We start from the raw sequence: 69,266 nt of genomic DNA, 5'->3' as shown, positions 1-69,266 counted from the left end.
AACCGTATAAAACAATCTGCTGGGAAACCTATTTCCAAATCCCAACGGAGGACGGAAAGATTGAAAGAGAAAGAGAAAGCACTGCTGGAGGCTTTTTGGTCTCTGCCCTCTGCGCACTGGCCTGACTGGGGCCAAGTTACGCCTCAGTGCCCCTGCAAGCCTCAGCTTTACACAGGCAGACAAATACACACACACTCACAGCTGGGGTTACCAGTTATTAGACAGCAAGAGGAAGGAGTCAAGTACACACTATCACAAAATCATGCATTCATAAATAGATTTACACACCCTAAACTCTCCCCTCTACAGCATGTAACTGAGTGACATGGAGGCGAGCAGCTTGACAGCTCGAGAAGCTGCATAAAAAGACAGAGTTTCAAATTCAGAAGCTCTATAATGAACTGCAGGGGCTTTCTGTGTTAGAAAATTATCAAATACAGTCATTTTCTTAGGATCGATCTCCTACCGCTGCATCTGATGACGATCCTGAACGTGCAATTTGAACATCATGGCTGTTCGACCTGCCTCATGCAAACTATCATCGCTGCAGGGCAGCCTGAAGGCCCGCCAAATGCATTATATCCATAACTAAAGGTGCATCATGAATCTTTGGATGTCAGACTAGAATAACATTTGTGCATCCCACCATAGCCCCACCACCATCCACACCTTATTAACATAGAAGGAAACAGCAGCAGCAACAATGTTTTGCCAACAGTTCATGCAGTATCACTCCGGGGATGGTTAACACCATGCATCCCTGCATCTCAAACATGCACACACACATGCACACATGTTCCCCCGTGTGATTTGGCGGGGGGGGGGGGGGGGGGGATAACACAATGCTGCTGATCAGAGTAGCTCTGTCTGCTTGCTCTGGGGCTCCTGACAGAAGCAGTGATGTTTGAGATGCAAGAAACCCCGAGTTTGTCTATCGCAGATCAGTAAAAACTCAAGCTCTTCCAAGCTGATGTGCTTGTCTGTGATTCCTGACACAGAAGTCAAACAAGTTTATTCTGTGTACAATAAAACAATAGGTGAACCCACAGAGGCAGCTGTAATCAAAGGCAAACAAAATCCACACGTCTGAGGTGCATACGCACACAGACAAATGCTCTGCGTGTGCAGGCACTGTTGTTTAATTTGTAAAACACTGCTCAGCAGAGCTGGAGCAAAGCAGGCAATTAGGGGCTCCTCTTCCTGAGCACTTGACTGTATTCCTTTAACCTTTACAAAAAGATTTATGTCAAAGGATTTGTCACCTTCGCAGTGGGGCCTTTGCACACACCTTTTAAAACACACAATGGGAAAAAAGGAGGGAAAAAACTTAAAATCCTCCTGCGAGGATTTGGGAACTTGTATAACTCCCAATTATCAAATCTTGCAGCCTTTGCAGGCCTCCCCTCTGTTTGTAAGACTCACAAACTATCTACAGTGCCACTGAAGAGTGTATAATGCCTGTGTGCCCACATGACTGGCGAAAACACTCCTGCTCTTTCTGCCCCGCTGAGTCCTGCTGCATAATGGGGGTCTTGAAGGCTCTGGGCTCAGAGCAGGCCTGCCTAACAAAGCCTTGGTGGCTTGCAACAGACAGGAGAGTGTGTTTGCGAGTCGGTTGCCAAAAACTAATTTTCAGGAGGTTTTCTGTGGGATGCAGTGGCAGCAGCATGACAGTATGAGGTTTTAGATATCTTGGTGAGCAGAGGGAGGGCTGGGGCTGTCTTATGTATTTCTATAGAGGAGGTACGAAGAGCTGGAGTAACAAGACAAGTTTACAAATTGGTAGTTTGAAATACTTTTCAAAAGTTTTGTTGGAGTTTAAGCGTTATATTGTTTAGCCAATTTATTTTGTTTACATTACAATTTTTTTTATCTTTACATAATTCTAGATTACCCTCTTTAATCCTCTTTCATCAGTCTGTGTCATATATACTCTGTATCCCTCTTTCATGAACATTTTTATCCTCTGTATCACTTCACTAGTTACTCTCCCTCTAGCTTCACAGTAAGCTACCTGTTTACCTGTTGGGTGGTCTCGAGTTGGGCTAAGGTAAAGCCCCAGTCTCTGCAATCTAAGTGTAGAGTGGCTACTAATCCGATTTCAGGAAACAGCCAAGTCCCCACCTCCCTTCCCTCTGCCCCCCTCTTGCCTTTCACCCTCCCAGCTTACCCTCAGAGACGAAAGAAAATTTAACAACAGCAAAGATGTTGCAAAGGGACGTATCTGACCACATTGATTATCAGAGTAAATGTCACATTGTACTTTAATAATCCAAGTAGTCTTAACCAGGATCTGTAATAAGGTGTGACTCTGAGAACATATTACCTGATCACTGACTGGGCTCCCCTCTGAGTCCACCCTGCCCCGCCTTGAGACGTTATTGAGGCCAAACATAAAGCGGTGTTTCATAGCGCTGGAGCTTATCTGGCCTCTGAAAGTATGTGAGACACGCCAGGAAACAAAGGGGCGTCTCTGCACCCACCAGCGAGATGAGCATATCCTTTTGCCTTTCTCTGGCTTCACTTATTTAACAAGCTTGGAGTGGGTTTTAAAGGACAGGGTGCAAAAAGTCTGAAAAGTATAATGAGTGCACTATCAAAGTTGAACCAAAACCAAATGCCTGTCCAAGTATTAATCTGCTTTGAAGGTAATGTGTTTTTTTTATTGCATTGGTTCTGATTTTAGAAATAAGCTACAAATGTGAAGAAACAGTATTTTCATCTCAAAATGTGTTTTGTAAAATATGTACTTTGATTCTTGATGAGATGCTATTTAAGTAAATGAATTGCCGTTATTGCCATCCAATCAAGTACTCAAAGAAGTACAACAAAATTGCACTTTAAAAAAAAGAAAAAAAAAGTGGAAAAGGGAGATTTGCACTCTGCTCTTTTTGAGGCAGAGCATAGGTGCTGTTATGTCTTACATTAGTTTTGCTCATGAAAATTATATTAATTTTAAAAAATTCTAAAGTTTCTTTATTCTACTTTTTATATTTTAAAATAGTTTCTCACCTGTTTAGAGAGCTTTTTACAGTCAGGTGGCAGAAAACGAAAAAAGCATTCATGTTTGGTCTAAAAATGTGAATAGAGGGAAACTGAAATTGTATATATATTGAAGGCAGCATGAAACATTGCCTGAATGAGAACAATTATTAATTTTTATGAAATATATTTCTCTAAATAAAAAACGTGGCAACAGATGCACAAGATGAAAACAAATTAAGTTTCTGCACAGATAATGTTTGTAAAGAGCCTTTTTTACAAATACTGCAGGCTGCTTTTCAAAAACTGTAGACCTTTCTGTTTGTAGTCCAATGCTGCTTTTTTTTTTCTTTACTCCTTTCTGCAGCGTTTGAAGAGATGTGGGCCGTTGTGGCAGCATGCCTACACTGAAGCTGAAACTGAAGATAGACTGCTCTTGATAAGGAAAGTATGGCCTCAACTGGCCAAACGTGGGCAGTACAACTTTCCTCTCACAGTTTCCATGAGCGGACGCTAATCATATGGTCTTTCTGATTAGGAAAAGTCATTAAAGTGCAGCAGATATTATGCCAGAAAAAGTCAATAAAATTTGCTACTGATGATGCACTTGCTTACATTCACAAATTCACTCAGACTGAGAAGTTACTACAGCACTGTGTGCAAAACGAGGCGATCGGTGTCACTGTGCCACAGATGATCCGTGGTGTAGTGTCTGACAGCAGATACCCTTTGTTTCTGCTTAGGGTAGTCCATAAAGCATCTGCTGCACTGACTGACACACGACTGTGTCTGCATTTTTCTGACTCCATGCGCACATTGGTGCGTCTGCTTATCTGTGCATGTATCCTGTACCCAAAATCTATTGTCTTGGTGTAACACCCCCCTCAAACCCCCCCCACCCCATGTTCATCCCAATGTTTTATCTGTGCCGCTCTTGCCGGTTACCTGCCATTGTGGCCACAGATTAGACCCATTCTCCAGAGTTCCTCCTCTGTTTACTTGTGCTGTCTTTAACAACAGGTCACTCTGGTTGCAGCCACCTAATGACCTTGGTCAAGTGCTTCCAACACAGTAGGATTGCTCCATAAATGGTCAGTAAAAACAGAGGGATGGGGGGTTAACAACCTTCACTGTTGCAAAGAAAGGTAAGTAACAGTTGCTTGGTTGACATAAAACCCCTGCTGCCTGTCCTTTCTTGAGTTTACTAAATTAAACAATGAGTGAAGCTTTACCTGTGCTCAGTCATTGAACATTGAAAAGAGAAAACCGATACATGTACAGTTTTACTTTGTCAACATAATTTCATTATAAAACATGAACATATTCAACTATAAGTTCATTATTTAAACTTGTTTTAAATTTTCCTTAAAACCTTAATCCAACTTACATTGTGTTCGATGTTTTCTGCAATTTTCTCTTTACTTTTTGCTTTGTAGGAATGGTTTAGACTTACCAATTCATTTATTTGCTTACTATTTATTTTCAATTGACTTGATTTCACCTCCTCGCAGAGTTGCTGATTGCCACAAATGCACATCAAATCATCACCCCACTTTGAAATTTTTTCTTTTTTCTTTTACAGTTTTCTACCAAATTCTTTTCAAGTCTTCTCGGTTGCTTCTTGAAGCTATGGTTGCATATTTACATGATTTGCAATAAACTACAAGACCTTGTAATGAATGTGCTCTGTTAATGGCAGTCCAACGGCTGCATATCTGTACAAGATTTTTAGATTATTAGACTATTAGATTATCTCACAGCCGTCTCCATAGTGGGTGTTTTATTCTCTTCTGTTGTAGATAAGTCTTTAAGAAAAAGGACTTCTAATGCTGAAAGTTTTAAAAATGGAAGCATTGTATAATATTGCTGTAAACTTTCTACTTCAATGATAAATGATTCCCTATTAATTTCCTTTCATGCAGTGTGTGAAAATTGTAATATTGTAAATAAGAGTCACTCCGCAAAAAACACCACATAGCATGGTTTATGTACCGAATCAACCAGATTTTAAAGTTTTCAAACTCAATAAAAGAGACCATAAGAGCTAACCACTTCTTTGTTTAACAGTGCAACTGAGAAAAGTGCTGATCCAACACAACTGTGGCTGCTGTGAAGAGAAGCCTCTTAAAAAGGCACCAAGCAGCACGGTCCATTCCCTGGGTAGACACAGGCAGACTGCGGCAGATTAAGTGGTTTTCTTAATGTCTCCTCTCTGGCAAAGTTTCTTTCAGAGCGTCGAGAGGCAAACATGCCCCGGTGAAAGACTCGCTCCCCATTAGAGGAGGTAAATGGCTCTTCTGTGAGCAACGGGCTAAAGTGGGGTGCAGATAAAGGACCTCTCCACACATGTCTTCAGATGGATTAGAGAGGTGACTCTTGTCTCGAGGATGTAAAATGTTTATATGAGTGCAGGGTTTTCCTGGCTGCAGTAGCATCAGCACTGTCATGATTAAGCTTGTTTGCAGGAACTTGCTAAGGTGGATCAAGTAGTAAAGATTTTTTTAACGGTACTTAAAAAAATGGGACAAACAGATTCATATCTCCTAGTTTGACTGTAGAATAAAAGTAATTTCAAACCATCTATCTAAAAATTTCTAAATATATGTTATTTTGGAATTTTAGACTGATGCAACACTTTTTCTACTCGTTTTTTTTAAGCTAAACTCTGCCTTTCCTCTTGAATAGGGCATGGTTCATCTATTCAAAGGCTCGTTGCTTCCTCACCTCTTACCATCCCCTGATTGCATTTCAGCCAAGAAGTAACTACTATATGTTCAGTTACCAGGTGAAATCAAGCAGGCAGATGTGTCTGCAGCCTCAGTAGATGTTTGTTGGACCCAGCTGCTGTTAACCTTTCAAAAAGACGAGTTTGAGGTTCAAAACACTAAGATTTGTGCACATTTTTTAAATGATGTTAACTTCATAAAACACAAGTTCAATGAATAACTAATAAGATGCACAGACAGTTTAGGATTTCTATCAATGTCAGGCATTTTTTGTTATGGACAGAGTGAAGAAGAAGAGAGCAGCAGAGGTATGAATGAGAAGTGCTGAGAATACAATAGCCCTCCTTCCAAGGGTCTGTAACTATAGACTCTAATAAAGTCGCTGCCTGCAAATAAAGAGCCACCGCTCAGCTCCTGTTACAACAACAAGGGTGGTATTATCCAACCGGCTCCGTTTTGAAGCACACTACCATACGTTACAGAGCAAAAAACAAAAACACAAGTGGTGGACCAATGAGAGCAGATTTATCCTCGTTTGAAGAAAAGATGCTGGCGGCATCACATTAGCCTTCTGAAGAGCTTCCACTGAAAAGTTTACAAAAAATGTCATATTTTTTCCCAAAAGGTTGTTAGCAAACTCAGTCAATAAAAGTGCATCTAGAAATAATGTATTTGAAGAAAAAAAATTATTTATGTATTATCGTTTCCAGCCATCAAGAACATGTTTACCTTTCCATGTGGAAAACAAATTCTTATAGTTAGGAGATAATTCAGATTTTCATGGATCAAACTAAAAAGGTTTTAAAAATTAATTCTATACTCGTAAACCTTTAAGCTTTGTCGAAGTCTGAAAAGGTTTCCTTTGCTACTGTCAACTTTCCCAAAGGTTGTGACCCAGCTTTTTATTTTTCCCTGAGCTGTTGGCTTAATGAAGTAACAACAAACTGGGCCTTTGGCTATTTTGTAGTGGTACTTCCTGGCCCCGCCTGTGTCCACCAAGACGTATTTCATTTTCTCTTATCTCTGTCTCGGTCATGCACCTTTCCGCCTGGACGCCCTTGTCTCACCCAGTTGCACATTTAATGGAAACTTCATTAATGTCATTAATCTGCGGTTCGGGAGATGTACCAAACACATTTAACCTTTTTTTTTTTCTTTTAGTTCACCTCGGCCACCAAAATGTGATGCTTTAGGAATGTAGCGACAGTTGCTGATCAGTGTGTCACAACAGGGAAGGAAGCCGCTGTGTGCGAACCATCGCAGTCTCAAAATCCTTCTAAGCGGATCAACAGTTACAACAGAAAGAACATCCGTTTGACTTTACGTTTGCCATTTTTCCCTGTTGACATGACAAGAGTGAGGGGACATGTAAAGATGGCAGCGCTCTTCCCTCTGTACATTCAAACAATCGATACGTCAAAAGGCTGCTTAATGACTAATCAGGTGGCTGCCATTCATTCCTTATTCAAAGCTCTTATTCACGCATTCCTCAAGCTCCATGAATGGACACTCTGCCCCACATGTCATACACACTCATTCATAAGAAGAAAACAGAAAAGGGGGAAAGAGGTTGTAAAAAAAAAGGAACCTCTTTGGTAGGATGGGTAACCCATGGGACATTTTCTTTTGTGCAGTGTTCAGCTTATGGGGCCAAATGCCAGCAGGCTTACCTCCACACTGTCTGCCTGTGTGTGTCCCCGTTTCCTCTGCACTCAGTAATTAGGAGGATCTTAATGGAGAGGGGGTTTATTAGTGTCTGAGGAAGGCTTTAAACGTCACTTTAATTAAGGGGGATTCGACAGACAGCTTGTGTGGCGATGTCACCCATTTTATAAAATCCTTGTTTGGGCACAACAGAAAAATAGAAGTGAATCTTTAAAAGGAAGAAGGGAAAAGGCCTTCCAGCGAGGGAACAGAAAAGAGAGTCCGACCAAGCATGAGGACGAAGATCCAACACAAAAAACTGCACGTAGGCACCAAACGGGGGGAAAAATGTATCAGACGAGTTTTATTTAAAAGATAACCTCAACACACTAAATTTGAGGGGAGATTCATTTATTCAGAGTATATCCTATGGCAATTCATGCAGGATATAAAATCCTAGATTATTTCTTGCTTGGTTAACCCGCATCCGGCCAGTCCTTCTCACAAAGCCATTGTAATGTCGCCATTAGTTATGCTCCTCTGGTGGCCAAAAGATTGATCCCAGAGACTTAGAAACCAATAAATGTGTACATGAATGGCAGAGGGAGATAACACATTCCCCACAGATAGTGAAGGGCTGTTCACCACTGTAACGGGACTGAAAAAAAATTTAATCATATAGTCACAATTAATGAAAAAGCCAGCCTTGTTCTTTTTTTTTTTCTTCTTTTTTTTCCGTCTGTGTTTATATATAATTTACACCTTTCTGCATATTTCTGGAACACTAAATGTAAATGAATTCATCCAAGTGCATGAGAATTTTTATTCTTGGTGTAAGGAGGATGAACAGAAAAAAACATGAATCCACTATCCCACCAACCCGAAGACAGCTGCTGGGGGCATTTAGACAGGATCTGATAAAAGGACAAGAGGGGAAACAACAAAGTGCTCAGAGAGCAGAAACTGTCTGGAAGACCATAATAAATTACAGCCGCAGGTTATCAAATCTTTAAAAGGTATCACTTTTCTGAAAAGTGTTCCTGTTTTGCAGGAAAATCTCAGGTATCCTACTTTTTTTTTTTTAAAGAATCACATTCGTGAAATTTATTATTTTTATCTTTCTTTTTTAATAATTCTAAATGTTTAAATCTCAATACCAAGTATAAAAATGCATTAAAAGAGGAATTTTGTTAGATTTTTACTACATTGTTAATTTTGCTTTATTGTATTTTGTATTTAGTCCAAATAATCATCAAACATGTCAGGTTTCTGTTTTAGTCTGCTAACATAAGTGGTTTGGACAATAAGCAACCTTCTTCTGAAATAAAGGTGGAAAAAAAAGATGCGTAAAGTCAAAAATAACAGCTTAGATCTATAACAGATGTAAACCTCCTGCACCATAAACTTATCTTTGGTTGAAAAAAAAATGCAGAATTATATGTATTTAAGGTGGATTTTAATGACAGTTCAGAGTTTTTAACGTCAGTTCAGAGTTTTTGAGGATATGTTAGGTAAAGGGGTTATACATTAATTAATATGTTATCAAAATTACTGTATGTGTTTAAGGGCCTAAATTGTCTGTTTTGCATAAACTGTCAAACTTACTCACTGCTAAAATCTTAAAAGTTGTCCAGTTAGTTTATATAATAGTGGTAGAATAAAGGTCTTTAAAGATGCAATCAATAAAGTAAAAAAAAAACATAAACTTTTACTTTATTTTAGAACAGTTTACTTTTGTTTTTGTAAAGGTTTCACAGTTTGAGTTCAGCTGCTGCAGATCCAGAGAATAAAAGGAGATTCAGCAGCTCAGGACAGGTGTTCCACATGCTTTCTTTGCGCCGTGTTTTGAGCATCACAGTTACTGCAATCTAAGTCATCCTGAAAGAAAATTGTGACCTCAAGTTTTTGTGGACGGTATATTTTACTGACCTTTTAGTTTCTCCAAACCAGGGTTTTGCATTTGTTTGACTGCTTCACTTGATCAAAATGTTCTGAAAGAAAAGAGGATTCATTTGGGTTTTATGCTAAGAATAACTATCTGTTGTTTGTTTTTTAAAGGAAATCATTGGAAACAACATGAGACAATGCCAATTACTCTTCTTTAGTGATTTCTTCTTTATTTGATAACAATCATCTCATCATGGTGAATAATGGAAGAATTTTTTTTCTTCTTTCCTATCATCTCTAAGCAGCTTGTCAGTGGCACTAAAGCAAAGAGAATGTATGCTTCTAAATCTTTTAGAAAGTTTTCTTTTATTTCTCACAATAAATAACAGTTACTTTGACATTGAAAAAACACCTTTCTGCATGCAGATCCCAGTTCTAACTGTGAGAAATAATACAAAAAAAAATGTACTTAATGCAGCAGAACCTCCTGCAGATAGCTTTAAGAGCATCTTTAAAATTGTTACTACTGTTCCTTCACCCACATAAATAATGAAAACAAATGACAATCTCTGTGCAAAGAAGAGACGGAGCCCACAAAAGGGAGACTGACAGCCATTTCCACAACAGATGTTTTTACAGAGGGGTGTCTTCTCTCCACTGAGCAGTCTCACACATGAGAGACCCCCAAAAGCTTCCGAGAAACGTCCAGAAAACCAACATGTAAATTTGCAACTGCCGTGTCTCTGATGGCGGGTCGTTACCAGTTGCAGCAAATTCAAGAAAATTTAGAGAAAGTTCAGGGCCGTCACACGCAAATATACATATCAGAATAAAAAAAATAAGACAGGGATGCAGAATTAGGACTTTAATGGAATACTGTGGACAACATCGTTATGTGTTATCACGAAAAGATGAGTCCCTATTGATCCAGGTTGTGGGTAAAGGCTGCACTATTGACAGGAAGACAGAATATGTCGTGGAGGCAATATTTCATACATTTGGCCGGTTCACTCCATCACCACGAGCCTGTGTTTTCCTGGGCTGTATATAATAACACACGTGCTCTTTATTTCCCTCAGATCAATGGTAATGTGAGGGGGGGCCGCACAAGATGGATGCCAGGAGCAGGTTAACTTATCGACTCCTCAAAAGAGACACACAGACCAAGACAATGGAGACTGATCCATTTACTGAGGTGAACCTGAGCTTGTTGCCTTGGAACCGCTCTGTGTACTGAGTCTGTTTTCTGTCACTTTTTAGTGTTTTGGATGTGGAAACATTTCTGCTCATTTCTTTTTGCAACCAGGCATGCATTCTCTTGTCCTAACTAACACAGAACTGTTGTTATTTAGGGTCAGTGGGGTGACTAGCAGAGAAAAGTGCCAATAGGCTGCCTGGTGAACATTTCCTGGGACAGAACAGAAGGAGAAAGGGAGGAAAGAGAAGGGTGGGCGGGATGTGGATCATATCAACCTTTCCTCCCAACCTAACCCAGCAGATATCATGCTCAGGTTCTAAATCCCTCCTAGCTTGATAACCAGCATGTTAAAAATTCAAAGTGTAGTGGAAATATACAATCTTTTACTTTAGAATCAATCCGAGAAGAAAAAAGTGAAAAGACAACGAGCTGACGAGCTCACTAGACCTTTTAAAAATATAAGTTGTGATTATGAAGGAGGCTTACTAATGTCAAAGTTAAGATTTATCAAACTCCTCTTTGCATGAAGTTGCCCAGTAAATGCCACTTTTGTAACAGCTTTGAAAAGACATGTTTGAAGACTGTTTAATATTCTCTTTTACTATTTTTTTAACCAGTGATGGTGATTCCATCATTGCTGCACAGGTGAAAGTATCAAACAATGAGGCATCTCATTATAGTGAATGCAGTACCACTCATTTACTGAAAAAATACAACAAAAGCCACATAAGAAGTCAAGCTGGCTGCACAGCATATTAAACTGATTTTTGAACATATTGTCATAACCTGAACAATTCATTTAGCAGAAAATCTTTTTTTTTCTTTGTGGGTTAAATGAGAACTGTGAAACTTTTTTTTTCCCCTCTCAGCAAACCCCCAGTTCTCATTGTCTGTGTGAAAATGGAAATCTGTGCCACCAGTACAATATCCACATTATGTGTCCTGCCGGGACATTGTTGCATGACATGCTTGATCGTGCCGTGGTGCGCAGAAGCAAAAAAAAAGTATAAACATGCCAAGAGCTCGGATTAAACTCTGACTTTCACTGATAGTCTAATATAAAAAGATTTTAATGAATCATTATGAAACTCTTTTATTCACTTTTAAAAAGAAAGGCATTAATTATAAAGTCAATTTCCTTCAAGTGTTCTTTTCAATTTATCAAAATCAATTTAAAACTTTAATAAAGTGTGTTATTATAGAATATAAAATTATATTAAATGATTTTATATCTGTAAGCCACACATGTGCTAAACAATCTCGAAAACATGTATTTGCCAGAGAAATTAAACCTTTTTAGGTCAAGAAAAAATGTAGAGAAATGTAAAGGTTTTTTTTTAAACTACTTTAGTAAAGTTCGGCTTACTATAGTGCTAGATTAACCATGCAAAACTTCAAAAATACTATGTTAAAGGTAAGAAAAAATGTATTTTAACAGTAGTTGAAAGTTGTGAAGGCCCTACCTAATAACTCCACAAAAGAATATTTTTGCCTGTTCAAGCGTAAATGTCTCAAATCTTTATACTTTTCTGAAAAAAGGTAAAAGTTCCATTCCATACTTATTATATATGCTTGGTTTCCACCGATTTCAGTACATCAAATTTAAGCATAATATTTTCACAATTTCAATATCAGATACTTTTAAAATTGGGAAGAATATTTTGAAATATGATTTATTTTGATACTGATAATCAACTAGAAAATATACCAACATGACTGGTCGTCAACAAGGGCTGGACTTGTCACATAACTCAATGCTGCCACCTGGTGTCAATTTAGTTTTGCTTTAAAAATGACAGGTTGTGTTGACACAGACTATTCTCCAGAGATTATCACAAAAATAAATAAAAATTTTACAATTAAGAAATAAATTCTGCACTGTATTCATTGAGCCTTCAACTACTTTCTATTAGCAGCAGTAGCTATAAAAGATTTAATGGAACTCAAGTTAGTGACAAAAATATAAAAAATGTGTGGTGATGTAGCTTGCAGGTTATTAATTCAAACTAAACACAGACAGACAGAAAAAATATGCTTTTTGTTTCTGAAGAACATCCGCTGTTACCTCAACTCCACCGGTCTAGCCATGAGCTCAGAAGTTCAAAAAGAGTTCAGCCAAGTTGCGCTGTGTTCCCGCGTCTTTTATCTAGAACGTGTACTATATTTCCAGTTGAAATACTTCAGTCGGCAAGGGACACCACTATGTGACTAAGAAAACAATTGAAGGAGCATTAATGATTAACAGGTACATATCTGCTATAATACCGACACAGGCAGACGTAACTGAGAGCGGGTTCTGATGGCATCACTGATGCTGCCTCAGATAACACCTGGATCATCAACTATGCATGGATGTGGCAAAAGATGCAAGATAATGTCTAAGTGAGAGTAGACTTTTTACAAACCGAAGGTAGAAAGGAGCAGGGTAGAGGAAAAAAATTAAACTAAATAAATACATGAAAACGAGTTAAAGTGAGTGCAATCAATGCTTTTATTGCCTGCTACTGGTATGATTTATGTAAGGGGCTGCAGCGCCCCTTGTTGGTTCAAGGATGGAATTGCAAAGTTGTTGTTGTTTTTAAGAATTTTGAAATCATATGTGAAAAATATAATAATTAACAAGTTTATGAGCTGTACTTTAGCAATTTTTTTCAATATTTTTACACATGTAATATATTTTGTGGAATACGTTTTCATGTAATAAATGCATTTACTGCTTCCAAGATTTCCATTCTTGCCAGTGGCAGTGCATGAGCATAAATTAAATTTCAATAAGCTGAATTTTTTTCTTGTAGCAGACCTTGTAGTACAAAACATTTCCTGTAACATCTCATCTCACTGTGTGGAAAGTCTCTCTTTTTTTTAAAGCTCTCTGGTGAAACAAGCAAAACTTCTATTGTATATGTTTAGGATTTTCAGATTGTTATGTTATGTTATGTTTTGGAAACTCCACATTTAAGTTAACGGGCTGGGGTTTAATGAATAATACACAGACACTTTTGCTGTGGGCAGTTTAGTACAAGAGGCATTAAACTCTAAAATATGTTAAAACGCTATCATATTGTAGGAATATTTTAATATCAAGTTAATATAACAAAGTTAACATTAAAAACTATTAAATAATACTACATATAGGCTAATAGTGGCTTTTTCAGAACTGTGAAGTATCTTAATTTGAAATGGTTTGTCTGTCAATAATTTGCATAGGGCTGCAGGGCCTTTAAATATTCTTTATTTTCGAAGAAAAAAACACTAATATTTTTCCTAGTTTGTGTGTAAGCTTCTTATTGTCATGCTTGGGTTAGTATGATCAGAAATGCTGCAGTTTTATGGAAACACTCGTGTGTTCACACTAACCGGAAATGACGTACGAACGCTTTGAATAATGCGAGCTAATAACAAACATTAGCTAGCCTTAGTGACAACTGCACACATTCGCCTCTCCTCTTAAATTTGGGGGCTTGTTTCCAAGATTAATGAATACCTGACCTCTTTTGCGGTAAGTTTTTGCTATTGTGAGTCTTAATAGTGATGTTAATAACCACGGTAGCTGCTTTCTTTTAGCTTGCCTGTACAGCCTCAGCTGTTGTTAGCTAACTGCTACTAGTACTAACTGTGCAGTTCTTGCCTTTTTTGTTTGAATAATGTAATTTATTTGCTGGCATAAAAAAAAAACACTGCAACACTGAATAAAGCAAAATTTCAATTTTAAATACATACTGGTTGCATTAAAAAATTACTGGATAGTGATGCTAGAGAAATTACTTTAGTTCTGGGCTAACATTTTGCACCGAACCTAAAACTCTCAGTCAGTCAGTGCTTGGGGCTTAAAGTAAACAGATATATGTGTCTTGTGTTGTTGCGTTTAAGATGAGTTTACAATCCACATTACGCTTTCACAACTACCTTTTGGAATGTATATATAAAAAAAGCTTTTGTAACACCGCCTTTTAAGGTGTGATCTTACCTAACGTCTTGCTGGGATGACAGCTGACGGGATCGGTTATTTAAAGTTGGCAGTCGCCTCTGTCTGGTTCTTATTTCTGTTCATTTCCTCTGTGGCTCGACAGGAGAACGCAATGGACCTCCACAAAATCATCCACGGTGCGCTGCACGAATTTATCCAGACTTACATTCCTGATGCAGATATTAGGTGAGCCCTTGAACAACTCCACTTGTCTTAATGGTTCATCAAACTCTAACGCCCTGGACCACACTAAATTCACGTTAATATGTTTGTCAGAGAAAATCATATAAATTACACTGTACCTGATTTCCTTGTAACTGTTGTCCTTAAATCAGATTTTTATGCATAAAACTTAAAGGTCAAGTACAATAATTAGATATTTACAGTTTTAGGAAGTTCCGTTTGAAAGTTTTTTATTATTATTATGCCATATACCCCTTTAAATCATAGTTTAAAACCTGTGTAGCAGATGTACACATAAAATCATGTAAGAATAAATTCTGCCATCCATCCATTTGCCACTTTTTGGAGCCAGGTTAAAGAAGAGATGCCCGGATCTTTAGGACTTGGCCTGAGCAAATCCTAAATATTCCCAAATGCCCATAATACCTCCCCAAATAGGCATTCAGGTGGCTCTTAAAATATATGCCCAGTATTGCATTTCTGTTTTGTGACTAACTGGAGTTTAAAAAAAAAAACAAGATTGGGTTAATAATCATGTTTGTCCCCTGTGTGGCCCTTTGTTAGACTGGAACCGCTTTAGAGTTGGCCCCCAGTTGTCTATGTACTAACCCCATGTCATGATAAAATCTCTAACGCACTTAAAGGATCATTAAAAACAGGAAAAATATGTTGCCTTCAACAAACATCACTTTTTGTTAAAAAAAATTATATATATATATATATATATATATATATCCCTTGTGCTGTCCTAGGCATTTTAACATTGGGGGTAGGGTCATCTAGACCCACTAGACAGAGTACTGAACCTTTTTTCTTCAATGATTTGTGATCTTCACTGGTGTCCATGGATTACATGAAATCTTTCCACCTTTATCCACCTTTGTCATGGTAGGGAGAACACGCCAATGTAAGGGTGGGGTCTGCTAAGATAGCACAAGGGTTAAATATATATATATATATATATATATATATATATATATATATATATATATATATATATATATATATATATATATATACTCAAAATCCAAAACAATACTGCTAGATAATTGAGCTTTTATACTTTCATAGGCAAATATTGTTAGAGAAAAACAACTAACATGTTTCCTGCCATTATTGTAGCACACTGGATGATGTTCTTCTGTCTTACATCACTGGTGTCTTGGAGGACCTTGGCTCTCAGCAGAGTGTTGAAGAGAACTTTGATGTGGAGGTCTTTGCAGAAATGTTGGAAGCTTACATTCCTGGATTCGCTGAAATTGATAGGTAGACCCCGCCTGAAGCTTTTGGAACGAGGCCAGACTGTTACAGCACTGTCTCATTTTATAATACAAACTTTTTTGTCTTGTAGTGTCAAGGTTTGTGAAATGATGTTCAGTCTGGCTTCAAAACTTGCCACTGCTCGGACAACAGGTATTTCATGTCGTCTGTTATTTAGATTGAGGGTTGTCTGGTTTGTTTAAACTTTTTTTTATTTAGATGTTGAGCAATTTTTGCCAGATATTTTCCTTTTTGTGCTCTCCCCAGTTTCAGCTGAAGGAGAAAATGATCCCCCTAATACGAGGTCAGAGCAAACTTCCCAGAAACTCACCAGCCTGCACAGCGATCCTCCAGGACAAGAACTGCTGTGCCTTAAAACACAGACAGAGGGCGCCACTGCCAAGGTTGTCGTTTCAACTAACTTTTCTGATGTATTACAGTTTTCTCACCACATTGTCCTGCTGCTGACATTATTCGACTGACCTAATAAAGGACTATAAACAATTGTGTCCAGGTCCCAGTGTCTGAGTGGGAGTCCCAGGAGAAGCACCTGCTGGAGATGTTTCCAAAGTGCAGCTTGTCTGAGGCTCGAAGCGCCCTCTCCATTGCCAAAGGAGACATGGAGGAAGCTGTGCGCCTTATCATAGAGGGCGATGTCCAGCTCAGCCCCACCCCTCCTAATGTAAGTTGTGCACACAGATTGCAATTTTATTTTTACCTTCTGTAAATTATTGGACTAAATTAACGCTATCCGGTTGTTGAAGATCAACCATGGAAAGAGTATTTCCTCCGTGGCAGACCAAAAACTAAAAGAAAGCATCCTGGAAAAGTGAGTTCAACTGCATCACAGTTTAGCCGAACTATGATCTCGCTTTGCGGAGTAACAAACCTGTTCTTTGTTAATAGGTACATGCTAGTGGACAGGGAAGAAGACAAAAAAATACACAGGCCTGTTGCCCCCAAAGACGTAAGATTTCGTTATGCTAACTTCTGCTTCTGCTTCTTTTTCTGCTCTGAAATTTCAACATCTCGACTGACTTTCTCTTGCAGGCTCCAAAGAAACTAGTTCGCTACCACGGTAACCAGGTTGTAACTACAAAGGGAGAGCGATATCAACTTGTAAAGAAAAATGAGACTGAGGATATGAAGAAAACATACGTCAGTCTCAAACCAGCACGAAAGTACAGGTTCCATTGACGATGTGCAGAACACTGGAAGAGCAGCTAATGACAATGTTGTTTACAGGTTTGTTTGTTTTTTAGCTTCATTTTAGCCTCGATTTCTTTTCTCTTTTTTTTTCAGTTAAAGCTTAACATTTTTTTGTGTGGCAGTTGCATATGTTGCAATATTGTTACCATTAAATGCCTTGGTTTAAATTTAAAAAAGGTTAGTCACATAACTGTCAACCTGATGAGCATTTGAAGCTTTATTGTTTGGTGGCTGGAATAACTTTTGTTTCTGTTTCCGACTAACAGGATTTGTTTTGGTCACTTCAGCAGGTCTGATGTTGCACTTAGAGACTGTTTTTTTTCTTTTACTTATTTCCCTAAACTATTTTGTTTCCACACTCGCAATCATGTCTTCAAGTTATTAATGGGTCCATAGTCATGTTTGTAAGCTCTTGTGGTGCTGTGGACTTCTGAATAATCAAATAACTGGTTTTGTTATTTTTACTTTTCTTTTTCTCCAGTGTCATCTCAAACATTTTTGATCCTGTTTTTAAATCAGAGTATTAGGGGTGAGGGAGTCTTTCTTTAGACTTAGTTTTAGTAACTTTTTATGCAAGAAAATGATTTTAAAAATATGACAAAGTGTCAAGTTTTTGGTTTTTGGTTCTGAACCAGCTTTTGTTTTTGTAGGAGTTTATTTAGCAATTATATATACTTTTGGACATGAATACAAGGTGTTGCTATTGAATCTTAAAACTGTGAGTGCTCAGATTAGCTGGAATAAGTGGTTTTTGCTTACAGGGACTCAGCTGTGCTGAATAAAAGCATTAGTTAAAAAAGGAAGGTTGCTTTGAACATTACATAAGGGCCCAAATCATAAACATAACACAAACATTTAAGATAGGGTTGATACTCCTTGGAAATATATTTTGGAATGTTAGTGTAGTTAATAATTACCTTTTTAAGTGTTGCCATATTGGTAAGGAACATGCAATTGGAGGATGAGTTGCTCCCATGAAAAAAAAAGCCAAATCTTCCTTTATTACTCCAGCTTATACTGCCATTCACTCTTGTTTGGTGGACTAGATAAATGAAGACATTTTGGTTATTTTTATTAATGTATTCATTTCATAAACAGGAGCCTTAATAGTATGTGGAAAAACAGCAAACAGTTTGGCACCTCCTCCTCATGCTAGGCTAGTCACAGCACAGCTATGGGATATGTTTGAGAATGTCGGTGCAGCCAGATGTTTAAAAGAAAAAGGTCTTTAACGAGAGCAGAAAAGCTATTTTTTGAGAGACCCACATACTCCGTTCTGCTGCTGATCTCAAATGCATGTTACAACAAAGAAATAATCCACCAAACATTAAAGTTCTTACTTAATGTGCTTTGTTTACTTCAGGATAACCATGAACTCGTCATTTTTTTAATGCTCTTTGTGATTCACACTACAGATCTCTAACAAAATGGTCATTTCAGATTACTGTCACTGGTCAAAGAACTGCAGCTGCAGAGGACATTTGTTTCATAAAGAGAACGGTTGTCATTGAAAATGACTAGTAGGGAAACCTGTCAGAACAGATTTGAAAGAATGGGTTTCACTTCGAGAAACTAAGTAATATTTAGCTTTTTGTATTGTGTGAAGTAATTACGTAAAACTGCAGTAGAATAACTGGTTCATCATCAGCAGGAATACAAGATGCCTCCTGTTTTAATGTGTGTATTATTCATGTGTTACACCATAGGACAGGTTTAAATATGAACATTTTTCCATCCTTCAGTATTTTTTTTTTTTAAACAAAAGCATTTGGTGTATAATGAAATGCAAACGCTGGGATTGTGAGCTGCTCAAAAACTGATTCTGTCAAGTACACGCATAAGTGGTTCAAAATACTGTGATGTCTTGGAGACGTTTCCAGCAAACACCAAGTCTTTGTATGTTTGAGAAAGAAGAAAAGATGGTTCAGGGGTGACTGTCCTCCCATTCTTCTTTTTTCTGGAACTGTTTTCACCTTCATTTCTGCTGTGGTTCTCTCAAATATTTAATCATTTTTGCTTCTGTTGTGGCTCTCTGTTGTGAAAATAGATTTCTGGTTGGCTGTATATAAAGATGAAAAAGTTGGTGAAGTTTTCTCTCCCAGGATATATTTGTTTTCTGTATCCTTATAAAGCAAGTGATTTGGCTTTGTATTGTACCAGTACTGAAACGATGCGTTACTGATCATGGGCAGCAGCGATTTTGTTTTTAGTTGCAGTTAGTGCTAACTCGCACTATGGTTTGAAACTGTTAACCTTGGAAAACCTGCTGAAGTAAATACAGATTTTTGAAGAATTTGTGGCATTTCTCTGTCTATGCAAGGTGTAAGATGTAACTATTTTAGCAAAAATGTTTTTAGAAACGTATCCAAATCTGCAATCATGTGTGTAGAGCCATTTCATGTCTGAGTAAAACCAAACAGATTTGCCATAAAGTAGAAGTTCTTGGTGCTTTTATTGCCAGTACGATAAAGGCACATCTAGAAATCAGTCAACACTCATTTTACTGTGCATTTCATCTGTGGAAACATAAATCAACATCTTATTCTGTTAAATTGGCAAAGTTTTACTAGCGTTCCGCTTCAAGCTGATTCATACAATGTCAGAGAAAAGTTTTTAGAAGGTTAAGATCCTTATCTATTGGTATAAACATTGGTTTGGCACAAACAGCACAAAATACGAAATCATCCCATAGACTGTGTAACAAAAGTCTTCACAAAAGCTTCGGGAGAGTAAATATAAGTGCATTCCAAATGACCAACAGACAAAAAGGAAGATTTAAACGTTTGTTTTAGAGAAAACTTTTACCCTAACTTGTAGCATCCAAGAATACTGCAATTAAATCTAGCATGCTTAAACATCCATCAGTAGATGGATTTTAGGGATACTATATTGTTGATGCTAGTTTAACAGTCTCATTTTTGTAGTTCATTTAAACCGCTTTCAACAAGATCATACTTCCAAGGAAATGACAGTGAACTCTACTTTTGACAAGCTTCCCAAAATGCAGCAACTTACTCTGTATTTAAATTCTAAAGAGAAATATGTATGTCTATATATTAAAAAAATGTTTTTAGTGCTCCTTTGTCTCTTACTTTAATGCTCAACAGCAAATCTTATTCAAAAACACATGACAAACAGTTTTTAGAAAACAAAACAAAAAAAGTTCCACTTCAAAGAAATCCCGTTTTCATGGAGTTGACTGATTCCCCTTTTTCACATCGGTACATTTTTAAATCAAAGCAAGTCAATGTTCTCACCCCTCTTCTTTGTGTGGTCAATTTAGCTGATTATTATCTACACTCATTGAATTAAAATAACTACTTCAAAAACACCCTGTTATAAAACTAAAATACAGTGGAAAACCTTTCAACTCATCCATTAGTGGTCTACACATTAAGGGCTGCCACAAAGGTACCGAGATCAGACTAGAGTCTACAAGCCCCGCCCCCTCCCCTTGCTTTGAGCTCAAATTCAACGACTTGAGAGAACACTGATTGACAGACATCCACCTTCAGCTCTTTTCTCCATAAATCCAAAACTTCAAGTAGGTTAGAGTCCCATGGCTTGGGCAGTTCTTTATTCTTTGAAAGATAATGCCACTTAGAGACTGAAGCAGAATCATTTCCATTGCTGCCATGCAGTCACACGGAGCGCCGGCGACAGATTGGGCATTCAAAAAAACAGCTTTCACATGCAGAAGGTTGGTTGTTGGTTTTTGTTTGTATTTTTAAGCCGTCCATCTGAAAGCTTTGCAGGACATTTAGCTACAATCCTGATCATATCTCCCCTTGATCATCGTTTTCAGTAAAGGCCCAACCTGCAGAGGAAGAAGAGGGTTTTCGGTGAAACACGCCGTCCTGAACAGCAAACACTTTTTTTTTTGCTCTGAATCCAGTTCGCCATAAATATTCACAGTAACTGGGTCAGTGAAGCGGTCAGCATGCCCTAGAGTTTAAATGCAACAAGTGACCTAAATGTGGATCCATTTTAATGTTCTAAAAATGAACAATGTGACATTCATGAGCAAACATGACACTGATAAGAAGAAAAGTTTGGGAAAGTTTCACCTCGTGTGGATCTCCAAGTGCTTCTCCCAGCATTTTCTCAATATTCCTCATGATTGCAACTTTCTGATGAGCCCGCAGTGGATATTCTATCCTCTTAGGCGTGGGAGCTCCCTGAACAAAGGTTGTGACGAAACATTGAAAACCAAAACTTTTTATTTAAAAAAGAAAAAGAAAAAAACTCAAATTATACCCACTTTGTACCAGAAGTTTACTGTGATCGTTACTCCACCATTCAACAAAGATTCAATGTGATGCCACCTTGAGCGGGGAGAAACATGCATGTTAAGAAAATGTAGTGTTACAACTTCTTTCAAACAAATCTAAACCCCAATTAAACTGAAAAGTGACATGATACAAGTTAAATCCTAAAACAACATCTTCTTGTTGTTGCCGCTAAAATGAGCTGGGTACTAAAACAGCCTTCACTACAGACACCTAGAAACCTAGATGTACATCTAGCATTTACTGTTATTGCACATATTGGATCAACTTATTACTTATTATTGGCCCAAATAAAGTCACTACTTAAAACTTAAAAGCTGGGAAACACTGTAAATAAACACAAGCCAGCCAACTTCATTTAAATTGACATTGTTTGAACTCTAAATCCACACTTTCTGAATCTTTGAGTTGTTTTGGTGGAGAATGTGGAGCTGCTGATGTCTCCCATCACTGATGTCACGTTTTGGTAAAAAACACCATTTTTAAGTAAGTCGACCAACACTTTCTTCGACATTGCATGAGCTTTTCAAAGTGATCCAACAGGAAAGCTAATCCCTGTATGATGGCATCTGTTTAGTTTGTAAACATAGATCCATAAGTGTCAACTCATTGTTTAGCTGGCCGTGCCATCAGTCCATTCAGTAACTGCTAAATAAATCCATGAGAAAAAGCAGAGATTGAGCAACAGTCAGCTTGTAGGTTAAATTCTATTACATTACATGCTAATAGAAACCCTTTTTCGAAGATATAATCGATTTTTTTAAATAAATAGTTGGGCTTGTGTTCTGTGAAAAGTACATAAATAGGAAATACTTACCAATACATCGGGATGTACAGCACATCTCCAGGGCCCACAACAGCTTCATATCCAACAGTATTTTGAAAATTTGGAAATTTTTCGTAGTCTGGATTATCAAAATCAACCTATGAATATTTATAAAACAAAAATAAGAGCATGGATGAGTTAACCTCTGTTGATTTGACATTGTTCAGTAATGTTGAGATGGTCTTTTTTGGCTTACTTGGCTCTGTCTGTCACAAGGATGATGGACAGGGTACGGATAGAGACACTCAAACTGGTCTGGCGGGAAAAGGATGCATCTTTTGTAGCCTTTGATCTGTGCAAAGAAGTTCTGCTGCTCGTCATAATGTGCTGGAGTTACATTTCCTGGGAGAGACGATGAGAAGAGAGGAGGTTTGAGGGAGGGTTTTTTTTGTGGAAAATTCCTTTGCTTTAGAGCAACATTGGTGATTACAGGAGCTCACCCTCCATGCCTACAAGCAGCAGGTTGGATGTCAGCTGGCCCCAGTTCCTCTTGGCTTGCTGTTTGTTGATCCAGTTCCAGTTGAAACCAAGAAAGTCAACGACTATCTTTTTTCCTACTGTGTCATTCAAAGTTTGCTGTAAATAGACCCTTTAAGTTAACCAAAAGAATGACATGAATTACAGTTAGTGGTGTAATTCGATTAAGCGTTCAGGAATCACATAATTTACAAAAATACTGTTTAAATATTTTTTTGTAAACAAGAAAAAATGTTTTATTTAAGGTTATGTATTCATCAGTATAAACATTTGGTAAAGTAAAACATCAACATTGCATAAAAAGCTTAGCAGGTGCTCTTTTTGGTCATGAGACTTATGTTTTAGAAATAACTAAAAAAGTCTCATGACTTAAAACTAGTGTTTTGTTTACCACTGGCTAAAATTTTACTACATGTGTCTTTGTTACAAGGTTTTTATTTAAAGCCCAAAATAATAGTTACAGAATAATAATTCAGTCCATGTAAGTGCACAGATCCCATCTTCCTTTGAATAAAGAGATAAAAAGTTACCCAATTTCTTTATGATTTAAAAGATTAAAAAGAAAAAGGAGCAATAGGATTTAACCTCACTCATCATCTACCTTTATTAGTAGATGTTAATGTCAGGATGTTACTGGTTTAATTTAGTTTAACACTTGTATGTTTTAACAAAAATTCCTGTAATTGTAAGTTATAAAGCTCCAAATTTTAAGATTAAAAGACTCAGCACATGGTTTACGTTTCTGCTGTCTTACCTGCTCTCTCCTCCTGTTTCCTCCGTTTGATGCATTTTATCTACAAATTCAGAAAATTTCATTTCCATTCGCTGGGACTTGGGGACAAAGTTCTCAAAATTGGGCATTTTCTTCTCATCATAGTAAAGGAATTTGTGGTTTTCTGACATGTAAACAGAGAAGTCTCCATTTCCAATGTTCTCCAGGAGGTACGGGATGTCCCACTTGAGAGCTGGATACACAAGGTTTGTGTCTGTTAAAACCACCGGTTCCTGTCAAAAGACAAACACAAATATAGTGAGTTGAGTTTTGTGTTTAGACTTTTTACAAGTCAGAAAGCTGATCAAAATGATGGCAAAAGGTTCATTTTACACACGTTCATAATTTCTGCTCCACAAGTTTCGGTTCACGTAAGCATTCACATGTATGAATTTGTTTTTATTTGGATTCTACACCAGTGTTGTCATGTTGCCTTTCTTGAATTTTTTAACTGAAGTGAATCTAATGCAGCTGGAGGATCTTATTTGACACAGAATGTGTTTTATTTTGAAAGGAACTTGTATGTGCTGCTGTCAAAAGTAAAAAAGATTTAAAACTCTTAAATAAAGTAAAAAATATATATATAACAGTTGCATTTCAATTATTTTAATATTTAAAATCTACATTTGATAAATGAATGGCTTTCGACAAAAAAAACATTAACAAAGTGCTCTGAGTGGATTTCTGTCTGTCAGAAACTGGACCAAATAACTAATATCATGTTAAAGTTTGCAGCTCTGTAAAACTTTAGAATGTTTTTTTTTTAATTTACTATGAGAAAAAGACTTGCCTGGCTCTGTGTTAAATCTTTTGAAAAGCCAGAGTTAAATTTGACTTGACACCCTGCAGCCACACCTGTTGTCTCACCAAGCAGTAAACAACAACAAAAATCCCATCCATTAAGCATTATGTGTGAAAATAAAAATGGACATGGATGGCATTTAGAATGGATTTGCATGGTAAAAATGCTTTTTAGGTATAGTTTGATTAGTGTAATGTTACCATTCTGCACAGACAGTCTGGGAAGAGTCCAAGCTAAACATTAACTAGTTATTCTTCTCTGTAAAATGATTTATTGGAGACAAATTCTGTGTAAGTCTTATGTATTTACACCTAAATTCATTTTTGCATGTCAACATACTTCCTATTAAACAACTGATGTATTCTGCCCCAATAAATGATTGAATATAAAAGTTATTTGACTTCAAACATTTAGGATTTTGTAAAGTAATTACATGTGTATATTTTATGTAACTTGGTTTGTATAACACTCACTTTTGAATTCCACAGTAAAGTTTGTTTTTATGCGTCTTATCTCTACAGTAACATTTAATAGAAAGATCACAAAATAAAATTCCAGCACATGGACGCGCCGTGCACGCGGCACGTTAAAGACAACACACACTGAGCTCCGAGGCCTACGTGACGAACTGAGCGTAGACTGCTGTGCGCGCTCCCGCTTCCAGTCTGCACCACCAGCTATCGGTTTCACTTTCACCGAGGCGACGCGGTGACAGGACGGCGATGCTGTGAGGACTTTTATTCTCTTAAATAAAGGACGACACTCATTTACGGCCAACTTTCAGTTTTTCAGATCTGAACGAAAGAAAATAATGAGGAGATTTTTTTTTAACTTATCTTTAACAATTGAGTTTCATTTATTCATTATTTGTTGCCAAGAAAATCTCGAGTTACATTTTGGCTAAAACTTTGAATTTGAAATTCTAAAAAAAAAATCCCAGCATGCATTAAATCCAATACAACTCTCAAACACAAATCCTCATTTTAAACTAAATTACTACTCTGGAATGTTTTACTCCAGAGATGTAACAGACAAAAAAAATATGATTTAAGAGAAGACTGATTACTTGAAGCATAGCATCATTAAATAGGAATTCATGATTATAAAGAAACAAAAGTGGAATCATCATACCAGTGTAATGCAATGGTGCAATTTTTAAAAATGTTGTTTGGGAGACACAACACTGACGCAAAAACGATTCTGCAATTCCCAAAATACTGCATGGATGATGAGAATAAAGTTGCAGATGTGGGCGGTGATGATTTTTTTCTTACCTGCATGACAACGTTATTTTCAAATAAAGGCATTCCTTTGCTAGAAGGGTTCAATTAGACACATGAAGTACTTGAATTTACAATAATCAATAATTAGTAACTCAATAATTGAAACCATAGGTGTTTTTGTTTGTTTGTTTTTTTAACATTTGTAACTGTAGTTCCAGTTACAGTTGATTTTTTTCGGTGGTTATAGGAGGGTTTTTTCTCTAACTAGAAAACGAACTATTACTCTCACCGATAGTTCTGTGGGCTATTATAAAAAGGTTTCTTCCTTAGCTGTGTCTGATTAAAACTGTGTCTACTCTAACCCGGTGTAAACGCAACTAAAAGGGCAAGTATTTATGTCACGTTACAGTAGAAGCTAGGCTTCAGCAGCTTTTTAGTTAGTTACCTCGTTGTTTATTAGCATCTCAGCCCTGGGGTCCGTGTGAGAGAGTCTGGGAATGGGCTTAGTGGGGAAAGAGTATTTTCGGAGCTGAGATTCATCCCAGCCCCTGGTCTGAACGCCAGAAAAGGCGGCACCTCCTTCGCTCGTCGCCGGATCAGCCTCCACAACAGTCGCCGCTGCCATAGTCGTCGATGAGCGTTTTTGAGATGCTCCCTCCGTCCTGCTCACAGCCCAAATGGCCTCTCTACTTACACTGCTGGGTTTTAAACTAAGAAAGTTGCACTTAAGCTAGCCTTCTCGTGCACCGTTATTACTTATTAAAACGCATTTTCGTGAGCTCACCGCCAGCAGTGTCTCACCACAGCTCGGTTCCGTGTGTCGCTGTTTACACGTTGTGTTGATAGACAGAAAACAAACGACGTAAGATAGAATTTTCAGGAAGAGAGGCTTCTTTATTACAGATATATCAGCGCCATCTAGTGCAGTGGAGGATACACTGCTCGAAATGTAATGACCTTTGTCTGCCACAAAACGATGCTGTAGTACCTTTTCTGCAATATGAATCAGTTGGAAGAAAAGGCAGAAATTAGTGTGAATTAGTCTAAAACTCAAATAATCTACTTCATACAGTCAAAATATTGAAACCCAAAAACTGACAAAATGGTATGTAAATTATATCTTGTCACATGCAGTTTTTCTCTGTCTTATGCTGCTAAAGTTTGTATTGATAAGAAAATGAGTGAAATATATTTTTTATCATTTTACTACGTGGTCCTTGATTAGTTTAAGTACCTGCTTAAAACATATAACACATTTATTCATGGGTAAAATGCTGATTATGTTGCTCTTTTAAAGTAAAGTAAAATAATTTAATCACTCAGCCACTGCCTCCAACAGATCAGTGCGTGGATGCAGAACAACTTTCTCCAGCTAAACTCAAACAAGACCAAAGTTATTATTTTTGGCCTACAGAAACAAAGAGAAAGTGTCAGCAGCTACCTTCATTCTCTGTCTCTAAAACCCTCAAATCAAGTCAGAAATCTAGGGGTAATCATGGACTCTGACCTGAACTTTAACAGCCATATCAAGTCAGTAACATCAGTGGCATTTTACCATCTGAAAAACATTGCCAAAATCAAAAACATAGTGTCAAAGCCAGACCTGGAGATACTTATTCACGCATTTGTCTCCAGTAGGTTAGACTACTGTAACGGCCTGCTCACCAGCCTCTCCAAACGAGCTGTAAAACAGTTTCAGTACATCCAGAATGCTGCTGCTCGAGTCCTGACCAGAACCAGGAAGTATGATCCCATTAGTCCTGTGCTCAGGTCTTTGCACTGGCTCCCTGTACCTCAAAGAATAGACTTCAAAGCAGCTTTGCTTGTGTACAAGTCTCTCCATGGCCTCGCACCAAAGTACATCTCTGACATTCAATATTCTACAGCCTCCCTGAAGTCATAAGACAGGCCTCTTCTGTGTTCATATTCAAATCTAGACTTAAAACATTTCTGTTTCACTGTGTAAATGACTGAAAGGTCCTATCTGCACTTTTCTTTTCTTTCCTTCCATTCTTTTTAAATGAATTTTCAATTTTTGTTTTCTTTTCTTTTAAAGTAAATTTTACGTTGATTATTTCTATGATGTATTGTGATTTTTATGCATTTTTCTGTTTTGTGAAGCACCTTGAATTACTTTGTGAATTGTGCTATTAAAAATAAACTTTCCTTGCCTAGAGAAACTAAGCAAATATATTCTCAGAAATCCCTAAAAAGGAAAATGACGTGACAATGCTGTGATTGTCAAACTCAATTGCATCCAGATGCCACTAATTATTTGCCTTTTATGGACTGATGAGCAAGTTTAAAGACCTAAACATAAGCAGAAGTTTTACCGCTGCAGCATTCAGGAGTGGCAAAACCATTATTAATATTGGAGAAAATCAAGATGATAAGCTGTGCAAACAAATTTTTGACTTTTAGACGTTTCCGTCATTGAAAACATCATGTCACACGTGTTGCCAGACTTGTTTGGGCTGGATGTCCTTGGAAACATGTTTCAATAAACCTATGAGTCATTTAGCCCGGTGATCAATGCAAAATCTGGCAACAAACATAGAATTTCAACACAAAGTGTTCATGTTGACTGGAGATGATTTGTAGGCACCAGATCTGGACACCTTGCATTTGATGGGTGGACCCTGAACCCCCCCCTGTAAACATTCAATAGAACAATGTTGCATCACTCACTAGCTCATACAGTAAAATTGTAAATGAAAATAGATCAGAATAAGTTTTAAAATTATATTTGTTTGTGTAGCCTGTATCAGAAAAAATACAGTTTTTTACAAAATCAGTACATCAATATGAATAGTTATTGTATTCGGGTTAGAATAATTGTCTTTAAAGTCAACATTGAAGCAAACCACAGCTCTGGTTAAATAATTAATCAGAAATCTAATTTCGTCAGTGCCCAGCTTAAACCTGAATGCTATTTTAAAAAGTCTACTGCATGACCCTTAACAAATCAATTCAGAAGTGAATGCTTGAAATCATAAAATACTAGAAACTAAATCAGTTTTGTTCTATCACAACATTGTATATGACTTATCAGGGTTCTTCCAGTTTGCTTTTTTTGTCTAATATATGTGATATAAATACTGTGGTAAAAAAAAAAGTACATTTCCCTGTTCTTGTCAGGTTTTATGAAAATGTACAGCATAACCAGGTTTGTTTTTTAAAAGGAAAGGACATTATTTGCAAGATTTATTTTTTTTAATATATTTTTTCTGTGGTCCAAGTTGGATGTTTTGAACTAGTTTTACAGTGCTATCATTTGTACGGACATCAGAAAGCAGCACACACTGTACCTTGCTCGGTCGACCGATTTGCTGATAAGGCTTTGTTCTAAAAATCACAGTGAATTTTGATAGATGGAACAGGTTTATCAGTCACTCTGATCGTTTTTTGTAGTTTTGATCCTCCTTCAGTTTACTTTTTGATGGCCTTTATTTCAGTACCTGCAGCTCCTGGAGTTTTTCTCTTGACCGAGGCCGGTTTGGCTCCCTGGTGGGTTCCCATACCCAGTGTTTCCTGTGTGCAGATCAGTGAGCTGACCTGAACCAAGCTGATCCCTCTGATGAACCCCATTCTTTGCAGATACCCATAACCAAAAGGTTGGACACCCCGGCGAGTCACAAGAAGTTTGTGTCTCAATCCTGCTGAGAGAAACACATCCTGACACCACCGCTGTCCTTTTTCCAACAAGAGAACGTTCTGCTGCAGCTTCGTCCTCTTCTCAGGATCAGCTCTTTCAAACGTTTTCATGTAAGTCAAAGCATCAGGCATCTTCTGCACATTTTTCCTGTCCAAAGCAATAATAATAATAAAAAAGCAAAATTGCTGCAAATGACTAATCGGAGCATGTGGTTGAACATCTGTATTCATTTGCGTAGGTTTTCTCTCACATTCATGTTGACCCTCGCCCTTCTAGGTGTTATAGGTCCAAAACCCCTAAGCCATAAATCCTATTAGTCAAGGATTCTCTGAAGCATTATAAGTCGTCTTCCCAGCTTTAATTGTTTGCATTATCACTTGTTACCTAAGACATAAATGTCCCTTTTTTCCATTACAATTTTCATGACATGCAGATGCCAATAGGATTTGATCTAAGACCAGAAAAACTTTATATAAACTATAAAAGTAATTTGTCATAATTCTAATACAGTTCCAATTGTGACAGAGTCTTTCAAGGAACAATTAACCAGATTGTTTGCCAAAAATTTCTAACATTTTATGTATTTTGTTTATGAATCAAAAGTGATCATTATCAGTTTGCAGAACGTTGCACAGAATCCTAACATTATTCTGTGGTGGCACCTCTCTTCCTGTCACCTGGCACTCATGTGTTGTCACAGATCGGGAATGGCAGGACCAGCCAGGGAGACGGAAGTTCAGGCCTCATGGTCAGAGGTCATGGCACTCTCGGCATGGGGGGAAATTGTGTGTTTAAGCCGTGGTCAGAATTATGTGCCATCTCACATGTCCGTTTGTTTTGCCCGGCTCAGTTCCCTCCCCTCGCTGCAAGTGTGTGGCGGTGTGTTTGAAGGAATGACAGAGAGAATGTGAACGACCAAAGATAATGAGAGTGATGAAGACGGGTCGCATGTTTTCGGTCTTTTCCTTCCTCAAGTGGACTTTGTAATTAGAGATAAACGGAAACCAGCAGCAGGACAACAAAGTGGACGTAGACGGGTGGCTTTGCCCTGACAGAAAACCAAGTTTAGTCTTATTTCATTAAGTTAGGCTACAGAAATGACAATGAGAACTCCATATCAGAAAAATACTCAAGATTGATCACATTTTCCAACAATATCACTGTTTCAGTTGAAAATTAGAAAGTCGGATTTAAAGATTTATTGTTAAAGTGTCCAGTGTCACACAAATGAATATTCCCCTTAGCTTTGACAGAACGGTGCATTTTTAAACAAAGGTATAAAACACCTATCAAAACTCACAATACGGAAAGCGACATGAAAGGAATGTTAACCAGCTAAAGCACAGGCAAGACGACAACATAAAGGAATTATAGCACGACGGACGTAGGAGTAAATAGGAACTCTGCATGTCAGCTTTTGTGGATCTGAAAGGGAAAAAATCCTTCGCTTTCTTGCACAGAATGTTGAGATCAAACTTTGCTCGTGAACAAAACATTTGTGCTGCTAAGCCCAGTGGAATCCAGGTAATAAAAAAATAGAAATAAAACTATGAATTCTGTTAACAAATTAACAAAACAGTTTTAGCTTTACTTACTACCCCCCTCCCCCCCTCTCAAAAAATAAAAACCCTCAGTATTTGTTCTAACATTTTGTGCTTGGAATAAATGAAAAATCAATCATGACAGAGTTTAAAATTACACAACAAAATGGAAAAAAAAGGACAAAACAAAATTTAAATCACATAAAAACGGAGACTTTACTTCCTCAATTCGAAGTCAAAGCCTCATTACATTTTTTCCAGATAAACCCCCAGTCTTAACACCTGACAGTAGGTCTACAGGTTAAGCATAGCATTATCTCTAAACGCTGCCAAGTAGGGCAATGCCCTCTTTAATCTTTGCTGCTGATGCGCAACTGATCTCCCCCTAAACAGTGAACAGTGATTACACTGATATGTCAAACTGCTGGACATAAATGAAGTCATGTTTCTCCGCTTTCCCACACATTAACAGACTGGCTTTTCCTTTGGGTTTTACATGTAAAGTCTGGATGAGCTCCATGTGTCTGCATGAAGAACAAGCTCAAAGAGAGTCACTGAAGTAGGCACCTCACATAAGCAGGCTTCGGAAAGATTCATTAAAAAATGTTGTCCTAATTGGGGTTTTACGTTCAATTTGAGAGTACTGAATGAATTGTCCTCCCCAGCAAAGAGTTGGTGGATGTTCAGCAGAGCTGCTGTGAGCCCGATTCTTGAGCTGGTTTTGTTGCCAGGCAGAGCAATTGGGCCAGCCCACAGGGGTCATCAGAGGAGAGAGAAGTTCTGATTATGATCATTATATGGTAAATAGGATGTCAACAAGGTGTTTCCTTGACACTTTGTCGAGTAAAAGAAGGAAGGTGCAGAAATGAACACCCCCTTCTCAACCAGACCTCTAATCTCTCCTTTCATGTCTCTTCTGCTCTGAAGGGTCTCGGCTCTGGCTGCCATGTGCTGGTCCGCCCGGACCGGCACTTCTTACTTGCAGGTGGGCTGAGTATCCTGGCAGGCATGTGTTTATAAAACCTACTTGTTTGGGCACAATACTTGAACTAACTTCTTTTGAGCGAACAGTGTGAATCTGTGCAAAGCCTTTTCCCAAAGTCCTTTGGAAGGCGACAGCCCATTGAGAGAAGAGAAGAAGGGATTACCTTCTTCGACAGTGGTGCATTTCCGAGAGGGCTGATCAGCTCTGCATTCATTGTTAAATCGAGCAAAGGAAGGCCTTAGAGGAGTGAAAGGATCCAAATAGGTGGGTGCATAGAGAAAACAGCCACAGGAAGCCTTGCACAGACAACCCAAAGTTTTCCCAACATTTCTTTCCCCCACTCCCAAGGAGGTGCGGCGTGAAAAAGGAGATTAGCATACAAAATTAGAAGCAGGGTGATTTTTAAGGGCATCTTGCCTCATGCCCTCCACCCCCATGGCCTTCTCTGTCTGGACAAAGTTAATTAAACTAGTATTAAACAGCAAAGAAACTTCCAAGCGCTCTGCGAGGATTAACATGATGAAGGGGAGATTGGGAGGTATTTGTTGAGGCGTAATTGAGAAAGACGTGATGGAAGAAAAAGTACGCTGGAAAGCTTTCTTTTCTTTTTGCTTGACCCTAAAGTATCTCAACCCTCTTGGGAGCAATGTGAAGACAGACGCAGTGTTTACTTCAAACCACGAGGTATTGATCACTCAAAGAGAGTGTCAAAGAAGGACGAGCACTTTCTTCAGGCTGAATGATATACGTGATTAAAGGATTTATTATGCTTTCATTACATTTTAATTGAAAAGAAACAACAACAAAAAAAGGCATCTAAGACAAAGCAATACTAGAAAATGCTGTGCAATAAATTAACAATGTACAGTACAAAGTGCTTATTTTTATGTACAATTAAATACATCAGGAGGGTTAAGTTCAGGGCAAACTGCATGATGGGAGGAAACTGTTCCCAAAAAGGTCCAAATATATCCTAAAATCCAGTCAAAACTTTCCAGAAGCCATTGAATTATACAAAACGTATTGCAAACATGGATTAAAAAAACTAGGCTTTAAATTAAAAAAAGCATTTTTTTTTTGTTTTAACATCAATATGGCATCAATATATCAATCTGCCACAGTTGTCAAATAATTTTCTTAACTTTCAGGGTCTTCTTTTGGATGATCTTGAGCAAAAACAGAGAAACCCACTTTAAAGGCCTGATGACTTTTCAAAATGCTGTAAAAAATATAAAAATAGATCTTAAATATATTTATACTAAAAAAATTCTAGAGTCATAAAAGCGCATCTTTTTATTTCCTCTAAAGCTGGATTTGTATTCACCCCTGTAATTAACCGTTATTTCAAAAACCTTAATAAAGGTTTTTTTTTCTTCTTGTATTTCATCTGGAACAAACATTATCTTTAGGGCTGTACGTTTGCAGGATAGGCAGGATGAATTCTTGGAGATATGCATGGAAGAAGTTTAGTGCTTCTTCCGCAGTCTCAGGTTCTTCCGGCGTCCGGTGGCGCTCTCATTCCTTCCCCTCTGACCTCCCTTTTTCACACAAAAGTACTTGGTCACTGTTTTTCGGCACTGCTCACACTTCACCGCGCAACACCAGTGGAATTTGCAATTACAGCTCGACACCATCTCAGCCTTGCGCTCCTCCACAGCCAGCCCGCACTCTCCGCATAACCTTTTGCAGCTCCGTTTCTCCCACTTGCTCAAGTTCTTGCCCTTCTTCAGGCACTCCCGGCCCTCTGTGCCCGGCAAACCCAGGGTGCGGTTCTCCAGGCAGTAATCAGGAGAGTCTTCAAGGTGGACCAGCTCCTTGCGGGAGATGGAGCTGAAGGTCTCTGCGATAGCTCCTCGACTGGCTGCACTGTTCCCTGCTCCTCGTAGGAGGTCCACTTTCAGCGCCCGGTGGTATTTCTCCTTAAGGTAGTTCCCCACTTCTCTGAACTCCGGCAGCTGCAGCCAACAGGTCTGAGTTGTACAACTTCCTGACACGCCGTGACACTTGCACGTCTTCTGCATGGTCCCTTTAACAGCCTGCGGACACCAAAAGGGGGGGAAAAAATCACCTTCAGAACATATAAATAGTTTGTAGAAACATTGTGTTTCAGTTGGTTTCTTGTATTTAAAAAAAAAAAACAGCCCAAAAAGACATTTTATGGTGTTTTTGTCTCAGCAAAAGTGGTACAAGCCAGCCTGAGAAATCGCTTTTATCAGTTGATTGATGTGTTGTCAAATTAGGAATTGTGTTCTAATGGTTTTCCAGTTAAGTAAAAAAAAAGGGATGAATATGTTGAATAGAGGATAGCTTCAAGGTCCACTGCCGACTTTCTGTGTTGTCCCCAGTGTTTCCTGACTTTAGCAAACACAAAACAGCTGTTGCTTGAAAAGGAGTGTCTTCTTTTAGCGAGCAAGGGAGGAATTCTTTCTGCTGAGGTGATGCTGAATCAAAGTATCACATTGAGCTGTATTGTCCTCGCAGAATAAATAGGAGTATTTATTTAGCATGTTCATTATCAACATGTTTTCTTCTGTTGGAGGACCCAATGGAGAGTCCTATTGAGCTGAGAAATTAAAAAGGAGTTTTTCTCTCTTTCTGTTCCCATTTTTTTCTGTTACAATGATGCTCCAGGTGCCATGGGGATCCCAGAGCTCAACAGGGGGGTGTAGAGGCACCATAAACAAAGAGCACTTCAGCTGCACGCCTGTGGTCTCCTCAGACTCCCTTGGGGCCAAACAAAGACCAAAATAAATGTGGGATCCTTATTGCAAGAATAAAACTAAACACTTATTTTAAGAAAGCAGAAGAATACAGAATGCTGTGCAAAGTCTGGCTCCCCAGGACCTTTAATTAAGCTTGCACCAGCGATCCTGAGATTCTTGAGTTGAGGTTTTGTCATAAGGTGCATTCAGCACTGGTAAATAGGCCCTTCTGGTACACCGAACACACTGTTGTTATTATTAAGGACGAGTGGCACCTCACTTATAGCAGTGTGAAAGGGATGCTTGGGTGGCACACTCAGGAAAATCCTGAGCAGGGGAAAAAATGATTCAAAAGCTGCTTTACATCCTGCAATCAGTTGGAGGGCTACAGCAGATTTCCAAAATTTTAACCACCCAGTTAAAGCGCTCAAAAAAATGAACGCTGGATGATTGTAAAATATATTTCTTTTTTTTTTTTTGTCTACTGTACCTTGCGTCCAGCCTCATTATTGTGAAGATTCATTGCTGCGCGAGCATCCTGACCGGTCTCCAAAGCATCAACAAACTGTTTGGAAATGGCCTCACCAAAGCCAACATTATCGCTGCAGCCTCCCCAGAGCCAGCCGTGACCACCTAGGAGGAATGAAACAGTGAAACCACTGCTAACAATGTTGATGTAAGTGTGCAGATTTTGAATTTTTGTGCTAACCTCGCTGTCCGTTTCTGCTGTCATCGCAGCCACAGTTGTCAAAGTCTCCCAGACTGCAGTTCCTGGTCAGGGTGTACATGACCCCAGCAGAGCTGATGGCGTGGACAAACGCAGCTTCTCGATTCGCTGTCAAGGCAGGAACTAGTTAACAATCAAACAAATCAATTATAACTTCCTGTTTTTAGTAAATAAATGATGCACCTGCAATGTAATTTATTTATTGTTTTTTTTTCATAAATGTTATCAAAGATAATTGTTGTTTTAGCATATGAATGTTGCACGGACCAAAGAGAACTTTCCCAACAATGACAGCGAGAAATAAAGTTTCATTACACAAATGCACTGCATGTCTTTTTGAGGCTGAAAGCTTTGGATCACTGCTGAACAGTTTCTTATAAGAATAAGAAGGTAAATCCTCAGAAACAGTTCAGTATTCCTTTTTTCAGGTGGGTTTATAATTTTCTTTTCTTTAATTGAAAAAAATCCCTAAAAGCATCTATGCTTTATTAACTTAATAAACCATACGACAGAAACTGTGAACTGCAGATGATCTCTTTAATGACCTGACACACGTTTTCATACATTTAAACTAAAACTAACAGAAGCAAACAGCCACATGGAGCACACTTAAGCTGAAGCTTTGTGTGGCTGGATGTGGACTCACCGCTGCGCAGGCTGCTGTGAGTGGACAGCTGAAGGGCTCTCTCTGGGCAGTTCCAGCGGTCCCAAGCAAACTGGTGTTTGCATTCTTCTATGCCACTCTGAGCTCCTGCTGCCACACTGCTTGAGTAGATCAGGTATGCCTGAAGCATACAAAAATGCAAACACAAGAGCAGACTCAAACAGCTATTTGATTGTAACATTAAACAGCGGTAGATCATATTCTAATCTAGTTTTGTTTTTCGTTTGAATTTTGGGAGGAGCTTTATTCTGAAATGTATAGGTTGTAGCTTCAAGTCAAACAAATTTAAATCAACAAATACATTTTACTTGAAATAAATACATGCATTTGTTAAATACAACTTCCAACAAGTAGCAGGGATGGATGTTGATGGATTATGGATGTACAGTCATTTGAAGTGACATCTGTTGTATTTATTTAAAGGTTCTAAAGCAAATGATAGAATTTACTGATAAAACCTTGAGCTTATTTACAATGAGACTAAATCTTGACTTAATTTATTGATTATCTTGATCAAAAGGTTGTAGGGAAGGTGTAAAGTGAGAAAAAGTTTGATTCAAATGATGACTGGTTTTATGATTTGACATATTTTTTAAAACGGCACCAGAATGTCATCATATTTCTTTTATATCAGTGTTTGCTGTGATCACACGGAATAGCTGAGCTTTCTCAAAGCAGCTAGCTCTGTCCTTGGCTTTCACCTGCTGCTTTGCTGCTTCTTCAGACTGTGTGAAAGATAATATAACTAATATGTCTCAAGTGGCCTTCAGGGAGATGGAGTACCACCTCTTTCACAGGGGTCTGGCTCGCTAATGATGACCACCCACTACAGCATTGCCTGCGTTTGCTTCTTAACACATTCAACCCTTGGATACACAGAGCCCCTTTATAAGGTCAAGTGTACCTAAGGGAGGGGGGAGAAATCACAAAAGACCAAGAATATCATTGATTTAGGGCAATTGTTGCACACAGACAGGTAGCAAAGCTTGTCAATACATTTGAGTTAAGATAACATGAGGATGCGGGCTTCTCTGCTGCTTTTTTCCGAGGAGGAAGGAGAGGAGAAGAGATCAAAAGGAAAAATGGCTTACCTTGGGTCCAGTCATCAAGAAATTATTCACTGACCTGGAAAAGGGAAAGTGAGACAGCTTATTCACTCAAGAAAGCTCAGTGTCCTTCACAAATTCCTCTGCTAACATCTCTCATTAGTGCACTTTGAAACATTTTAAATTGGGTCACAAATGGGAATCCAAGCCTTCAGAAACTCTGAAAATGTCATCTGTGTATTTACATATTTATGTTGAACATTCTGTAGCAGAACTTAATTTAAAAATGAAAATAAAAAAAGTAGCTAATTTTTACAATTTGGAAACTTCTTTTCTGTTTTAAACTTACTTCTAAAATGCTCTTTTATGGTTGTCACAGATACATGTGCATAAAACAATTTAATTTGGACATGGTTTATTTCCAGCAATCAAAGAAAAAAGATGACAAGCAAAAGAATTAGATATATAGATATATGCCAAACGTAGGATATGTTATTTTAAAAGGATTGGAAAACTAAAAAAAAAATAATTCCTCTTAATCATACCACTTAGCTCTCATGCATAATATGCATACATGACACATTGACCCTATTAAGTATTAAGTTTGTCACAAAGGGTTTAATTAATTCCTTGAAAGGGAGGAAGCCAAAATATAAACCAACCCCTGTTTTGCTTTACATCATTGCATAAAATGTAATTTAGTTTTAAATGGGTGGAGTTAAATCCACATTTCCAACTTTTTTCTTTAAATTTAATCTGGTAACCCTGCAAAAACATTATCCACAGAAAAATAATGTTGTTTTTTTTTTATGAAAGGGCTTCCACTGGAAACTGGTGAAAACATTGTGCAAATGAGTTTGAACAAGTATCCAACTTGCATCTAATGTAGTAAAAAATAAAAAGGGAAAGAAAAAGAAGAAAATTGGTTTAAACTTACCAGCAGCAGCAAGACCTCATATGTGTCAGCAGAAGAAAGATGTAGTAGGGGGCTTCCCAGTGCAGGAACATCCTGACATGTAAAAGTGCTAGTAAACTGGGCAAAGATGGGGAGAAAAATGAGCTGCATGGAACTTCACGAGGAGCTATCAAGATTAAAGGAGGGGGCTCTGAAATGGAGCTGCTCTCTTCCCAACAAGAGATTATCTGCTTAATTAAAGATTTTCCCCCTGCTTAGTCTCCTGGCCAATCAGAGGTACTGCACCAAAGAGAGACTGAAATGATCAAAAGGGCACCCTGGGCCTTCAGGGCCAGGCGACGGTGGGCTTCCAGCCTCCATGCAGGAGCAGAGCAGGATCCGCTTAATCCTGCAGGAAAAGTGTAGCACAGATCCTCCCCTTTTTATGCTCAGAACTGAAGGAGCATCTGATAGACGGGGATCAGAAAAAGGATCTTCTCAGGAGATGAGCGCTTGATCTGATGGAGCTGCGGAAATTGAGGCGAAAGCGTTTGATGTTGAGGAAATGTTTGTCCGTTTTCAAAGGTGATTAAATCAGCGCATGAAGCCAGGAAACACGGGGACCATTACTCAACGCATGTCTTTCGATTGCACGCCTTTACGCACCAGCCTCAGCCTGATATAAATGATTTTAAAACGAGATCCTTACTGGAACAGGATCAGATGGTAGAGATACTAAAACCCCACGAGGGTTCAGTCAAAATCCAGCCTTGATATTTTCAATTGATCGAGTTCAAAAGAGATGGAGGTCCAGATAATAACGTGACACAGCGAAGGCCAAACTACGGATCAAACTCTGGGCGCACTGGCATCACTAATCCAGACCTGGGTCTCGTTTCGTTGGCTCAGGGTTTTTAGCTTTATGTGCACATTAGGATTAGGATAAAAAATTATGTTAAGGGAAAAACACCCAGAGAATTTTTTAATTTAAAATTTGAAAAGAAATGGTCACACACACACAAAAAAAGGGGGGGGGGGGTGTAAAACACATGTAAACTTGTCCGTTGGTTTTGGTATAAAAATAAAGTCTAAAAACATTTCTCAACAAAAGAAAATTATTTAGTCTTACTTGTGCAATATTTTGCTAAATAAAAAATAGTTTAAGTTGAAAGTATGAATCATTAAATTGGCTTGTTTCAAATGTAAAGGTTTGTGACATTATTAAAATATCTAGAATTTATTTTCAAGACTGCAGGAACCACAAAAAAATAATCTTCCAAGAAATAGTCTATATGATCACGTTAATTACTATTTAAGACATGAAAATAGGCAGAATTCTTAAAGGCTCTATCAATGAATAAAATGAATTTCACAAAATTTGATTCATTTGTTGTTAATAAAATAAAACAATTTATTTAACAATTTTACCTATAAATGTATGTTTGCAAATTTGTTACGCCGACTTTAAATATCAAAAGGCATTTTTCTTTAGGGTTCTGCTTCATTTAGAGAACACAAAGTCACTCCATAACATTTATAAATTAGAAACATAAAACAAATATGAACACAGAATGATTAACACAGGGCAAATTCTGCATCTAAGCTTCCAAATCAACCTACAATAATATATATATATATATATATATATATATATATATATATATATATATATATATATATATATATATATATATATATATATATATATATATATATATATATATATATATATATATATATATATATATATATCCTTTTATTTTTGACTTTGCAAACCAGCATGCTAGTTAAATATTTAGGCCTTGCTCTTAATTTGTAGATCAAGAAGCGAAAAATAAAGTTTTTGTTGTACAGGTATTGCTCTTAGTAGCAGAGTCATGTGGTTACTTAGTTCTGACCACAACACTACCCATACATTTGAAACAAATCTTTTGTGTTAAAAATGATTTGTGTGTGTGTGATAAATTTAACATGAAAGTTTACATAGTTTAAGTAGTGATTAAATAGTAACTTGTGTGGTTCTTTCCATCCAGATTTGCTTTGCTTTTTTTTGCTTTAAAAATTCAAGAGATTTTTGTACTTCTTTCGTAAATGTTTGATAAGAGGTATGTTAAAGCAAAAAAAAAAAAATAGGAATTAGGAGGGAGAGCAAAGCAGAGGCCAGAGCCAGAAAATCCAGGGGTCAATGGTTGCATGCAGTGAGACGATAAGGGTTCAGGCAGAGCGAGGCACTCAAGGTGCAGCTCCAGAGACAGAGAGCCCGATCTCAGAGCAGAAAAGACAGCATCTTCCAGGAATTTGTGCAATTGTTTCTGTATTACTCTGACGGGATAATGGGTCTTCATAGGTAAAAAGTTGTGGATTGCTCTCATTTATCTATTCTGGAAGCTCAAAATGTCCCAACATCTTTGTTGACTAGAACAAACTGATTGTTTTGACTTTAGTTATGGCATCATAAATATTATCTATTTAGCTCAGATGTGTTATCTGATGTGTTATCATCTATAAAACTAAAAGACAAACATTTATGATAAGTGAGCAAAGGCTAGGTGACCTGAGGTCTTAGAAATGTTTTTCTGAGCTGAAATTCAACAAAATATTATGCAATGTGATAAACCAAATTATTTATTCGCTTTATATTGAGGCCTTGAATTGCAAATATTTCTATCAAAAAACAACAATTTGCTTGGATAGTTTATATATTCAGGCTTAATTTATCCTAAACCTAAATGTCTCTTTAGAGTCCCTCTCCAATCACCTGTTGATCCATCATAAAAACGTTCCCAGTGGTCTTTTAATTAGGATTATGCAGTTTTTAGGCTTAATCCAAAAAACTGTGTCGATTTCTGCACAGTATCTGTAATGCAGCAGTAGTTCATTGAAAATTTGCTCTGAGTTGTGGACGGGACTGTTGGCAAGAGTAAGCCTGTGCTCATTTTCCATCATCCCTTTGTTTACACTTTCTCCCCTCTCAACCCCAACCTAACATTACTGGTACAACTAAAATGGCAAGCAAAATTGGAGCTATCCAGCCATATAGTTTTGAGCCAGATGCCAGCTCAGGCGAGGAAAACGAAGACATACATGGATCTATTTGTCTGGAAGTTGATGCATTGGAATGGAGTGGAGCAAGGAGCTTGTGGCTGACTGAATATCGTTTGCACGAATTAACTACAGGCCGTCTTAAACAGCTTTTTTTTGTCTGCTCCAGATTCACCCCAATTTGAATAAAAAAATTTACTCAGAAACAGATTTTGAATCTAAATATTCTTTATTCGTGTCCTTTATAATAAAAATAATGCTACAAGAAGATGTAAAAACACAATATTCTTTAGAGGGGAGCAGCATTTAAAGCTGAGTCAGCAGATTCCAGGGAAAGAGCCTGAATGGCCTCAGAGGGCCGCTAGAGCGGTCGCACATGGGTGCTGCATGCCATCAGGAGGTGGCCTGACACTTGGTAATCAATAAGGCACAATCAATTTCTTCAATAGAGAAAACAATTCACCGTGTAAAAATCCAAAATTATACACAAAACTAAACCCAAAAAAAAGTGTATTATTCTGCATAAAAGAAGAAAAGAAGTGATAACCCCCTACTTCCAACCTCAAACGAAGTAAATCCCCAACAGAGGGAGCAATAACATAACATTTTACCATGGTGGAACCACCTTGATAACAACCCCTAAATCTGTTGTTGACCCATAAGCAACCTTTGCTTCATCTCAGCCCCCTTGGATCAAGCCAGACAGTAACACAAGGACTGCTGCCGCACAATGGCAGTTTAAGAGCTGCAAAAATCTGTTCCTGAAGAACCTTTTTTCATGTATTTACATATGTGTTTAAATGTACAACAGTAGTTCTAAATTCTGATATTAAAAAAAGGATAAAACATGTTTGATAGGAGGGTTGGGCAGTAGCGGCTCAGGCAGTTGAGCAGATCGTTCCAATGAACGCAGGTGCCCTTGGGCAAGACACTTCCCCCTCCCTGCCTCCAGTGTGGCTCCACTGGTGTGTGAATGCGTAAGAATGTCCCGGTGATGGTCAGAGGGGCCGTAGGCGTGGCAGCCACGCCTCTGTCAGTCTGCCCCAGGGCAGCTGTGGCTACATTAGCAGCTTACCATCACAAGTATGAGTGAGGGGTGAATGAATAACGGATGAAAGAGCTAAGCCTACAACTCAGCTACTGAGGTTGTTTTGACAGGTGAGGTTGACGCGCATCTGTTTGCTCCAGTCATTAAATGTCCACTCCCATTTTGTATGGCGATATTGACATTTATTTGCTGTCGTTTTACATACATACTTGCGTGTGACATTGACCAGCCTGCGTTCTTACGCTCGTGCGGTACTGCGGTCAAAACTCTTTGCCCTTCCGGGCCAAAACACCTGACAAACACTGTGACGTCTTCCCTTACATACAGAATCTGCCTACTGGCAGTAAGGTGAACTACAATCACATTCATGGCTCCTACAATGGACACAATGTAAGATCTTTGAGAGTCTGGAAAAGCGCAGATAAATCAAATCCATTATTATTATTTTTATTATGAGGAGATCCAGAAACACAATGGTGCATATTCTGCAAATGAGGAGAAATATGTACACCTATGACCCTATAATTAAGAGGAAAAAAAGGCTTGAATGCAGAAAGTATTGAGCAATAAAATAGACAAAAAGGGTTTCAGTTCATAAACCATTTAATTGACATAAATATTTATTAGGAATCTTTGCAGTAGACATGATTAGACTGCATTTCAGATGTAAATAGCTCCTGACAATAATGAGACTTACAAGAAATATAATTTGTCACATGTAAAAATTTGCATTATTTAGGATACAATACGTACAAAAAATTCTTTTTTTAAGGAAAGAGGAAAAGTTTTGCAATTTAAACACTGTAGAAAAGTGCTGCTTTGTAAAAGGTTTAGTGACAGATGAGCACAAAGTATTGTTGAAACACAAAATAAAAGTTTTATTCTTGCTTTTAGGCAAACTTTTCAGTTCCAGAAAAGTTAAACATCTACCCGTTTCATGCACCTTTCTTCTTCCAAAATAAACTGGGATTTCAAGGACTTCAAGTCTGTTTAGTTAAAGTGTTTAAAGTGTTTTATTTTGCACCTCAAAGTTGAAACATGTGCAGCTCTCAAAAGGCATTTTGGCCAAACATTGCAGCATAATTTCACACATCACAAAGGATATATGCACACAAATCAGGGCCTTTTTTTGGAGGGGGGCAGGTAAAGTAATATATTTTTTAAAAGACAACAAAATGAGTGTAAATATTTAATCCATCCAATAGGTGAGAAATGTGATGTTGAAGCTCTGAGAAAAGGAGGATTAATGTTATCATCCAAAGTATTTAACATATCTGAACACTATTTATTTAGACTTATGGTTATACCGGAATGAATCTAATTGTTTTGGTGTCACCCTTGAACAAAGCAGAACTAAAAGATGACCAAAAACAAACAAACAAACAAACAAACTTTGCTTAATAAGGATAAGAGCACACTTCTTCTTCTGGGATAACACAAAGCACAACTAACAGAAGAATACAGTTTGATTTTGTCTGCAGAGAAAAATCACACACTTTTCAGAAAAGCTTTTAAAGTGTCAAAGATCGATCATAAATAGCAAATCAATAAATACATCTAACAGAAATTAATTTGGAATTACTGCTTTTTGCACAGTGCCCACGGGAAAAGGTTTCAACAAAATAATGCAACTTCATCTCATGTTTGCTTGATATTGATAGAAACTGCACGTTTACTCAAAGTCTCCACCTGTTACAAAAGGTCGGTGAGGACACTTCAAATCTTAGAGACCTAACAAGAGAGACCTACTATGTATATGAAAAGTCTTCAAAGCTGACATGAATCTGACAGGGAGGTCTAAACTAATAACCACAAGCATGGCAATCGCCACCCAACCACTGAAATGCTGCTATACCTGCTGCTACTTTCTTCGGCACGTTGCATCGGCGTTTCAAGTCAAGCGGTCTGACTCAGCCACTTTTGTAGCTGCTGTCGCCGGTGCGCTTCACGCGAGCAGTGATCATCTCCTTCGACACACTCTTGCAGTCTGTGGCCAAACCCAAGAAACACATGAGGTCTATGAAGGCAGTGGTGAGGTTGAGCTTGCAGCCGAACTCGCTTGTGGCGTAGTCAAAGGGAAACGTGTGATGGTAGTTGTGAAAGCCTTCGCCTGGAAAACAGGATAAAAGATTTTTAAAATGCTTTTTTCCTTCACATAAATAACGTTTGAATACAGCTGAGACAAAGTTAATGAAATAAAAAACTAAATGCTTTGAACTGATCTCAGGAATGTTGCAAACTCATGCTGGTAACATGTGACTAACAACATGATTTAATAAAGTGGCTAACTGTCTTGGACGAAAAAGAGAAAAAGATCCAAAAAGGCTGACCATCGAATAATTCAATTCACATGGTACCATAATCTAATTTACAAATATCTGACCCCATTTGGAACATCACTGCTTCCATTTTTGACTTAGTTCAAAAGCTTTCCACTGTCCTCTGTACAATGGGACTGGATTCGCCTTTGAGGACAGCAATAAATCTGGCAGGTAAAAAAAATGTTGATTTGATTGATTCTATTCCAGTTAATTAATTCATTTCAAACCAGTTCAAATATACATTTAATTTTTGACTAAATAACACTTAAATGATCCCATTGAAGTAAACTGCAGAACTCAGGTTGGACTGATCTGTCAGCAGTGCCAGCTGCAATGATAATGTTCAAAACAATATTACCCTGAACAATAATCTAATTCAAAGTTGGCTGCTTGCGGCCCTGTAACCCATTTTCCCTTCACTGCTGTGTAAATTATGACAACAGAAGTGCATGTTTGCCCAGAGAGCATTTGTCACTCTGAAACAGCTGTTAATCCACAGATTCTACAATCCGTATCCGATCAATAAGTTCACACCAATGCAGCACAGTTGCAACGCTCCACTATCTGTTATACACAACAATGTCGGCGTAAAGACCCACTCCAATAAAAACCGTGTTTTAACATGTTTTTGTGGCATTTTTGGGATGACAGAGGACATATAAATATTAAATTAAGATTAAAACTGCATTTCTGAGAATTTTTCTTTAATCAAATCATTGGGAAACAAGAGCAGACAAAATTCTCCCCCATTCTGATGCACCCACTTATAGACAAATGGATCCATGTGCGTCTGTGATGTCCTCGTCTGAGACGGAGTCCGGCTCTAAACTGAATAGCTCTAACATTGTTCTCCATTTTTGTTAGACCATGTCATGTAAGGTTGGGGTTGTGAGTGGCTTTAAGATAGCGGGAGCGTCTAAACAGATGGATGACGGGAAATGGGGGCAGACCTACTCCACACTCTGCAGAAACTATGTCCTAGAAAACAAACGGCAAAGGATTTTTATGATTTTTGCTAAAAATAACATAATCATAATTAATTGGGATGCTTTGGAAATAGATCAAAGGATGATCAGAGTGGGACTTTAACTATGGAATCATTAAATTTGCTTATGCACTACATTAATTTCACAAATGCAGCACCATACGCACAAAGTTCAGCTGTGCAGCTGCATTCTATATATTTCCCATAGCGGGAGGCTTTTTTTTTTTTTACTGGAATAAGTCATTTCCTTTTTTTGGCTATGGTGAAAGCCTAACACTGAACACACATGTACCTTTTCTGAAAATTCAATCGATAGTGACTTTTTGAGAAAAAGAAATAAAAGAAACATTTGTTTTAAATGTACAATCTGGGAATACAAATCCACCGGTTTGATTGGAAATTCTAAATTTTTAGGCTACATAAGCACCCAAATTATGAAGCCAAATTATTGTGGGCGAAATTAAAGAAAAACTTAACAAAGACAACTTTTAAGTGCCTTAACCACAATTCAACTGTCAGAAAACTCCCATTGCTGCCTGTGAGGTCTTGGTCAGACTAATCCTACACTTGTGTTATTCATTTTCCAAGAACCAGACTCTAATATACTCTCTAGGATTTTTTTTTTAAAAGGCAATACAGACAACTGACATCAAGTTCAGTGACTAGAAAGACGCAGTTCATATCAATCAAGGAAACGTGCAGTCTGCTTAAATTGAACAACCTGTTGTATTCAGAATCAGTGCAACGTTCCCAACAGTGAAGCCAGACATTGCAAATGCATGGAAAAATGCATTGCTGGAAAAAAATGAGGAGATTTGAAAACAATTGGGAACTTTCTTATTAGAAATGCCGACCAACTGTACATTTAAACTGTCACAGCGAGGACAAAACAAACATTAGCCACTGGATTAGAGAACTGTCCACCCCACACCTGCCACATTAGACCCAACAGTACACGAGTTATACAACAGATGCGTTAAGTTCATTTAAATGCTTTCCGAAACAGAAAAATGATCATTTGTCAAGCATTAGGACTAAAAGTGAATGTCAAACATGGATCCTTACCAATAGCACTGAGAGCAACAAAGATGTTTTCCCTGGGGTTAATGGTCTTGTCGTACGGCCGGTTGCCCCACATGTGTGCTGCGCTGTTGACCAGCCAGGTGGCGTTGAGAACCAAGGCGTACCTCAGGAGCCCAGGGACAAAGTACCCCACAACCAAGGATTCTCCCCAGAAATACCAAGGCACCAACATGGGAACGAGGAAGCAAAGCAAGACCACAGAGAGCTTGTAGTGCCTGAAAGAGACAAACTGCATCTTACACAGAGCCCCCTTTTATAGAGCTGCGTAAAACAAAATTGATATGACCATAGTCTCAATGATAACAAAGAACAGCTATAACCTGACTTTTACTCATTTCTAAATGTATAAAGTGAATTACAAAGGAGTTGAGAGCTCAAAGTGCCATTTATCCAAACCCTGTGGAAGGCTGCCATCTTGTTTCAATACTGTGTAGGAATTGTTTTAAAAAGCACTGTGTGGTGGCAAAGTCAAGGCTATTTTAAGCCTGATAGTCGTTATCTAGCAAGATGGCATGTAAACAATATGATAAGACATGAAACTAAAAGTCTTAGGAAAACTCTTTTTTTTTTCTTCTAGCAGCAGTTTGCAAATAAACTCCGATTTGAAACATTGGGACATTCATTTCTAAGATATATCCAGCCTTGTCTTCTAATAAATACAATAAAACGGATTAAACGAATGACATTCTCTTACTGTCTCTGGAACATCACCACGCTGTCTGCCTTCAGGTCTGAAAGCTCCAGTTTCTTTCCCTTCTCGATGACATCAGGATGCTTCCGGACCAGGAGCCACCCAATGTGGGAGAAGAAGAACCCCCGCGTGGCATTATGGGGGTCTGCATCGGTTTCAGAGTACTTATGATGGACACGGTGGTCCCTCGCCCACTCAAAAATGTCATTCTGAATGGATGAAAAGAATCCCACGAGCATCAATAAATATGCAGAAGACAGAGAAACATGTGGTAAAACCAGATGTGTAAAAATACATGTAAAACTGTAACAATGACAAATATTTTGCAATAAATTATTTAATATTTTTAGCCGAGTTATAAAAAATACTATGAGCATAAATAACAACGTTTTTCCAATTTATTTTCTTAGCATTGCTTTATCACAAACTGTGATAAATTAACTCAGCAGGTGTAACTCAACCAGGTTACAGCTGCATTTTTTGTCCTTTTACCTGAAACGCCATGGAGTTGGAAAGAGCCAGGAAGACTCTGAGGGGAAAAGAAGCCTTGTAGGTTTTATGGCTCCATAATCTGTGAGCACCAGCGGTCACACCTAGAGCACTGAGGAAATAGCACACACCACCTGGAAGCAAGGTAAGTAGAAGAGTGAGGCACCTTCTAGAAAACTTTCCTTCCCATATTTACACCCCACAGGGACACAGAGTTCTGTTTATAATACTTTGATGTTTTTGTTCCGAGGCGAGCCGTCTGTGCACCAAGCTGGGACAGTGGGGGAACGACAAACCAGGCCCCCACACCTCTGTTGTTCTAGACTGCTGAATGTCTTTCTATGTGAAGGCCAGACTGTCCACGATCTGAGACCCAGAAACTTCTGACTGGCAAAGAGCATTCTCTTGTGGTGCCATGCAGCACACAATGGGGTGTCTATGGACGTGGCGATTGTGCTTTGTTTCCACAGTGGAATATTATGCAACTCAACATTGCAGAGAGAAGGAAAATGATGCGGTGCCAAAGTCAAGACAAAGTTCAGATTGTTTGGGAATATGGGTCACGCATCAACTGTCTACATAGGTCAGGTGGAAACTTTAATAATTGAACAAACTTTATGACTACTGAAACTTAAGTACTTTTCTATGTGTGGTATAGTTCAATAAGCCCACAATGTCTACAAGTCATGAGTTTTAACTTTTCAACAACAAAAAAATGTAAATTTAAGTCTATAAGACTTAAACATAAAGCAATGACATCATGCTAAAAAGGCCTTGCATAAGAAAAAGGAAAAACACATTTGGCTCCACAGTTACTAAACTTTTACGATAGCATGAGGCAGAGAATTCAAGGTTGGGACAAGAAGATTAACAAAGACAAAATATCAAAGTCTGGTCCAAAGTAATCTTGATCTTTAACAATAAAAGAAAAAAAACTGCAAATCAGACGTTTAAGATCCAAGGTAATCCAACAACTGGAACGGCTTATAGCTCTTCTATCAAGAGGAAATTTCCACACTCTTCCTTGTTGCAACACGCAGATGATAAACCCACAAATATGCATGACTGGATACCATCACTGCGATAATATTATTCCACTACCAAATCCAATGACTGGTTTTAGTAGGAGCGAACGCACCCAAGCCCTTTTTAAGAATCTTAAAATTACCATAAAATATGCTAAACATACATAAATTTTTTAAAAACTAAAAAGTTAGAGATGTTATCTGGCAGACAAGTCTTTGAAAAGTTACAGCCTCACCTTTAAAACATTATTCCACTACTATTTTTAAGAAGAGAAAACGTTAAATAAAGAATCAGTTTGACAGAAGTGACGAGGCTTCAAAAACATCAGAGCATTTAAGGATAACGTCAGGACAAAAATCACGCTCGGTTTTGAATGATTACAATCTGGCTTGTGATATTTTGTCTGGGTCCCTCTGACATGGCCATGAAACCATCACTACAGCTGCTTTAGACGACAACCGGAAAGCTTTTTCTTAGAAGTAGTTGAAAGTTCGAGTGGGTGAAAAGCAGCAGTTGCATAACAAAACTGCATCAAAACTACATTGACTCTGCACGACACTGGAAGTGCACTATTGTGGAAACCTGTTGATGCTTTAGCTGCAGTTTATGAAGACTAATGCCTCTTAGTGAGCAGAATGTCTGGTCATCAACTGGCTTATGCATCAACACCATCATGAATGGAAGAATATGGATGGATAGATGGATGGATGGATGGATGGATGGATGGATGGATGGATGGATGGATGGATGGATGGATGGATGGATGGATGGATGGATGGATGGATGGATGGATGGATGGATGGATGGATGGATGGATGGATGGATGACCATAGTAAATATATAAATATTCTCTGCTCATGCTCACATTCACTTCTTTTTTGTGATATTAACAGAAATTCACAGATCAGTATAAAAATGATGCATATGCATCTCAATTGTTTCACAAAACGTGCAATAACTGGAATCCAAATTCTGCAAAATGGTAACAGTAGAACATTTTACGTTTTTTTAAACAGTGTATATAAAGCAAGTTTAAAATCAGAGTTTCATTGACAATTTATGGAGCTTTTTATGTAAGCAAAAAGGGAACCATGTCCTTAAAAAGCAGCAATGGTATAAACGGCTATTCAACCTTTTGCAAAACATTCAGAAATGTCAGAATCTGTTGAGTTAAACTGGATTCAGCTTGAGAATAAACAGGTTTGGGCTTAATGTGATAATGAAGATGTCGGACGGTTACAAACTAAGTGAAAAAAGAATCAAACTAGAAGCTTGGGACCCAACTAAATTTGCATTATTTTGATGATGATAACACACATGTGCAAGTAACACATAACGTGGCAATATAGAGCGTGCAGTTTAAAAAAAAAAAAGCAAAATTACTGGAATCACTAGATACTTAGTAGAATATTTTAAATGAATTTTTCATGGAGAACTGATTACATTAGGAAATTCTTGGATGGCATCATATTAGGATACCACATTACACATAATCTCAAAATCTAAGCCTATTCCTAAACAAAATCTGCTCAATTGTCAGTCTATATTTAAATATAACAGCAATGACTAACTAAAATACCTTAATTTTGTTCCCTTTATATAAGCTCTGCTTGCTTTGCTCAGGCTGATCTGCCTTGTGTCAGTCAATTAGCACACTAAACATGCATGTCTGCATCCTATCAGAGCATTAAACCCTTTTTTACATTATAGCAAGCAGTTTAAATATCCCGAAAATGTTTACTGCATATTTTTTTAGCTGTGTAAGGAAATCAGAAAGTGTTTTTATTTCTCCTTTCTCACACATTTTACAGATCTCTTGTCCAGTTCATCTGAGGTGCTCGGCTCCAGCTGCTGCCATTAAAGGCAACACAACTACCTATTAAGTTCAGAGGTGTTGTTCATTTGGCACAGTGATGATTTTAAAGGATTTTTCTGTTTGCTCCATTTGTTTTGACTAAGAGCACTAAAATGCAACTTTGTAAAAATCTTTGGCAAACTTGAACATGTGATCAAATATTTAAATTGGAAGTAATATTGACAAAATGCATTTATAGCAAGACATTTTAATCACACCAGTCAATTAAAAGCAATAAGCATAAAAGTCATTGTCAGAAAAATAATATACTATTTAAAAAATAAATAGTTTGTTTTTAAATTCAACTCTTTGCCTAACTTGTGCAATAAAATAGTCACTCATTGAAAATAAACTTACCTTAAATGAGGTAAAACGCATCATAAACCGTTTAAAAACAGAGATTGCACAATGAAAATTAGGCCAGAGTGACTCATTCTCCATGATACCTGCAGGCATGTCCCCACAGTTAGCAATGATTGCTCAGCATCAGCACATTTCATGTTTTATTACATAAACACAGTGTTTTCCAAACAATAATACTTACTCCATGCAAGTGTTAAAGGCGATGCGGAAGGGACGAGAACCAGTCCATAAAGTGCACCAAGATGCAAAAGACACATCAGGATGATGTTTCTCCACACAAACACCATAGGCGGCTTCCCCTTTTTCTGTATATACGTGCTGTCAAAAACATCATCCGCAGTCGAGGATTCGGCCATGGCATCTCCGTTTTGTTGTTTACCGGCGTGCTGATCCGTGGTCTGTGCTTCGGTCATATTTCTGTATGAGCAGCGGTGCAGGGGGGAAAAAAGAGTTGTTGTTTAGTTTGATGCGCGCAGCCTGATGCAGTGACGCAGGAAGGTACGGTGGCTGCCAGCGGTCATGCCCGCTCCAGCAGCGCCCACAGCGGATATAGGCAGCTGGCATGACACTCTTTTCGAGGCGTATTCCAAAGGGCGGACGCAGCCTATCGTTGTGCTCCTATGACATGTTTTCATTAAGGAATGTCTCATCATTCGTTGAGCTGAATAAAAAACATTCTCCAGCTGTCCATTTGCGATGACACGCCGTTGCTGTTAGCAACTCAGTCTCCCCATTCCTACAACACTTGTTGTGTCTGCAGTCGCAGCAGTACAACAACTTATATAATTTTTATTTCTTCCAAATTTTAACATTTCATTTACTTAAACAACATTACGCTACTGGATTTTTGGCTTTCACTAGACAGATAGATCATGCTTGTAGTAGGTCTTACCCTTTGCAAAAAGTAGTCTATTTAGGTGTACTACAACCTAGTCTATACTAAAAGTGAGGCAGTGAGCTTGAAGTTTACTTGTCTTATACTATCTATATATTGTAAACTTAAAATGTTCCAATTTAGTCTGAAGACATGTTTAGTTAGCCCTTTTGCCATAGTACATATACATGGTCTGCAGTATACTTAGTCTTTCCTAAAAGTGGGGCAGTATACTTATGTTTACTTTTAGTATACTTTCTATATATTGTAAACTTAAAATGTTCCAATTTAATCTGAAGAAGTATTCAGTTAGTATGTTGTTAACCTTTTGGTTTATCCCTTCAGGGGTCACCACAGTGAATCACTGATTTGCATAGGCAGTATTGCCAGAGGTTTGTTTTTTTTATCTGAGGTGGGGACTGGCACAAGGGAACCCAGACTTGGGCCCTTGTGGCTACATAGTTGGGCAATAGTGGAAAAGGTTTTGCCCAAGGAACCCCACTGGATGAGGCTCATGGCTCAGCATTTAATTTGCCAGTTTTAAATTTAACCAACTAAGCTATCCAGCCGCAATAAGTAATACAGTTACATGTAAATGGTCTGCAGTATACTCATACTTCTACGCACGTATACTTGATAAAATAAATTTCAAGTGCACTACTTTTTGGTAAGGAGTAAGCCTTAGAAAAAAGCTGTCTATTAAGGTGTACTACAGTTACAGCTAGCCATCAGTTCCTTTTAGGTCCTTTTTTTGAACACATTTTTCTCTACAGCACAATTCACACAGATGTTTAAGACATGAGAAACAGAAAATCACTTAAAGCACATTCAAATTTATGGCTAAAAAATAAATGCAAAATAAGAAGTGAAGATGAAACACTTTTAGTAAGTTTGGTTTAAAGAATAGTTTTGAACCTGCATTTGTAGATTGTCAGAGAACCTTGCCTAACATCACCAGGACACAGTTCCAGATCTCTGCACAAAGCTAAAACACTGCCCTCTGTGACTCAGAGCACCAGCAGCAGGCCTGTCCCAGAGCTTCTCGGAGTCTGAGGTAGTTTACATGGGAGCAATACATCAGAGATGTATTTAGAAGCCAAAGGATGAAGAGACTTGTACACAAGTAAAGTTGCCTTAAAGAATATTCTCAGGAGGTCAGTTCAACTACCTAAAGATAGGGCAGATATGATAGTACTTTCTGGTTTTAGTTGCAAAGTTCTGGATGTTTAGTGCGACCAGTAAGCAGATGTTACATCAGTCGAAGCTGCTGGAGATGAACGCATAAAAAAGTCCCTCAGAATCTGGTTTACAGCATACCTTTGATCCTTGCAATGATGTGGAATTGCTGATGACACTATAAATTGTTTGACTTTTATAGTTCAACTTTGGGTCTGTGATTACGCCTAGATTTCTAATCTGACCTGGAAGTTTTAAAGAGTCCTCAGATGTGTGTCTAATATAACAAAAATGAATAACTAATATAAAAGTTGTTTTGCAGCACCATACTGTCTAACTTGAGTAGATTTATCCTGAGGAAGCGCTTGTAAGTCAGCTATTTTCATTTTAAAATGTGGAAGTATTTGTACCATTTTGTTATAGAAAGGCAAGATAATAAAACATTTTAAAACTAATTTTAGATAGATGCTTAAGGCTAATTATTGGCAAATGCAAATGTAAAGATTTTGTCCACATGTTTCAGCTTTGACAACCATTATCAACACATCACTATTGTTGGAATGTGAAGAGATTTTAAAATCTCAGAAAATAACCCTTGCTGTATATTTTTAAATAATAATAATACATTTATTTTACTAGGCGCCTTTTTTAGAACTCAAGGTCGCCAAACAGGGATAATAGCACGCATTTAAAAGATGTTAAGTGAAAAGTTTAAATAGACAGATGTGCTGCAGTCAGGAAGATGGTAGTGTGAGAAGAGGAGTTTTGAGGCTGGAGATGCCCTGCTCCCTATGGTGACAAGATGACAAGGAGGCCAGTGGGGATATCAAATCGAGGGGAAGACAAAGACCTGAGGGAGTGGCGACTTGAAGGAGGTCCGAGAGATATATGGGAGCGAGGTCATGAATGGCTTTGTAGGTTAGAAGGAGGATTTTATAGGTGATCCGTAATTGGTAGCCAGTCAAGCTGCTTGAGCACGTTTGTAATGTGATGGAAGGAGGGGCACTGAGTGACGATGTAGGCGGCAAAGTTTGAACCAGTTGAAGTTTGCCTAGAGTTTTTTGTGGGAGTCCGAACAGAAGTGAGTTACAATAATCCAGGTGAGATGTGACGAGGCTGTGAACCAGTACAGCAGTGGAGTGAGGGCTGAGGGAAGGCCGAAGACGGCGGATGATCCGGAGGTGGAGCAGTCCCAGGGACGTTGTTAACAAGAGGTGAGGGAAAGAGTGCTGTCCAAGATAAAACCCAGGCTCTTAGCTAATGGGGGGGGGGGGGTGAGGGAGTTGTCAAAAAGGATGGCAAAATTATTAATTTTGCTAAGAGTGGACTTGGTGCCTTCAAGTAGAAGTTCTGTTTTATTCCTGTGTAGTTTGAGGAAATTAGAAGTGAAACAAGATTTTGTTGAAAGAAGGCAACCGGTAAGATAGGCAGGTTTGAGGGTAGAGCGTGGTTTGGAGGAAATGTATAGCTGGGTGTCATCTACATAGCAGTGAAAATGTATTGATGTTGATGAAAGATATGGCCAAGCAGAAGAAGGTAGAAGATAAACAGTAGGGGTCTCAGGACAGAGTCCTGGGGCACACCTATGGTTATGGCAACTGTAAGGGAAGTAAATTACTTTAGTTGAATAGTCTGAGTATGGCCAGAAGGATAGGAACGAAACCAGTTGAGAGGAGTGTCTGTGAGGCTGATGGTTGAGAGTCTGTCCAGGAGGATGGGGTGAGAAATGGTGTCCAAGGCTGAGCTCAGATCCAGCAGGAGGAAGGAGAGTGAGCCAGAGTCATCTGCCAGGAGGAGGTCATTGGTGACTTTGAGGAGAGCCGTTTTCAGTACTGTGAAGTGGGCGGAAGCCAGACTGAAAGTTTCCATTTAGATTATTGCTGGAAAGATGTGAATAAACTTGAGCGGCAACAACTTTCGAGAGGATTTTGGAAATTAAGTAAATTTCTGAGATCAGTGGGATCGGAACCAGGTTTTTTTTTTAGACTAGGGGTGACAGATGCAGCTTTAAGGGCAGGGGGGACTGTTCCAGTCTGGAGGGAAGCCTGGATGATGTTGGTGATAAGAGAGGAGAGTGAAGGGAGAGTAGTCTTGACAAGGGGGTAGGAAATGGGTCCAGTTGGCATGTTGTGGTTTTAGATTGTTTGGATGAGTTTGGAGATTTGACTAAATGATGGTAAAGATCAAATACTTAAAGTGAACAGTGTGGAAGTGTTGGAACTAAGGGGGGTGGGTTAGAACCAGGGATAGTTATGAGCTGCTGGTGGATGAGCTCTATTTTGGAAGTGAAAAAGGTTGTGAGGGTGTTGCAAAAATCTGAGGTGAAGTGAATTTGGAGGTTCTTTTATCTTAGAGAGTATAGAGAAGAGGACCTTGGAGTTTCCTTCACTTGAGTTCATTAAGCTGGAGAAATACGTAGATTTGGTATTGGAAATTGAGTTCCCATGTGACACAGAGTGTCTTTTATTTAAAAGGGAAGTCATGTGAACCTCTGCCAAAAGTTAGAAACTATTTACTGTTTTGACAAAAGGCTTTTTTTCTATTTATTTATGCCAAAAAACAATGGTTGATTTATCACAGTAGTAAAATAATAAAAATACAATACAGTCTTATTTTCTAAAGTAATACTAAATAAAGTAATACCTTGTGGCTCCTGCTGGGTTTTAGTAAGTAATAAATCGACCCGAATGGCCTTTGTAGTGTTGAAGATTGCAGACCCCTGTGCAAGACAAAAGAAGATACATTTGTAGTTTCAATCAAATAAATAGCTTAGTTCAAATGTCTTTAAAAAATGCTGAGAAGACCATCACGGAAAGCCTTATCATTGAAAAGACTAGAAAAACAGAAATTTGTTTTTCATTAGAGATAGAGAGATGAAGATATTCTTTATGGATCCCACGTTGGGGAAATTCAATTGCTACAGGAGTTCAGTGCAAAATAGGGGGAAAAAAAGAAGAAAACAACAGGAATGTGCAAAAAGAATGAAAGGGTGTTTAAAAATGTACAAAAATGCAAAAGTAATGACATTTAACAACAAGAAGAATATACACCTATATACACTTAACATAAAATATGTTATACGTAAAATAAAATAGAGTGAAAGACAGAATATTCGGATGGGCCATGGATGCATGATAACTGGTTTGTACATGCATATTTAAACTGTGGCATTGTACAATCTAACAGCTGTGTTGGTATGAATGACCTGTGGAACCATTCCTTCTGACATGGATGGGGTAACAGTCTGCAACTGAAGGAGCTGCCCAGCGCCTCCACTGTCTGATGAAGTGGGTGAGAGGTGTTGACCATGATGGATGTTAGCTTGGCCAACATCCTCCTTTCACCCACTTCCTCCACAGAGTCCAGTGGACAGCCCAGGACAGAACTGGCCCTCCTGACCAGCTTGTTGAGTCTCTTTCTGTCCCAGTCTGTGCTGCCTGCTCCCCAACAGACCAAGGCGTAGTGGATAGCAGAGGCTACTAGAGAGTCATAAAATGTCCTTAAGAGAGGCCTACACACTCCAAAGGACCTCAGTCTCCTCAGAAGGTTGAGGCGACTTTGGCCCTTCTTATACAGGGCATCGGTATGGTATATTAGTCAATCCAATATCTTTTAGCATGTAGAAATTTTACATTTAACATCAGTTTTCTTCTTCCTCTTTTTTTTTTCCTATCTCCACTTTTTATTTTTACATTTCAGATAATGAATTGTGTGATAACTTGAGTAGTTTATTTCACCAAATTACCTTTATAACCCTAATAAAGTACCGTAATTAAATAGGTAACAACTTTTTACATAATACAAAAGGTATTTATTATCACATTTCTGTATTATTTATAATCACAAAATACTAAACTACCTTTACTTGAGAACAATTTTTTATTTTTTTAATACTTATTTTTAATAGCATGTAATTCAGGGACCTTTACATCTAGACATTGAAAATGACCATTATTGTTACTAAAATAATATTTTAAATGATAACTTTGGAAATATTTTTTTCATACCCTACTTTAGTGAAAAAAACAAAAAGTGCATTTTAAACTTTAAAAAAATATGTTACCCCAAAAAATGAAAAGGTGACCATATTTCAAAAGATTGTTCTCAACAGCTTGCTGGATAAGATAATACAGTTGAGTTCATAATTTTTGTACAATAAGGATAAAAAAATGAACTCTACATTTTTTTAAGTCACATTTTTTCACAAATAAACATAAAGGCACCAAAAGTAAAGCACTATCTTGACCAGCATTTTTACCAACAGCTTTAAAAATAATAATAATAATAATAATAATCTCTTGAGATCTTCATCTTTTACACTCACCTCTGGTGCCACGGGCTGCTTGAGACAACAGATGTTGCCAGGACGTTGATCTCCCGTTGTCTGCCACGAAAGCTTAGCTTCTTCCAAAACAAATAGATGCCACCAAACTTAAATATCTTGCTGACTGTTTACTTAACTGCGGTTTGCCCCCACCAGACACATAAAGCACAGTCCAATCTTCAAATCAACATTTATATCTGACTCCTAAAATAGATCAAACATTGCAAAAGGGAGGGAGTCACCTCATCTGACACGCCACACCACAATGACACAGCAGGGGCAAATGAAGGATAGACACCCCCATCTCCAGTTTCACACATCTCAAAGATCAAAGATTTGTCTATTTGTTAATCTCTCTGGATAATAAAAGGTGTTTCATATTCCTGAAAAAAAAGCTTGAAATGAATTTCTGCGCCTTTTTTTCACAACACCTGGCTGGATACTAGGAGAATAAATAAATTACCTCGGGCTGCGTTAAATTATATCCATGTTACCTACAGAAATAAGGACCAAACTAGTTTTTTTTCTTTTTTGCTTGAAAAAAAATACAAATCCCTGTTGTTGTTCACCTTTCGGGATATCCCTTCAGGGGTCCCCACAGTGAATCAGCTTTTCACTGATTCGCACAGGTTGTTTGGTAGAGACCTTTACTCTACATGCCCTTCCGGACACAACTCTATCTTTTATCCAGGCAGAAGGACCCGCACCAGGGGGACCCAGACTTGGGCCCCCTTCAGGCTGTATAGGCAGAACCGCCAAGGGACTTAATCAGAGATGTCCAGACTTTTTGCAACAAGGGCCAAATATGGTGAGGTGGAAATGTGTGAGGCCCAACCAGTCTTTTAACCGTTTTAGTAGCATTACATTCGGTTTGAGAAGGTTGCGTCAGGAAGGGCATCCGGCGTAAAACATTGCGAAATTTACCATGCGACTCGTTCGCTGTGGCGACCCCTGATGGGAGAAGCCGAAAGTGGAAGAAGACATTCAAATTTAAATGAACTATTTGATGAACATGTTACTTTTTATTTCTTCTTTTAGAGCAAATATATCTAAATGTTTTTACCATAATCCCTGTGATATTGTCAAGTTTTCACACCATTCATTCCCAGATAGCTTGTCGTAGAAAGCATGTCACATCTGGTAGTGCCTCTTAATGATGAATGTGAAAATGTGGTTTGACAAACTACAATGAAGAACTATACGAACAGTTTGTACTAAGTGCTGGGGGCCCGCATATGGATTTGATAAAAGGAACCAGCTGGTCGGTGGAAGTTTGAACACTGGCCGCATTTGGCCCACGGGCCGGACTTTGGACATGCCTGGTCTAAATACAATACAGTTATATTTTTTTATTTGCTTTTATAGGGGTTCAAATTGAAATTCATGTTGTCAAAAAAAATTGTAATTTCCAAGAAGTCCTAAAACACTTAAAAACCGACCTTAATAAGAAGAGGAAGTGTTTAAGTCTGATCTGTAAGATATTGTATAAGATGCAGTGTTAGTGTTATTTCAAAAAGTTTAAGTGGAAGTAAAATGTTGTATAACAGTATCCAGGAGGAAGTGGTGTCAATTGAAAAGTCAGCACCAAATATGGTAAAACTGTGTCTAAGACAGAAAAGTTATGAAACATAAAAGAAATGACTGATTTTGTATTGTAAGTGAAAACAAAAACTAAATCTTCATTTGCATTTAAAGCTGCATGGAACTCCGGCACCATAGAAATGCTAACATCGTTTCTTTTTATTTCTCTACATTTCTATTGACCCTCATGTATTTTGAACATTAGCATCAAACAGCAGCCAATTTTGAAGCCAAGGCCATCAAGTTTCAACATATGAGCTCATGAAATCTTTGCTTACTTATCATCCCCAGTACACTTTAAACACTTGTGACATTATGACCTTTAGTAAACCTGAATTCAGGTGATGAAAAATACAGTCATTATGAAACAAAACAGATTAAAGTCTTTCTGTGTATTAAAGAGCATAGGAATATGCTATAGCACCACCTACTGGTCAAATGAGGATACTACAGACATCAGGAATGGATGCAATTTAAATATTTTTATTTTAAAACCTTCATTTAAAACATGTATCTTTACATTTGTATTATTTGTTAAACAGAACCCGGTCTAATATCAAAATAGCTTTCAAGTATTCAAAAAGGTGTATGTAAATTGTAATCTGAGAGTCTTAATTTTTTATAATAATAATAATTGATACTTTATATATCCCACAATGGGAAATTCTTCTCCGCATTTGACCCATCCCCTGGGGGATGCGGTGAGCTGCAGCTGAACCGCGCTTGGGAGGCAGTAGCGTTAAGGGTTTTGCCCAAGGACCCCCCACTGGGTGATGTTAATTGCTCACCATTGATATGGTAATCTCCCCCAGTACCATTGTACTCCGGGAATCGAACCCTGGATCCCTGCGTGGCAGCCAGGTTTGGTTTCAAAAATAATTCGGCCCCGAATAATTCGAATGCGCCAAAATCCAGCTTCCTTCTGTCGTTTGGTGGATGTTTGAAAGTTTCAACCCATCTCATGCTGCTCTGCTAGCGTTCGAAAAGCAGCACTAGTTCACAGTGAGGAGTGTGTGGGAACATGTCCACAGGAATAGCCAGTATTGGGGAAAATGCCTCTCCTGTGAGTTTTTTCTGTGGATCAGGAGGGCAACAAAGTTCCCTGAAGTTCCTCATGGCTTCCCCATCGGGTTTACAGGAGACGTAGACCAGTCTGCGGATGTTAGGCTGGTTTCGGAGAGCTCTGACCACTCTGTAGTGAAGGCCAGCTCGAGCTGGGTTCACCACGGCTGTAAGGCCTCCACCTGTGCAGCTTAAGTCCACTATGAGACCAGGAAGCACCGCCTCTGCTTTCCCAGAAATAAACTTGCAGTTCAGCACATTATTAAGAGCGGCATTATGAACAGCGTCTTCCACCGCCTGCTCTATGAGTTCTATTCCGATGACTTTCTCCACCCGTGGGGATGTAGTGATACCAATGGCACCAGTCCCACAGCACACATCAAGAAGAGTGTCAGTAGGTTTTCCTTGTTTCTCTCCTTTCTCAGTGTTTGCGGAAATGAGGTCCCTCAATGTGCCATAAAGAACCTCAGCAGCTCCCTGGTTCACCTGGAAAAAGGCATCTGGAGAAATGCGGAACTTGAAACCCAGAACCTGCAAACCACAATCAGAAAGAAAAACGTTAAATAAACATGTCTACACACAAAACTTAACTTCAAACACTCGTCATTTTTTCCTTCATAATTTTGTCTTTTAGAAGAGAATTCAGCATTGTTTTTGCACTCTGAGATATTAGACTAAACTGGAAACTAATGGATTTTTTCTAAGTGGCTAAAATGTAACAAAAGTTGCTGTTGTGTTAAAATGTAAACAATTCATTAAATGTACTTGTGCAGTGATCCATCTTATCATTGCATTACCTTTTTGTCTCCAAGCTAAACAAAACCCAAGATTAGATAACAAATATCTCATTTCAGTTGTCCTTGTCTTATAAAGGAAGGAAGATTAAATGTCTCAAACACATCTTCAAGGCAACACAACAATGACTTTTTTTGCCTTTGTTCTATACTGTAGAATGAACTCGTATCCTGTTGGTTGTTTTGTACATAAAAAACTGAATCATTGATTAAGCTTTACTAATATTTCAACGAAAAAACACTTCCCCCTATTTTTACATTAACTTCTACACAGTTATTGTTGCTTTCACATAGAGGTGAGTAGTATTCGATTACTTTTACTCAGTCAAATTGACACGATTAACTTTGAATGAAAATGTTTGTAATAAAAAGCTAGCAAATTTTCTCAGCAATAATAGGTTATACTTTTCTCCTTTTTTTGCGTGCAGCATCTGCAGAGGCAACTTTCCTGAAGAGCCTATGGGTTCAGTTGGTTTATGACCGGCTTCTTTCTTCTGTCAAATGTGCCATTTCGTGGTCTTTCAAGTTTACTTCTTTTTGCGAAAACAGTGGGAGAAAATAATTAGTTTACTTTGAATGATTTGATGGACCTGATTAACAAAGGGGAAAAAAAAAAAACGTGAATAAGCTCTCCTCTCCTCCTTAATCTCAAGTGCAGGTGACTGGGTGATTATCAAACCTTTCACCCCGGTGTCACTAATGACCAAATTCAAAAGGTGAAATATACAAAACTACTAAGTAAATATAAAAAAATGCAAAGAATATACATTTTGGCTTCTACAGCATCTGTACCATGTCTTCTGAACACCTGGCAGGACCTTATTGTAATCAAAACAATTATAAAAAAAAATATAGGATTTTTTTTATTTTATATCTTATTTATATAAGTGAATGATTTACAATAAATTGTGTTCATTTTAGTGTTTTTGCTTGAACTTTTGTGTTGATCCTTCAGATAATGTTAGCTGTGAATAAATAAAAACAAATTTAATGTTTTTTGACAATGAATGGTATATGTTTGAATGATGTTTGCAGTTTACCGTCTCGTATATGTGAGGCTGGCCATAAAGGAGCTGGTACGGCGATTTCTCATGGGTGCAGCGAGTCATGGAGCTCTCTTGGAAGAATAGCGAGTCCAGCTGACAGACTGATCCAGGACCGCGCATAAAGTAATCCACCAGGTCGGTCTGATGAACAGCCACTTCCTCTGGAGTGAGCGTTTGAGGGTGAAAATAAACAATAGCCATGGTGTGTCCCGTAGCATTTGTCCTAACCGTCACCTCTCTCCAGTGACCTCCAGAGTGGAACAGCAAACAGGGGTCAAGTGGGGACTGGCGGATGAAGTCCTGGTAGCATCTGGCAACAAGTTTGTGCTTCTCTGGCATGTTCAGAAGGTGATCTCCATTTACACATACTATGTTTCCCTGTTTTCCAGTGCCCAAATAAAATCCAACAGTCTTTGTATTTCCATCTGCTCCTCTGTTGACAGAAAAAGTCGACTTATTGCGGTAGCCATCTCTTACTGGGGATGGCAGAATGGGCAGGAGAGGAAAGGTGAGTTTATTTTTAACAGGTGATGAGGACTTGGGGTCACCTGAAAGATGTCCCACAAGCTGAGACAGGGTCGTTTCCTGGTGCTTTTGCTTCAGCTCAAGCTGCTCATCATAACTCAGCCTCCACAGAGGAGTGACCGCATCAGCCAGCCTTTCCTCCCAGGACAGATTGTCGGACCAGAGATGATTCTTCTGACTTTTTCTCCTCCGTTTCGTTGCTGGTGTTTTATCCTGCTTATCTACAGTAGTGGCTTTTGTAGAAAACTGAAAATATGGCTTCGTTAAAGCAAACGTGATGCTTATTTTGACAGATTTGACTAACCTGAAGCCCGGAAGACCCATTTTAGTTAAGAAGTCTGTCGGTGCTGCTGGTGATTCTGCTCTAACTCACGAGTAAACGACAAGTATTCGTAGATGATGTCCAATTTACGAGACAACTCATTTGGTACCACGTCATCACCACGCGACTTAGGGCAGGTAAACATTTCCGCTGTGTCGCCATGGATTCAAACAAGGACGAAGCAGAGCGATGCATTAAAATAGCCCTAAATTCGATCACCAGCAACCAGCCGGACAGAGCCAGGAAGTTTTTGGAAAAGGCGCAGCGTCTTTTCCCCACAGATCAAGCCAGAAGTAAGCTGAAAAGCCGCCTGTTGGGTCAGATTGGCTTTCAGATAAACTGGGCCGTCGCTGTCAGCCGAATTAGCTAACACACGACAGCATAAATCTCATTGCTGTCTTACTCCAGTCGTAGATGCAGTTGTACATGTCACTACTTGTATTTCTATCTATTATTCGTTTTCCCCTTCAGACTGCTAGTGTGTTGGTGCTGACATACGTGTCTGTAGCGAGCGTGCTAGCAGCTAGCTAACATCATAGCGGATTACTATCATTCGTAAAGCATGGGGACCATACATAATGTGGAACCGCTTATTTTTTCATAGACTTATTGGAGTCCTTGGCCCAGAATGGAAAGCCTCCAGATGAAAATGGTGGTCCTCTGAACGGAGAAGAACCCAGTCTGAGGCACCGCAATCGCAGAGACGAAGCTAAAGTGTCACAGGGGCCCGCAGACTCCTCTAAGTCTTACACGGCGGAGCAGCTGGAGGCTGTCAAAAAGTCAGTGCACTATAATCTGTTCTTCACTTCCGGATAGAGTCTTATTGCAGCTATAACTGTTGAGTTTTAACGCATGCTTGTATATATTTTTATTTATGATCAGAATAAAATAATTGAGTATGGTTTAACATAACATCTAAAAAATTGACAATTACAAAATTGATGTATTTCAAACAATCAAAAACTACTAAAGAAAAATAAGAGATATCTATACATAGATATATCAAACTTAAAATGATTTGTCATGATTTGATTGGAATAAAAGTAAAAGGTACCCATATAATTACATCTACAGAAATGATGCCTTTATTTTGAATCTTAATCCTAAATGTAAGGAGTTTTACCAATACAAGCAATACATGACTTCACAGTTAATGGAATCCATTAATTGTGAAATTAGTCAAAAACTGTTTAATTGTTTGAAAAGGAGTGGAATGAAGTGAACGTAAGTAATGTAATTTTAGTGTTTGAATCTGGCAAACCAACAGCTTCAAACTCGTAAATGTATAAGTGCCAATCAGTTAGTAATTTTTTTATTTATTTAATTAAATTAAAATGTACCTATATTAATGTAAAATATCATATTTTTACTGCCCTTCATGTCAAAAACACCTCCTGATTTAAAGCTCCTAGAAAAAATATCTGCACCTTCCTGTCAGTGAGCACAGGTCATTATAGTTTACACAAATGGAAGCTAAAACTGTGGGTCTGATGTTTTTATTGTTTATTCTAAACTTATTTTAGGTTGTAGTAAATTTTGAAGTTTTGTTAAATTACATAAAGATCACTGAAAAGAAATTAGCAGTTTGTGAGCTGGTTTATTATCTGTTATAAAGATGCATTAATCCTTTTTTTTTACCTTAGTTAGAATGGAAAATATAAAAAATGCATTTATTCGAATCAAGTCATTCATCTAATGTTGACCACAGGTGATGAAACGTATTTAGGATAATGTCACATAATTAATACTTTGGATTCTGTTTTGTTGTTTTGTTTCTTCCCTTTGTTTTTACCCAACATTTATGAACATCTATGGTTTCTTTTTGCATGACAGGATTAAAAGCTGTAAAGATTATTACCAAATTCTCGGAGTGGAAAAAACTGCCTCTGAGGAGGACCTTAAAAAGTCTTACAGAAAGCTGGCTTTAAAATTTCACCCCGATAAAAACCATGCACCTGGAGCCACTGAAGCATTTAAAGGTACCACCGCCACTTTTATCTGATGGATATGAAACCTCCGGTTTGCTAAGTGCACATTTGTATTTGTCTTTCAGCCATCGGCAATGCTTACGCAGTTCTGAGTAACCCCGACAAACGAAGGCAGTACGATCAGTATGGAGAGGAGAGAACACACCCAAACAGGCAAAGACATCACCACGATTTTGAAGCAGACATCTCTCCCGAGGACCTCTTTAACATGTTTTTTGGTGGAGGATTTCCATCAAGTAAGTTTTTTTCTTTTCAAAATGTGTTGAGGCCTGGAAATCATTTATTGGAGGGGGTTTGGGGCAAAGGTTCAAGTCTTTTGAATATTTTTCGAGCCATCAAGTTACTTTTTTACCACAAGCAGATCAGTTGGTCTCTGGTTTTGCAGCACGTTTCTCTTTTGTGAACAGCAAAAAAAAGATTTATAAAGCTTTAGTGCAAGTTTACTTTCAAAATGTTTTTTGATTTCCTATATCAGTCAAAATAAATGTATTGATCTGACTGGACAGGAACTCTGTTATTGTTTACAACGAATGTTCTAGTTTCATGGAACAGAATCACTTGGTCCATTTCTACGATGATCCTAACTGGCCGTATTCATTTTTTATAATGAAAGCTTGGAAATGTGATCTTGTTTCTGTCATATTCTCATCAAATGGATATAAATAGGTTTTTGATGTTGTTTTACCCAATAGTCATAAATCTCCTCTTTGGCTGGATCTGTGATAAGCAGTGACATTAAATAAAATCTGCAGTGTCCTCAAATTGTTCTTCCATGTAGCTAATAAACTCCACTCCAGGTTCTTTTGAAGATTTGACATTACATATCCATATACATTTGTCTTCCTTCTAGGTAATGTACATGTTTACAGAAATGGCAGAATGCACTTTGCACACCATAACAGGCAAGAGAGGCGAGAGCAACATAGAGATGTAAGAAGACCCTTTGCTTTGTTTATTTCAGACCTTTGAACGGTGTGATGTCTGACTCCTGACCGACGTATACTGTTTTTGTTTCTGCACAGGGAGGTCTGGCTCTATTTGTCCAGATTTTACCCATCTTGATTCTCATCGTTGTTTCTGCTCTCAGCCAGTTGATGATCACACAGCCTCCATACAGCCTTAGCCATCGCCCGTAAGTTTGTCCTTTTTTGTTGTTGTTTTGTTCAAGTTTCTTCCTCTGTCGGCTGTGCTCAGGTGTTGTTTCCTCCTTTCCAGGTCAGCAGGACATATACACAAAAGGCATACATCTAACCTGAAGGTGCCTTTTTATGTGGGGGAACGTTTTAATGAAGAATACTCTGGTACTCTGAAGAATGTTGAGAAAAGTGTAGAAGAAGACTACATCTCTAATCTAAGAAACAACTGCTGGAAGGAGAAGCAGCAGAGTGAGTTCACCAAATTCACAAGCTCAAATAATAATTACTGTTATTGCTTTGCAGCCGAGCTTTAACTACATTTTGTAAGACTTTTTTTTTTTTTTTAATTATGGCACTCGTTTAAAAAAAAATGCAGAAATAAAACGCTTTTTTCTGAAGTCATATCAAAAGATTGTATGATAATCAATGACAACAGTTAGTTGGTATGACGGTCCACAGCCTGCCTCTTCTGAAATACTTTTTCTGGCTCTTATTTTGAAAATATGGGGACTTTAAATAAACAGCATTTTCACTATTAATATAACCATCTTCTAAAATGTATAACTGAATTAATGGTATTATTGGGTTTATTCTCTTTAATTTATCCATTAATACTAACTGTCCATAGTCTTTGGGATGACTTGATTGGCATTTACAACCCTTCATTCTCTGGTTGAATAAAAAAGAAGAAAGAAACATTTTCTTGTTTACAAGTTGATCAACAAAAGCTTTAACCTTTTGCCCCAAAAATCAGCTTATTGATGTTGTATCAAATTATTTTTCCTATAATGAATCTATTAATTTTTTGTATAATTTTAAAGTGGTTTCACTCGAGTATTTAACAGCCTTTAAATACAGAAACTGAGCTGGTTTCCCCCTCTTTTTTCCATGTTAAAATGTACAGATGACATATTTGTCCTAAAAAACAAACAGTCTTTCCTAAAATTGTTCCGATTTTCCTTTTTAGAATTGGTTGCTTTTATTCTGGTATGCATTTCTTTGAATTTTTCTGCACTAAGCCAGGTTTATGTCAACGACTGAAAGCTGTAGACCGTGCAATAGAAGATGTTTTATGACCAAACAGTTTGATTGTGTGTTTACTGTTCCAGAGGAAGGTTTGCTGTACCGTGCTCGCTACTTTGGAGATTCTGAACTGTACCAAAGAGCGCAGAGAATGGGAACCCCTAGTTGTTCCAGGCTATCTGAGATTCAAGTCATACTGGATGGATAGAAACCTCTTGTACGCAAATGGGTACGTTTCCACAGAATTACCTTATTATAGTTTTAACATATTTAGATGGAAAAACTAAAATATTGTGTATATTTCCCCCCCCCAGACTTGTCACTACTTGAATCAATGAGAAGACATCATAAATTAGAGCGTCATTGTGCAACAGCAGACCAGAGAATCTAATAAAATGCCTTCCAGGCAGCTGCCTCATCAGGGAACCCATCTGTAATGCGATGTAGGCGGGACTTCCTGTAGGACTGTGACAAGTTTTCAACCGGCATGGTCTTTCTTTTTCTAGTGTCCAGACAATGGTTGAGTCCACAGGGCGACACGGTGGACACTACAAGACCCCTTTTGTCTGTTTGGACTCCTAAAAAGTTGCAAAGATTAGCTTTCTTGGTCCTGATTTTTACTTTTTTTTTGTTTTGTTTTGTTTCTTGTTAGAGAAACCTCAAGGCCTTCTCATAGATCAGAGGTGGGCACTGAGGGCCGCATTCCTGCATGTTTTCCAGCATACCCTGCTCTGGCGAGTTCTAATTGGCTGGACACACCTTAACCAGGTAATCAGCCATGAGTAGGGCAAGATTATTGGCTGGACACACCTGAATCAGGTAATCAGCCATGAGTAGGGCTGACTATCTGGAAATCATGCAGACACACCGGCCCTCGAGGCTTGGAATTGCCCACCCCTGTCATAGATGGACAGTCTGAGCCATTAAAAAAAGTGTGTAATTTTTATAGTTCAATGTAAATACTCCACTTTACTTTTAACAATGCAGGGGTTATTAGTCATTTACTATACCATTTTTGTGAATTTTCTTGTAGTTTGTTTGAGCATAATTATTGAAAGTTGTTGCACAAATAAAGTAAAACCATATTTATTGATTAACCTGCTGAAATGAGATGTTCCTTTGAATAAAAACTTCCCAATGATTGACATGTGGGGTCGTTTTAATCTCTTATGAAACCTTATTTTGAAGGAAGTTTTGGTTTATGGTTTCTTGCATTGATGATACTGTTTGTACACACATGCGACTCACAACTTTTATATAAAATAATTTATTTCTTGCTTTTTTTTTTTATTAACAATACAAAAATGTTTATATTTGGCTATTATATACAATCCCTGTTGTCACATTTCATGGAAAGAGTTCCTCATAACCGGATGAGTAGCTGCCGTGGAAGAAGCCGTCCCTTTAAACGTCTCCATTAACCTCTTGTTAAACGAACGTGAGACTGTTAATTCATCTTGTCAGTGCATTTCATTGTATGGTGGTGATGTTCATCTAATCAGGCAGCCCTGTGATCCTCAGCAGCATTCCTCGATCAGCAGCTCCCCTGAAGAGTACAGCTTCCTCCTGATGGCCCTGAAGCTGGATTTCAGCCTCAGGGGCCTGTGGGGCCGCGGTGATCCCCGAGGCTTCCCGCTCCTGAAGAGCTTCTGAACTTTGGGCCAAAGTCCGCTGGACTCCAGCCTCAACACCAAAGTCACATGGAAGGTTGGAACCAGGGTGGGATCCACTGCAATTCTATCCACCTCGCACAGTGATCCCTGGTCTCCCCTGTCCACACACAGCTCAATCAGCGCCCCCCTCAGGCCACAGGGTTCATTGACAGCTAAGTGCAGCAGTTCTTCACTGATGAGTTGCATGAGATTTTCAGGTATGAGGAGTTTGGAGCAGCACAGGAGGGGTGATGCGTTGTGGAGGCTCTCTGTGATGAGGGCCACGACCTCTGCAGCCAAGGTCTCCTCCGGAGGATAGCAGAAGAAATTGCTGTCTGAGTCTGAAAGGGACAAATCTGCCACAGAGCCTGAAAAAGAAAAGAAGCCCAGTTAAAAAAAATAATCATTCTCATTTAAGCAGAACGTTAACAATTTTAAGGCCCAACTCACCAGTTTCACTCCTGCAGAAGTGATCCGCAGCATCTCTGTGACTGAGTCCGTTCAGCTCAGTCAATCTCTGGAGCAGGTTGCTCCAGGAGAGCCGCTGGGAGCCCCGGTCCTCCGCTGGGGTGGGCGGAAAACTACCGTCCAGAGACTGACTGCAGGAAAATGACATCTGGAAACCAAACGGCCTTGATTGCAAATGAAATGGTGTAACAACAAAAAAAAAAGTGCAGAGGTATCTTCTTGCAGTCCCCACTCCTGCTCCTGAGTTGGACCAGCTGGAAAACACACTCCCCAACAATGGAACAAAGCTTTTAATACCCCCGCAGTGACGCCCCGCCCACTAAGTTTAGCAGCCAATGAGGTTCCAGCTCACGTCTTTTGCCCAACATCCGTGATGATGAAGCAAACCCCCACAATTCCGTCAAAGCGACCCCCAACACATAAAACTAAACAAATAGCAACATTTTGCTTATGACTTTATACATTTTAGTCCTAAAAAGTAAAAAAAAAAAAAAATATATAAATAATAGAAGCAGCTCGAGCGCCATTGTTAAACGGTGACACCCCTCAAGGGTTGAGCAAGAAAATGTGGAAAGGCCGGTAGTCGATTGTCTTCACACGTCCCGCACGTAGACTTTGTCTCTTTTGTTTTGATTTTTTGTTTAAGTTGCGAATAAGTTGAAATTGTTTTTGCCACATGTTCTTCACTCACGTTTAAACCTTCATCAACGCTCCTGAGTGACACATTGAAAT

The 69,266-nt window shown here is 38.3% G+C and overlaps 7 protein-coding genes and 1 long non-coding RNA gene across 10 annotated transcripts; 3 read left to right on the top strand and 5 right to left on the bottom strand.

Moving 5' to 3' along the window:
- The first annotated feature begins 13,795 nt into the window (after positions 1 to 13,795).
- On the top strand, positions 13,796 to 19,488 carry cuedc2 (CUE domain containing 2). The gene is made up of 9 exons (XM_023963040.1): positions 13,796 to 13,936; positions 14,508 to 14,590; positions 15,710 to 15,853; positions 15,939 to 16,000; positions 16,115 to 16,251; positions 16,362 to 16,529; positions 16,612 to 16,676; positions 16,754 to 16,814; positions 16,898 to 19,488. The coding sequence occupies exons 2-9, from the start codon at positions 14,517 to 14,519 to the stop codon at positions 17,042 to 17,044; spliced, it is 858 nt and encodes a 285-aa protein (XP_023818808.1). The 5' UTR covers positions 13,796 to 13,936; positions 14,508 to 14,516; the 3' UTR covers positions 17,045 to 19,488.
- Positions 19,489 to 19,491: 3 nt separating this feature from the next.
- Positions 19,492 to 26,305, bottom strand: hif1an (hypoxia inducible factor 1 alpha subunit inhibitor). 2 transcript variants are annotated; one of them, XM_004077115.4, is made up of 8 exons: positions 25,891 to 26,305; positions 23,403 to 23,653; positions 22,612 to 22,760; positions 22,368 to 22,513; positions 22,163 to 22,269; positions 21,318 to 21,381; positions 21,124 to 21,234; positions 19,492 to 20,873 (listed from the first exon to the last, which is right to left on the bottom strand). In XM_004077115.4, the coding sequence occupies exons 1-8, from the start codon at positions 26,068 to 26,070 to the stop codon at positions 20,817 to 20,819; spliced, it is 1,065 nt and encodes a 354-aa protein (XP_004077163.1). In that variant the 5' UTR covers positions 26,071 to 26,305; the 3' UTR covers positions 19,492 to 20,816. The 2 variants fall into 2 exon arrangements, with proteins under 2 accessions (XP_004077163.1, XP_020565217.1); XM_020709558.2 differs by having other exon boundaries at positions 26,230 to 26,247.
- Positions 26,306 to 28,752: 2,447 nt separating this feature from the next.
- Positions 28,753 to 35,161, top strand: LOC110016528. Its single transcript, XR_002291851.1, has 4 exons — positions 28,753 to 28,952; positions 29,043 to 29,210; positions 33,357 to 33,551; positions 35,067 to 35,161. It is a non-coding gene; the product is annotated as an uncharacterized LOC110016528 (long non-coding RNA).
- On the bottom strand, positions 32,957 to 37,901 carry LOC101154972 (protein Wnt-8b). The gene is made up of 6 exons (XM_011484431.3): positions 37,703 to 37,901; positions 36,811 to 36,844; positions 35,702 to 35,840; positions 35,038 to 35,163; positions 34,819 to 34,961; positions 32,957 to 33,662 (listed from the first exon to the last, which is right to left on the bottom strand). The coding sequence occupies exons 1-6, from the start codon at positions 37,771 to 37,773 to the stop codon at positions 33,093 to 33,095; spliced, it is 1,083 nt and encodes a 360-aa protein (XP_011482733.1). The 5' UTR covers positions 37,774 to 37,901; the 3' UTR covers positions 32,957 to 33,092.
- Positions 37,902 to 42,335: 4,434 nt separating this feature from the next.
- LOC105353580 (acyl-CoA desaturase) lies at positions 42,336 to 57,036 on the bottom strand. Its single transcript, XM_011484429.2, has 7 exons — positions 56,938 to 57,036; positions 55,257 to 55,332; positions 50,745 to 50,980; positions 47,323 to 47,453; positions 46,834 to 47,039; positions 46,122 to 46,354; positions 42,336 to 43,860 (listed from the first exon to the last, which is right to left on the bottom strand). Exons 3-7 carry the CDS (start codon positions 50,974 to 50,976, stop codon positions 43,661 to 43,663), a joined length of 1,002 nt encoding a protein of 333 aa, XP_011482731.1. The 5' UTR covers positions 50,977 to 50,980; positions 55,257 to 55,332; positions 56,938 to 57,036; the 3' UTR covers positions 42,336 to 43,660.
- Positions 57,037 to 58,681: 1,645 nt separating this feature from the next.
- Positions 58,682 to 62,369, bottom strand: trmt2b (tRNA methyltransferase 2 homolog B). 2 transcript variants are annotated; one of them, XM_020709556.2, is made up of 3 exons: positions 61,969 to 62,073; positions 61,415 to 61,853; positions 58,682 to 60,111 (listed from the first exon to the last, which is right to left on the bottom strand). In XM_020709556.2, the coding sequence occupies exons 2-3, from the start codon at positions 61,757 to 61,759 to the stop codon at positions 59,491 to 59,493; spliced, it is 966 nt and encodes a 321-aa protein (XP_020565215.1). In that variant the 5' UTR covers positions 61,760 to 61,853; positions 61,969 to 62,073; the 3' UTR covers positions 58,682 to 59,490. The 2 variants fall into 2 exon arrangements, with proteins under 2 accessions (XP_020565215.1, XP_004077162.1); XM_004077114.4 differs by having other exon boundaries at positions 61,415 to 62,369.
- Positions 62,370 to 62,380: 11 nt separating this feature from the next.
- LOC101175677 (dnaJ homolog subfamily B member 12) lies at positions 62,381 to 67,559 on the top strand. Its single transcript, XM_020709557.2, has 9 exons — positions 62,381 to 62,560; positions 62,872 to 63,046; positions 64,101 to 64,246; positions 64,321 to 64,491; positions 65,106 to 65,185; positions 65,278 to 65,387; positions 65,471 to 65,640; positions 66,501 to 66,643; positions 66,729 to 67,559. The coding sequence occupies exons 1-8, from the start codon at positions 62,428 to 62,430 to the stop codon at positions 66,620 to 66,622; spliced, it is 1,107 nt and encodes a 368-aa protein (XP_020565216.1). The 5' UTR covers positions 62,381 to 62,427; the 3' UTR covers positions 66,623 to 66,643; positions 66,729 to 67,559.
- A 103-nt stretch (positions 67,560 to 67,662) lies between these two features.
- On the bottom strand, positions 67,663 to 68,958 carry LOC101155791 (DNA damage-inducible transcript 4 protein). Its single transcript, XM_004077113.4, has 2 exons — positions 68,517 to 68,958; positions 67,663 to 68,434 (listed from the first exon to the last, which is right to left on the bottom strand). Exons 1-2 carry the CDS (start codon positions 68,680 to 68,682, stop codon positions 67,932 to 67,934), a joined length of 669 nt encoding a protein of 222 aa, XP_004077161.1. The 5' UTR covers positions 68,683 to 68,958; the 3' UTR covers positions 67,663 to 67,931.
- Positions 68,959 to 69,266: the final 308 nt, after the last annotated feature.

The sequence above is a fragment of the Oryzias latipes genome, chromosome 15 (assembly GCF_002234675.1).
Source record: "Oryzias latipes chromosome 15, ASM223467v1".
NCBI classification, from domain to species: Eukaryota; Metazoa; Chordata; class Actinopteri; order Beloniformes; family Adrianichthyidae; genus Oryzias; species Oryzias latipes.
Note: the sequence above shows the minus strand (reverse complement) of the source record. Positions and strands in the feature narration are given on the sequence as shown.

Bases quoted from the DNA above. Each gene is read 5' to 3' on its own strand.
- cuedc2 (XM_023963040.1), top strand. From the start codon at position 14,517: ATGGACCTCCACAAAATCATCCACGGTGCGCTGCACGAATTTATCCAG. The intron at 14,591-15,709 runs GTGAGCCCTTGA...CCATTATTGTAG, and splicing joins ATTCCTGATGCAGATATTAG to CACACTGGATGATGTTCTTC. The intron at 16,677-16,753 runs GTGAGTTCAACT...CTTTGTTAATAG, and splicing joins AAAGAAAGCATCCTGGAAAA to GTACATGCTAGTGGACAGGG.
- hif1an (XM_004077115.4), bottom strand. From the start codon at position 26,070: ATGGCAGCGGCGACTGTTGTGGAGGCTGATCCGGCGACGAGCGAAGGA. The intron at 23,654-25,890 runs GTAACTAACTAA...GTCTTTTGACAG, and splicing joins AGATGCTAATAAACAACGAG to GAACCGGTGGTTTTAACAGA. The intron at 22,514-22,611 runs GTGAGCTCCTGT...CGTCTCTCCCAG, and splicing joins GCTGCTTGTAGGCATGGAGG to GAAATGTAACTCCAGCACAT.
- LOC101154972 (XM_011484431.3), bottom strand. From the start codon at position 37,773: ATGTTCCTGCACTGGGAAGCCCCCTACTACATCTTTCTTCTGCTGACA. The intron at 35,841-36,810 runs GTAAGCCATTTT...TGTATGCTTCAG, and splicing joins TCTTGATGACTGGACCCAAG to GCATACCTGATCTACTCAAG. The intron at 34,962-35,037 runs GTTAGCACAAAA...CATTCCTCCTAG, and splicing joins CAGCAGAAACGGACAGCGAG to GTGGTCACGGCTGGCTCTGG.
- LOC105353580 (XM_011484429.2), bottom strand. From the start codon at position 50,976: ATGACCGAAGCACAGACCACGGATCAGCACGCCGGTAAACAACAAAAC. The intron at 46,355-46,833 runs GTAAGAGAATGT...TGTCTCTTTCAG, and splicing joins GTGGTGATGTTCCAGAGACA to GCACTACAAGCTCTCTGTGG. The intron at 43,861-46,121 runs GTAAGGATCCAT...CCTGTTTTCCAG, and splicing joins TGTTGCTCTCAGTGCTATTG to GCGAAGGCTTTCACAACTAC.
- trmt2b (XM_004077114.4), bottom strand. From the start codon at position 62,269: ATGGGTCTTCCGGGCTTCAGGTTAGTCAAATCTGTCAAAATAAGCATC. The intron at 60,112-61,414 runs GTAAACTGCAAA...TGTGGTTTGCAG, and splicing joins AGCCTCACATATACGAGACG to GTTCTGGGTTTCAAGTTCCG.
- LOC101175677 (XM_020709557.2), top strand. From the start codon at position 62,428: ATGGATTCAAACAAGGACGAAGCAGAGCGATGCATTAAAATAGCCCTA. The intron at 62,561-62,871 runs GTAAGCTGAAAA...ATTTTTTCATAG, and splicing joins CCCCACAGATCAAGCCAGAA to ACTTATTGGAGTCCTTGGCC. The intron at 65,186-65,277 runs GTAAGAAGACCC...GTTTCTGCACAG, and splicing joins GGCGAGAGCAACATAGAGAT to GGAGGTCTGGCTCTATTTGT.
- LOC101155791 (XM_004077113.4), bottom strand. From the start codon at position 68,682: ATGTCATTTTCCTGCAGTCAGTCTCTGGACGGTAGTTTTCCGCCCACC. The intron at 68,435-68,516 runs GTGAGTTGGGCC...TTTCTTTTTCAG, and splicing joins CTTCTGCAGGAGTGAAACTG to GCTCTGTGGCAGATTTGTCC.